Raw genomic sequence first — 70,340 nt, 5'->3', positions numbered from 1 at the left:
CTTAATGTAAGTTCAGTTCAGAAATCCTGCATATGCTTCAGAAGCACAACAAAAAACACATGTTTCGGAGTGCCAAAGGCACTCAGTAGCTTTCTAGACTTAGATCTGTGGGTACTTGTAAGAAGTACCCTCTCTTTACATTCTTCTACTCTCTTTCTCTTTTTTTCCTTCAGATTGTTGCTTGCCTCTTCTTTTTGAAAGCAATATTGAATCACCAGATATGAAAAAAAAATGTACTTCCTGCACACACAATTCACGCAAAAGGAAAAGTTAATGAAAATATCAGTGCAAAAAATAAGAGCACATAAAATCTGACACTGGCAGCTAGCAAAAGTGGCAACAATGACCTGGTTGAGTTGGTTCATATTTGGTTTCACATTGAATCTATTAGTCTGATATTTTCATTACCTTGTCATATTTTTTGATTAACCAGTGTAAGAATATATGTGAAACACATTGAACTATAATTGTTGTTGTAAAACACTAATAAGTTAACATTTTAGTAATATTATGTTGTAGTTATACTATTCTTTGTAGAGTTTTTTGTTTCATCACATATGTTGAATATGCTGTATGAGACTTACATTATAAAAATGATCACTGGTAACACTTCCAATAGACACCTATGAAGGAGGTGGTAATAACACATTACAACACTGTCATCTTGTAATGCAGAGCAGTAATAGAAGTAGAGGGTTTGTGCCTTAAGTAAAAAAGGAGCCTTAAATAAAGTGTCGATTGCTTGGTCGATGTTGAACTTCCCAAGGAGTTATTGTTCCGAGCTTCTGTTGTTTCGGCACACATAAATACATTTATCTAAGCAATATCAGTTTAATTAATGACTTGGGAGCTTAATTTATGGTCAAAAGGAAGCATTTATGTGATAAGAATGTGCTGTGAGAGGATACATCTGGCTCATTTTGTCACAATTTAAAAATATTATGAGTATATGGCATTGTGTTTAACTCAAATCCATGTGACAGGTTTTACTCCAGCTTCGGAACATTCTCCAACTGAACACAATGTTGGCAGTCTCCCTATCTGATTTTGTTTGTTTTTCTTGTGACGGTCTATAGAAAACACCCCAACAGCAAGCACCAGTATGAAGAACTGGGGGAGGGGGGTGTAGGGCACCAAAGCAAGTCTCAATGAAAAGCCAAAAAAGACATATAAACAACTGTTTTGTCTTAAATAGTAACATTTACTATTAAACATTTTCACAATAATGGCAAGCAAGGAGTTCAAGAATGAAGAAACAAAAATAATAAAGGAAAGAAAAAAATAAATGAGGATTTTTTTTTTTTTCTTCTGTGAATAAATTAAACTATGATTTGAGCAAAATGGCCGAGAGCTTTTGGAAGGATGGCCCCTGGGTGTGTTTTTCTAGAGACAAAGGATTTTGTACGGTACAAGTTTTCAGTTAAGTGGATGCTATCCATCCAATCGCAGCTGTTTGAAAAAAGAACATTAGAAAGTCAGTAACAGCACTGCCAGAAAGTGATGCAATTGCATCCCTTACCCCAGAATCCCTTAGCCCCCCACTGAAGAAAGCAAAATCTTTGAGAGTGAAAATCTGCAAACATCCCATGTGTGAAAATTTGATGTCTGTTATTGATTTGGCTCTGGCTCCACAGTGTGTGTCATTTGTTCTCTGGAGCTGTCATATAAACAGGCACCCTGCTTGCAACATCAACCCAAAGCAGCCCCACCTCCTCTCCATCTTCCACCCCGAGGTCCCCCTTCTTCTAAGGCCGCTGTTGAGACAGTAAAGTCAGCTGCCTTTGGAGACGGGGCGTGATGGACCCTCATTGGGAACACGCTCTGGAGGACATATCTGGTAACCTTATATCTTGAGCTGTGTGCAGTTTTAAGAAGTGGGGAGTGAATTCTGGGAACATTTTAGATTTTAACAGACTTCATTTGTAACAGCTTCTGACATTAGAGTTGGTTTTCTCCAGTTTAGGTTGATGTCCAAAGGAAGGAAATTGCATGCGTTGTGCCTCCACGTGAAGCCAGTGAACAGCTGAGAGAGTGGGCAGGATTCGCGGACGTGGACGGGTAGAAAATGAAATGGTTAGAAGGAGGTGGAACAGGAGGAAGACAGTGCTGAGCTTTGCTCATTAGGATGTGGTATATTGTCATAAAGGCCAGAAAATAAAGCTCAGAAGTCCTATTGGAAAATATTTGCTCCTATTGGAAAATTTTCCTAGAGCTCCTCTGGTTTTCACTGCAGAGTTCTGCTATAATTTCGCACTGAACAAAGCAAATTACAGTTTTTTGGGTTATAAATAGTGCAGCTCCTGAACTGACAACTTGCAGGGCACAAGTCTGTGCCCACACAATCTTGTCTTCTGTCCTAACATTCTGATGTGCAGAACAGCCAAATGACCAACCAACAAGCCAAGAGGCAGGCTTTGAGAGCCCTTCTAAGGTTGAATAGAGTATTTCTTCTATTTTCTACTCTGATTGCTTCCATATCACCCATTAATAGTAATGAGTGGTACTGAGATTCAAACAGGCAGAAGTGCCTTCTTGCTGAGAGCAGGACACAGGTAGATACACACATTGTCTGAACCGCTTGTCCCCATACAGGGTCACGGGGAGCCAGAGCCCAACCTGGCAACACAGGGCGTAAGGCTGGAGGGGGAGGGGACACACCCAGGATGGGATGCCCATCCACCGCAAGGCACCCCAAACAGGACTCAAACCCCAGACCCACCAGAGAGCAGGACCCGGCTCAACCCACTGCGCCACTGCACCCCCCACAGGTAGATAGAATATTCAGAAATAATACTCAAGTAAAGATACTGTTGCAGTATTTAAAAAAAAATACTCAAGTAAAGTATTTGTCCGATAGATAGATAGATAGATAGATAGATAGATAGATAGATACCTTGTTTACTTTTACTCAAGTAAATTTTGAACTTGTAATTTTACTTTTATTTGAGTAAATTTGTAAAAGCGACAGCACGTTTGCTTGAGTATTTACGCCTTACACCATCATACCCACAGCCATGCCCTCCTCAATAGTTTTTTTGCCGAACAGAAAAAAGGACCTTGTGCGCAAAAGCATTTAATACAAAACAACACGTTGAAGCCGAAAGGATTTACGTTGCCGTGCCTTCGGTTTCAGTGTTGTGCGGCAGATGAAAACTCCAGTCCAGCTTTGCCGCACTACAATGCTGTGATACATGTCAGCCGGTTGCACCCTCATGAAAATTGAGCTACGCAGCTCATAAACCAGAGAGGTATGAAATCAAAACAGTTACAATGTAGACCATGTGTCCATGCTGTCACTGCTGTATCTTGTCTTAAAACCCTGACTGGGAGGAGCAGTAAATTTGTGCGTATCCAGGTGTTGCACAGGTGTGTTTTGTGAGGGGCCATCTGCACATCTGTTGCTTGCTTTTTATAAGAGTCAAAAAAAGGTGGTGTAGTGAGCGGTTACATGAGCGTCAGGTGCTGGGTTTATTGAGTTAGCTGTACAAGGCCATCTGAAGCTTATAATGAGGGAGTCTTCAAGGACAAGTCACTTTTGTGAATAAGGTGTGTGGGCTGGTATCACTACGTAGCATCCATTGTAAGTCGCTTTGGAGAAAAGCGTCTGCTAAATAAATAAATGTAAATCTTAATGAGTGATGGTGACACGGGGGGTGCGGTGGTGCAGTGGGTTGGACCGGGTCCTGCTCTCCGGTGGGTCTGGGGTTTGAGTCCCGCTTGGGGTGCCTTGTGACAGACTGACATCCCATCCTGGGTGTGTCTCCTCCCCCTCCAGCCTTTCGCCCTGTGTTGCCGGGTTAGGCTCCGGTTCGCCATGACCCCGCTTGGGACTTAACGGTTTCAGATGGTGTGTGTGTGAGGGTGACACTATAGTGATCAGGTCATTTTAATTTGATTACTCTGAGGAGCCTCTTGCTAAGGTTAAAGCTTTTAACTAAACAGCTTTGAATTATCAAACTCTGGTAAATACACAGAGCGTGCAAGGTTAAAAACACACACACACACACACACACACACACACACACACACACACATTTTCTGAACCGCTTTTTCCCATATGGGGTCACGGGGAACCGGAGCCTACCCGGCAACACAGGGCGTAAGGCCAGAGGGGGAGGGGACACACCCAGGACGGGACACCAGTCCGCCGCAAGGCACCCCAAGCAGGACTCGAACCCCAGACCCACTGCGCCACCGCGCCGCCAGGTTAAAAACATTTTTAGAAAAATAAAAAAAAAGTTGAGTCACCTGTGCTTTATTCCTTGCTTTTTTAAGCACACGGCAATCTTTTGATAACAATAACTAAAAATTGAGGCTTTGGGGCTAGCCACAGTTCACGGCTGCCCCTCCCCCATCTCATTGCATTTAGATAACAGCAATGGGAAACAGATGTGCTTGTTGGTATGGGCCTATAATTTAGCAAAGGGGGTCTCCTTGCAAAAGCCATGCAGTGCAGGAACCTGATGGCCAGTTGAAATGAGCAAATGCACTGTTAAAAGAGCTTTGGTTGTGAAGTCTATGAAACAAAAAGCCATATTTAACTCTGCAGCCTCCTCATCAGTGCATCAGCAAGTAACACAGTAAAAGTCCTGAGGCATACTAAAGACGACTACAGTATGTGTACATAATGAGACCCTTTTACTGCCAGAGAACTGTAACTCATGGAGCAATGACTAGGACCCTTGGATCTGTGGCACTGCTATGCATGGGGTCTGTCATGTTGTTGTACCCCAGGTTTTTGTTTGCTGTTTACGATGCAGCGGTTTAAAGCGGTTCCCCAAATCCTTTGTGGTTGTTTTATTTACAACGCAGAACAACGAGTCCAAAAAGCAAAGAAGCGCAGGGATGGCGTGTGGTGTTTTGATCCACAGATATATAGGGCGTAGATTTACACACTCTAAATCTCAGCAAACATGCGTCTAACTATTTTAGACGTCTAGACGTTTTTATTGTTCTCAATCATTTCTTGAGACAATTCGAAGGCAGGAGTTCATACGGTATATAACTGCGAAGGGAGCTGTTGGTGAAGCACTGTGACGTTGTCTGTAGTGTCCAACCGTCTCCATGCATAGAGGTATGGATGAGCTGGGGACAGCTCAGCGTGGTCCTGCACCTAGTGCCCGCGGCCCATCATTAAAACAGCATGAGCCTCTGACACAGCACATATCCCGCTCTCCAGGATGCCATGTTAACCAGGCCTCCCCTTGTCACTGGAATTCCAACCCCCAGCTCTGCCCCCACCTCCGGAAAGGGCAGCTGGTAGTTTGGACACCGCACTGTTTCCAACATGAGATGCCCTTGTCACGTTCAGGCCTTTCGTTGCTTCATTCGTTTTCCCTCCAATCCGTTTGTCTTTCTATGTACATTTATCTTTTTCTTAACAATTTCATTCTGGAAATATACAGTAGATTAATATTTGATTAGTAAGTCATAATGAGTTTAAACCTGAGTTTATACTCCTTTGAAAGCAATCTTTTTGTTGACCGGTCAACAAAAAGATTGCTTTCAAAGGAGTAGGCATGTCAGAAAGAAGTTAAATCTGAGGTTGAACTCTTTGGACTTTTCCTTTAAACGCGACGGTACTATGAACTGGACATGTCTCTCTGACCACTGCAATGTACTTCGAGTTGTTTTACTATTTCTCCCTCCCCCTTCCATTCTCTGCAACACAAATAGTTTCAAAAAATAAAAAATTAATTTCAGACAATAACTGGAGGGTATTTTTTTAATGGTTTTGCATTTGAAAATAATATATATTTAGTATAAAATGATCATGACTGCTCAAGATTGTATTGATAACTACACCTTTCGAGTAGAAATCCACCAAGGATGTGTGTGGTTTGTAAATGATGGCTTTAGGGCCTATAATTCAGCGTCTCCCATTTCTCCGGCATGCAGGTGGGTTGAGGTCGCACGTGTGTACAGAGCAGACATTGCCTCGGGTCTCCAGTACACAAAGAGACTCACAGAGGAACACGTGGCTTCGATCCCAAAGAGACAGACAGACACACACACCAAGAAATGCATGGGTTTTGAATGTAAGCAGATGTGCACACAAAGGGAGGCTTAGGAATATGGAGATGTAGGAAGATGAATCTGTGTTACGAATTCTATGCTGTTGCACAGTAGTTCGTTGCTTCCGCGGCACCAACTAACACCAGAAAGTGACACCATCACATTTTTCTCCTGTAGTCACACAGAGATTGAATGATAAACTGCTAATTGGATTACTGCCTAGTGATCTCCTTTTTGTTGAAGTGTTATGACAACAGTGGGATCAGCAAGTGGGGTGGGGGGGGGTCCTACGGCAAAGCTGTAACATTCCTCGCAGTCTTTGCCCATCTCCTTGAGACAGACAGCGTGCAGAAACGGGGATCCCTTTTGGCTCACCCAGCTGCCGACACGAGAGCCCGCAAGTGAAAAACTGCAAGTGTGTTTTTGTCACATGAATACGATTATCAACCAGTAATTTACTCACGCAGTACTGGAACAATGTGGAATGGCACACATCATTTTAACAATTGTTTCAGCATCTGCAGTTTTTTTCAGCAAATGCAGTGAAGAATGCAAAAGAAAGAATTCTGCTGTAAAATATATTTTTGAAAAACTATGGCTACTGCATTGATATTTACATGTCCTATGTTCAGGGCTCTTATACCTGGACTAAAAGCAACACTTTTTTCAAGATTCTACTTGGTAAAGTTGTGAGGAACAGTAGCGATCTGTTAATTTTCTCCTTTACGCAGAAATTCTGTACTCACTTTCTAGAATGAAGCCTCTCCAGTTCTTGTGCTTCACACCATTCATTGGTTCTACAACAGATGTGTTGACATCAGCCTTTTTCTAGGATACACACAGATAATGTGTATTTGAATTTGAATACCTCAAAGAGAAAATCCAGCATTCAGACCAAAGGCTTGAAGAGTCAAAGTCACATCTAATGCAGCTCTACCAATGTGTCTGCAGCCAAATCGAGGAGGAAGAAATTTCAGTGATGATCACTTCTAGGAAAATCCAAATTAATCACATAATTGGAGGTCATAAGCATATTTAGATTCTAAGAATTAAAGTGCCTAATAGAGCTCTGTAGTCATCTGATCTGTTTGCCCCAAACACCCCTGCAAACAGTACCCCATCGCCATCCTCATGATGTTCTGCTGGATTCTTGCTGAGCAGAAACTGAAACCCACCATCCCTCTGAGGACTACTGGCTGAATACACATTAGAGTAAATGCAGTCGGGTTCATAAAAAAAGAAAAATATAGATGGAAATGTAGATAATACCAGAAACTGCAGGAAGTAAGATATGAAGAAAGTTAGGTAAACAGAATGTTTTTTTCAGCATCTTATGCTCTGATGGATGACATCCTGCCAAGGAGAGTGGAGTAATTTGGAAGACTACATCAGCACCCTGATGCCATATTCCTGGTTATATCATGTGCATTTTGAACAGGAGGTGTGCAGAACTACACCAAAGTAATCAAAATACAGACATTTTTTGCCAACATTTTGGCAGATATGTTCAAATCAACTATTAAATGAAAGGGAATGCAGCTCACTTTTATAAGTCGAGAGCAGATTTGCTGCACAGTAGATCAGTTATTTCAGTTTTTTCTATAGTTTTACAGATTCAAGAGTGTGTGTCAGCACTGCCCTTCATTCCACACAGCCTTATGGAATCCCTCTGGGCTTCACCTCTTCTAAACCCAACACTGAGCAGTGTCACACCAGCACTGATGGCCTGCCAGCCTCCGGTCCCTCCATCTCTGGCACAGCAGGCCAGTTACCAGTGCCACCTGTCAACATCCTGACTCTTCACTGGCCTCCGCTCACAGAATACACTCCGACTGAAATCATCTCTCACAGCTGTGTGCCAGCTGGTTCGAGAGTCCCATCTGCAAATTGCCGCAAAAAGAAGCATCCTCAGTGAATCCACTGCATGACCTGGTTTTCTATGGGTCTTAGAGAATAGGAGCCTCAAGGTTGGCTCAAAGCAACAACATCTCCCCTGTACATGTCTTATCTTGTTTCCCGAATTGTGACAGCATGGCCTAGCGCCATCTCAAATAAAAAATAAATACAGTAAAAAAAACACGCTTCGGCAAAATATATTATTTTTCATTATTTTGAAAAGGACTGTACTATAGGGCTGACACACAGTGATACCATGTAGCAGGAAACAAGGAACTGAGGGCAGCATGACCTCATCTTCAGAAAAAAACCACTTGGAACTCATGCGCTGCATAAATCACACACACACAGTTGTGTCAGCAAAGGAAAGCATCGCCATACTACCCCTCCCACAGGGGGTATCATTACACAAGCAGCAGGAATGAAGAGGAAACAAACACTACATTCTCCTTCTACAAACATCTCATGTTGGAATACCCTTATCGGCCTTGCAACTCGTGGGTGAATTGATGCATGTCAGGAAGAGATGTGAATTACAAACAATAATACAGAGGGAAAGATGTTCAAACCCTTGGGCTAAAATTAAGGGGGTTGGACACAAACCCACCATGCCACCAGTACTCCATCTCTCCTCAGAATATCTCTCTCCACCTACAAATCAGCCCACATCATGGACAGGTACTACCCTCCTCACCGGGAGCCATCACAAGCACTTCACTGAGGTTGTCAAGTGGGCACCTTCCTTTGTTGATGTTTCATTCAGTTGAGCCCACGACACCTCCAGAAGGCTCAACGGCGAGATCTGGCGTCCCAGACCCAACCCCCCTATTGTTCTCAGTCAGTGACTGAGGTTGGTGGTATTATTATTATTATTATAATTATGTGGCACATTGGCACAAAAGATACCACTCATAGCCCACAAATTCTGGGCTTTGGGTTCAGAAAAGAGTTCTTACCCAGCTCTGTCTGTGTGGAATTTGCATGTTCTCCCTATGTTCACACAGCTTTCCTGCCAGAGTTCAAAAATATGAGTTTCAGGTGAATTTGTGGCTCTAAATTACCCTCTGTATGTGTGAGCGACTGAGTGTGTATGGGATTGCCCTGTGATGGACTTTAGTCCGGCCCAAAGTGTACCGTGCCTTTGCCCTATGCTTGCTGGGACAGGCTCCAGACTACTACAACCCTGAACTGAATAAATTAGGTGAAATGATTATTGACCCAGGGGGCATGGTGGTGCAGTGGCGCAGTGGGTTGGACCAGGTCCTGCTCTCTAGTGGGTCTGGGGTTCGAGTCCCGTTTGGGGTACCTTGCGGCAGACTGGCATCCCCTCCTGGGTGTGTCCCCTCCCCCTCCGGCCTTACACCCTGTGTTGCCGGGTAGGCTCCGGTTCCCCGCGACCCCATGTGGGACAAGCGGTTCAGAAAACGTGTGTGTGTGATTATTGACCCTAAATAGCACAGTGGAGTTTCTACAGTTTTTCTTGCTTTTCTCTTCACGGGAAACCATTGCAACACATTTCATTTCACTTCACAGATGCCGAAGTAAAGAAAGTTTGATTCCAACTCAGTCTCAAATTGCACAACATCCACTGCTGATGCAGTCATCGTATCTAGCTATACTTGTAGTTGACAGTGCTCAGTGTCGAGGCTAAACTACCACCTTCAGGTCACATTATGACAGGTAGCTGAGGCTGAGATGTGATCAGCTGATCAACAAATGACAGGAAAACAGCTCATTTCCTCAGTTTGCCTAAATTGCATTGTGTTCACTGTAGAGCAATAGCTTGCCCATTACACTGTCAGATGTTACAACAGGGTATTTATTTGGTGTCCTGTGCAGAACAAAAAGTTGACAACTTCTCTCCAACAGAATCAAGAGTGAATGCTGGCCAATTGCTGCAGGAGTTCATTCCCATGAGACGGTCTGAAGCCATAAACAGATTAAAATCAATGAAAATGAAAAGAAAGAAGTGGTAAGGAAGAGGAACTCAAAACAATTCCAGCTGTAGTAAAGCAATGCCAGGTTGAGATTTTCAGTCTAAATTTCAGTCAGCAGGTAACAGATTGCTCTCCCCTGTCTGTCCAAAGAGGTATGGCCAAAAAAAATGTAATAATCTTTGAACAGGAACACAGGAACAATGGGATATTTCACAGCTGATTTTTAAGTTTTAAAAAAAAATTGAGAAAATCATACAAGACAAAGCTTCCACTGTTCCAGTCCATTCAGGGTGGACCTAAGACTCACTCTTCGTTGACCTCTGTCTTCATATGTAGTTCGTTGGAGGGTCCTCATTCAAGACAGGTTTCAGCGTGTACATCGACTTTGATGTAGATCATTATTTGTCTAAATTATTTCAAGGGGATACTGTTTACAAACAGAAAACATCAGGCCATCTTGCGTGGGGCTGAACTGAATAAATCCATTGACTCCAAGAATAAGGTTTAATTCGAAAGTAAACGTTTGTTATCGGACCCCAGGTTAATGAGAAAATTGCCTCTGGCATAAGCTGACTGCAGTTAAAAACATTAGGCCTTTTTGGTCTTTTAAATATTTTCCATCAGGCCACCACAAGAGGAAAACGACTGAGCCAACAGACATACAAACAGGAGAGGCAGCTCTGGAGGAGTGGATAAAACCACGAGAGAAGGAAAAACTGCCGTTACCTGCTTTAGAGAAGCGAGACACCGAAATGGCAGAGAGAGCTGCGTCCAGCTTTCAAATTTCTAGGGATGTCGCAAAATTCTTGGAAAATGTGTCTCATCGCAAGACCTCTTCTTTAAAAAATTGAAGCCCACATCCATAATAACAGCAGTTACTTAATACAGGACTATTTTAAACTGTTCACAGCTAATCATAGCTGAGGTTTCCCTGTTTTATGTCTTTCTCCCTCTTTCCAGACTTCTTGGGAAGCAGTTTCATTCACTCTAAGTATAAATGAGTGGATATCTGAGTGGCTGGAGGCTGGGAGATCCATTACGTTGAGCTGAAGCAGCCTGTGGACACTGGCGGTGAGGAGGAGCACCCATCCCCATCGTGAATCAGGCTGGAGCAGCAAGCAGCTATGGCTTCATGCTGGCAGCCACCACAGTTCATTCTTTCCACTGCTCTTCAGGAACAGCTCCTCCTGGGCCCACCAGGGGCGCGCGCCTGTTGGCACCACCCCTACGCTGCCCTAAGTCGCAGAGGAGTAGAACGTGACAGTAAAAAGGCAGACTGAGTCCTACAGCACAGGTGGCACTTTAGTGCACTCAATAAACATGAGTGAGATGTTCCCAGAATATGTGCTCCACAAGGGGTCCTTGATCAGGTGGAAAACGAGAGTGCGTTTCAACCTTATGAGGAGAATGTGGTATAACAGCTGAGGATAATGCTCTCACTGTGTCCTCAGTGCAAGCTGAACTACCACACATAGTTAAACATTGTCTTTTTTTGTAAATAATCTCACCCTTGTAGATGTCAGATCCTCAACCAAAGGTCATTTGTTGCCCTTTCCTTTTTCATTAAGCCAGAAAGGTCAGAGAAAGCTATCAGTGATGTCATGGATCAAGCTGCTTACACCGGTTTGGTCATCGGCTGTTTATAGCAAACATTATGAGGAAGTGAAACTTTCATTTTGACTGTGTGTATCTGCGTATAGCGTATGCATGTAGGACAACATGTGAGGAAAAAAGTCCAGGATTTATGAGTTCTGTCCAAATATGGATTTCCTAAGAACCACAGTGAAGGTCATGGGTTCCAACTGAGGTGAGAAGGACGCAACACTGAAACTGAGCGTAATGTTTCAATCTTCGGGTTCTATTTTTGCATATTTCTATTGCAATCACAAGCATGTTCAACAAGAAGTTGGTGAACTTTCCCATAAAGTACTAAACAAGAATCATATAACAAAATAGTTGTGAAAGTGACAACAATGTAAGAGTCAAAAAGCAGAAATAGCAAAAGCAGCACAAAGCAGCCCATGATATGGACTTCCTAGAAAATGTGATAAGCCATGGCAGGGATTGTCTAGATACCACACTGTGCCAATATACCCCGTTATAACTTCTTGCAATGGAATTGAAAAGTAAATATTATGTTTTTAGGAAACGGGAGGTCGAGCAACACAGGACTCAGAAACAAGGAGGCAAAGGTCGAGAGCAGAGAAAGAACTTCTCTCTTTCATTTCAAATTTTTCTAACTTTTCACAGTCCCCACTGGCTCCTCGCTCCTGAGAGCAAGCTTTGGTTTATAGACCATAACCGCATCGACCCATCCCGTTTTTGGACATTACACTACACTGAAGCTGACTAGCAGGAAACATACATGATTGGAAATGTGAATTTTTGATCGACAGTCAGACCTGGTTTCTGACTTGTCTGTAGACTAGGCGTCTTCAGCCTACTCCACGAGGCACATAACGTCCCATCGTGCGGCTGCTACGTGCGTCTTTCGGTCTCCTGCTTGACTTCTGGATGACAACCCTGGCAGCAACCCAACTCCAGTCAGAATCATAGCTCTTTCAGATCATCAATTCTACCACCCTTTGCTGACAGCTTCCGCATCCTCTTGTACTGTAATATCAGGCACTTTTACCATAAAAAAATATATATGTATTCCTACAAGCAGAGTAGCAACTTCAGTGGTGTACTAAATTTGTAATGATGCCTAATGACCCCCCTGCCCTTTATGCTGCATTTCCATGAGCAAGTGCAGCGTTACCCTTTGCCAAGAAGTGCTGCTGCCGAGCACAAAGTGATGCTGCCCTCCTGTGTTCAAACAGCACTTGGTGACCCTCCACCGACTGACACACCGACCTGTGTGCAAGGCAGCAAAACTTGTCTGAATTCATGACAAATCACAAGTCTTTATTTTAATATCTTCTCTGTAAGAGGGAGAAACCATTACCTTAGCCAACATCTTTGAACCATCATGGTTTCAAAAATATAGTTTCTGCCTGTCACCATCACTTACACAGATGAAAACATTCAGAGTAATGTCTTAAAAGGTACAGTGAAAAAAATAGAGCATTTTACATCCAGGGTGCTTTGGGAAAAGTATTTTCCTTTTCCAATTTTCTGTATTTTTTTCTGCTTTTTAACATTGTCTGATCTGATCTTTATGCGGTTCTGATAATACAGGAGAGGAGTCTGATCAGAATCAGAATCAGCTTTATTGGCTAAGTATATCTGAGCATACAAGGAATTTGTTTCCGGTTTAGAGCAAACCTACAGTGCACATTCACACATACAGGCTACATAAGCACATACTGAACGACACATAGACTAATGCAAACATGATTACCGATAATGCAGCAGACAAGAACATAGTATAATGAAGACAGAACATAAAACCATGCAAACATAATGCAACTAAATGACCAAGCACAGAAAAAAAGGACACTTTGACCTGTATCATAAAGTCACATTATAGTGCAGTGATTGTCAGTTATTTGGAGAACATATTGCACATGGGTATGATGAACTGTAACTTGGGGAAAAACTGCATGTCAAATCCAGCATGACACCATACTGAGTTCAGACATGCAAGGAATATTGAGTTAGTACATCTTTTAACAGTGTGAAAAACTCTGAAAACATCTCTGCCAAATTAGAGTTGCAGTGTTCATAGCTTCAGATTCCTAGGACTCATACTGTGAATTTATTCCTGCATTTTCGCCTAGAACATTACCTTTTTTTATGCTTCTGCCAGAACAGTTTAGCCTTGTCTCTTGCTGTTTACCCCTTTGTCCCCACACTTGGGTTGTGTTTGGCTTAGAGCGGTGCACCTTATTCCACTGTTTTCTTAATTATGTAAGGTGTTTATGAGCAACCTAAGTGGAAACAAGCCATGCATTTTTCTACCTTATTGGATCATTTCTTTCTGTTTTAAACCTGATTGGTGAATGAGCTTTGATCAGTTTGTGGACATGCAAACTTTTTGGCATAAGTACATGTCTAAAAGGGGTTGAGTCCTGAAGCACTCTGTGTCACACTTAAGCTGAACCAATGGCTCAACTAATAAAATAACTAATAAAACAGCCAGAACCTACCTGTGAACACCAGATGCACTGATTGTGTATTATGTTGCTATGCATAGTCTGAAAGTCACCCCTTCCTTTCACATTAAACAAGGCAGTAGCCTGCTGGTCATGTCCAATAGTGACATTCTTGTAACACCATTTTTTTTTAAATAAAAGCCTTAATGATAGGGCTTTGTCAGGAACTGACCATGAGCATCAGTTTTACATTACAGGGGCACAGCAAGTAGCACTGCTGTCTCACAACGCCTGGGGAATGCAAGAGGACATGGATTTGATCCCGCTCAGTTTGTGTGGAGCTTGCGTGTTCTCCCCATGTCTCTGTGGGTTTCCTCCCACAGTTTAAAGCCATGCTGTTCAGGTTCCCCCATAGTGTGTGATGGACAGAGAGAGTGTGTGTGTTCCACTGTGTTTTGCTGTCTGAAACCGCTTGTCCCAAGTGGGGTTGCGTGGAGCCAGAGTCTAACCTGGCAACACAGGGCATAAGGCTGGAGGGGGAGGGGACACACCCAGGACGGGACGCCAGTCCATCACAAGGCACCCCAAGCGGGACTCAAATCCCAGACCCACCAGAGAGCAGGCACAGGCCAAACCCACTGCGCCACCACAGCCCCGTGCCCCCGTCTGCTAAGCGTGCGCGCGCACACACACAAACACACACACTACAGGCAAGAGCCTCCAATGCTCCTTTCACTTCATGGTCCGGAAATGCGTTAAGTGCATAGACACATTAATTTGCTTTTAGGTGCATTACTGAAAAAAGGTTATTGATTATTGATTAAAGTTTATCCTTCTGTCACTACAGTTTGGGATTGATATTTTGCCTCCTTCAGTTTGGCTCAGCTTTTTTATAACCCACTCCCATTCGATTTAAATGTCTATTGAAATCTGAAGGGAAGAGGCAAGTTTGTGACGTTTGAACAAATGCTTCCAATGATGTAGTCCAGGCAAATCAAAGAAATTACATCCAAGATAGGACGGGGGGTGGAAGGGTGTAATACAAGTGTATTGTATTAATAGGATTTTTAAATATTCAACCCACTATGGAATGATACTCTACTTCCAGCTCTAGCTACCTGGGTTTGAAGCGCAGTTATTTTTAATGTTCTCTAAGTAATTCCTTGTAGTCACCTGGTTTTCTTCTTTGATGACGATTGTGTGTTACAAAACTTTCTTTGCATCAATAAATCCTCGGCCCACAACACCATCATTACACGTACCGGACATTTAAACCACAATAAGCAAACTTTGGCATAGACTGGTGTTTAAATAATCCTATGACATCACAGCAATGCCAAGTGATAGCTGGGAAATATAGGGTTTTGGACCACTCTTGTATTCTCATCGCCAAGTGCTCTGCCTATACTGCAGTAATAACATTAAAAGGAAATAACAGCACCTTGACACATCATTTCTCTGAATACTAAATATACAGTGCTGCTTCAAAGTATGTAAAGCCTAACCCTTAAATCGTAAAATAAAACAAACCTAAAAGCAATAAATGATTTTGATTTATACACCTGATTCCACTTATCTACTTGGTTTAACTAATTCAATGTGGGGTTTGCTTATTTTTGCACCTGTACCAATCCCGTTTTTCTACTACACGTATGACTTATACTAAAGCAACATCTTGAATTGGTAAAACACATATTGTCAAATGTGAAACACTGGTTCTGACTGATTTGTGGAAAAAGTAAGGGACACAAGGTGTTCACATACTTTCAAGCAGCACTACATAATTGCAAAAAAAAGTCTCAAATTCATGTTACGCTAGCCACAACCTGTAATATAAAATGCCCTACAGAGTGTCTAAAGCTGGACAAACAAATTTTCACCAAGTACAATATGTACAGCAAAGATATTGTGGCTCCCGTAACATACGTAAACAGCATTCCAGTTCTATTTTTAAAACAGCTAAAGGGCAGTCACAATTCTCTCAGACTAACATAGGCATGATGGTAAGCTTTTATTATTGTTATCATAATAAAAAATATTCAGGCACCTTTCTTTAAGCGCTATTTTCTTGCAAGGGTCATATATTGCACTATATAAAAACTTACTGGTGATGTGTGTATGAAACAGAATTCAGTTATTATTTTGAAATTATACTCTAATAGTGACTACAGCTGAAGTGTGAATAAGAAATGTTAGTGTCTGTGGGCAAGCAGTGTATTTGTTCTGACAGAGGTCTACAGAACAAAATTACAATACAATTTATTTTATTTTTTTCCTTATTTTCCAGTTCTCAATCTAGCCTATTATATAAGAAAAAATAAGCAACACTACAGTGGTTACACACAACCACAATAAAAGATGCCCTGCAGAATTTAACATTTGGATGCTGTAACACTTATTTTAACAGTAAGCAAAAGGCTATTTAACATGGTATAAAATATTTCCTTTTCAAACAATTTTTAGACAACTATTTTAAAAAAATAAGGCAAGTAAAAATATCCAAATGAGCCTTCTTTAAAATCAAAACTTTTTACACCAAAACATACTTTCTCCACATATTTTTAATAACACTGTTTAAAATGCAGTTTTTCATGTCGCATGGTGGTTATTTTAACAGCAGAGATTATTAAAAACATTTCATGTATCCATGTGGAAATCATAAGTAGAACAATAAATTTTTTTACTGTTGCTACTATAGTGGTACAGGGAGTGCAATTTGTACTCCACTCCATTTTTGCATAAAGCATTTGTGGGACAAGACTTCTGAAACTGTTCTCTTGCATGTACTGTGGCAGCCAGCTAATTCATGTTCAGTCTTGTAGTCAAAGGATGAGGTCTCTAACCTTACCAATTTTGCAGCATGCTATAACTGCTGCGCCAAACAAGAAAAATTCAAGGTTCCAACTCCATTCTGCGAAATATCTTTTCAGTATAAACATTTAGCATATATCCACTTCAGAGGGGGAAAAAGAATCAGTCAACACTATTTCTCTCTGTATATTTGTACCAACAGTACAAGCTGCCTGCAAAGCTACTGTTTGTTTTGCACCAGTTTCACACCACTTAAAACAGAGTAGGAGTGTAAAGAGAGTGAAGAGGAAATGGATGAAAAGGTGGGGGGGGGTTAAAAAAAAATAAATAAAAATTCACCTCACTCCTGCTTTGCCTCAGCCATTTTCATTATACTCCACTTTGACAAAACACAGATCTACACAATGCTACAGGTGAAACAGGTAGACCTTCTTATAGGGCAGACGGGAGGTATAGTACCTCCATTCCTGAAATCAACACATTTCAATGTTCACCTAAACTCAGCTCTGCTGTGTCAACAGGACCATGAAATTGAGACCACCATAAATTGTACTCCTTAAATTCCTGATATTTTAACTGGCATCGGTAAATATTGGTGCATAGCATTCAATTAAACATGCAGGGTTTGCATCTGGACATGAAAAATGAGGCAGAATCACTATTTAAGACAGTCAAGAGTCAGTCATTAAGATCCAAAGTGACCAGCAACTCATACTTAAAAACAATGTAGACATGGCACAGATGGAGAACAGGAACCAATGGAGGCAGGTTCAACATTGCACAGGCAACAAAACAAATATAAATTAAAAAAAAACAGTAACCATGGAGTACATTTGCCAGTTCATAAAGTATGTTTCTTGGGATAAAAAATGGGTTCAGATAAAGCTGTACCTTTCAAAGCTGAAAAATATGTGGCACATGTTCAATGCTATGATCCCCCTCCAGGTATCCCGTTGAAAAATCTAAACCCGGTGGATTAAAATGAATGGACGAAGATGGCTTTCACATCAGTATAGGGATATTAGAGAAGCAAACTGAGGTGCTAAGAGGGGATCTTAACAGTGCTGAGGAGCTCAGAAGGCTTTCGTCTCTATACATCCTCTCCCTTCACTTGCAGTCCAAACATCTTCACTTCAAGATGATGTGGTAGCCGTCATTATTCTCAGCTGCCAAGAAAACAGAATAAAACAGGAATCTAAACCATGCAGCACTTTGTTATATTACTTGAAAAAATATGTTTATAATAATCCCAGGTGTCTGGATCTGTTAGGGTTGCAAGTGGTATGATCTCATTACCTTTCATTGTGACCAAGACAAAACAAGAGTCGTCCGGGAAATTCTGTATCATCTAGAACAGAAAAAATGAAAAATATATATAGATGTTACTGTGTGTTATTGTTGTTTCCAGGTGGGGTTGTGGTCTCTTTCTACGTGCCAAAACACAGAAGGAAGCTTACCTCATCGCTGACGAGCACATGGATGCCTGTTGGGCCCTGCTTGTAGATCTGACTAATCTGTCTAGGGGAGATGCTGAACAGCTGGGCAATCTTCTCTGTCAGCTCAACAGCTGTCAGGTCCTCTAGGTATATAGCATGGTAAACTGAAAAACAGACAGATGGAATTTGTCGACCCCATTCCATTTTTCTATTGGCAGCAGGCAGAGCAGTAGTTAGACTCACAATCCTACAATCAAAGGATCTGGGCTTCGAGTCTTGCTGTCACTATAGTATACAAAACTAATATTGTAAGTTACTTTTCGAAAAAGTGTCAGCTAAAATTTTATAAATATCTTTTCCTTTCATTTTTGTACACTACTTGCAGGCCTATATGTACATTTATTTTTAGCCTAAATGGTTGACATCCCTCTTATAATAATCAGGTTTGCAAACTGACTTCAGGAAATTCAAGGATCCACTGTCTTCAGTTGCCACTGATGGAGAGGAAGTGGTGGTGATTATGTAAATACACTTAGATCTTCTACAACTTAGTTGTAGCTGGGCAATGCCATTTCTACAGGTGATGTCAGCATGCTAAATAAACTAATCAGGAAGGCCGGCTTGCATCTGGGTGGTAGGCAGGACTCTCTGGAGGAGGCAGTAGAAAGAAGGACACTAACTCCTAACCATCATGGACAATTACGCTCACCCTCTGAATGCCACCTTAGCTAACCAGAGGAGCACCTTCAGCGGTGGACTGGTCCAGGTGCCCTGCATCAAGGAGCACTTTCAACCATTTCTGCAAAAGCCATTAGCTTCTATAATCAGTCCTCTGGATTCTGGAGTGGCACTGAGCTGAGAATACAGCTTTTCACTTCTTATCTACATTACTATCGGTTGAACTACTGACTGGGTTTCCTTATTTAGTTACTGTTTTGCTACTCCGGTGTCCTTCAATCACCAGCTGTTGTATGTTCTATGACTAGATGTATGTTTTATCAATAACTATGGCTGCATACTGCTGTAGTCACATTCAGTTTCCTTCTGGGATCAATACAGGATCTATCTTTCAACACTGTTCATACAACAGTGCTGACTAAGTTAGGGGTGGCACTGGGTTAAGACAAGGCTGCAGGTTCTGACCATAGAAGGCGCTACTGTTAGAATCGCCGTTCTCATGCTTGTGATGCTGATCTCCACTCTGCTGGGACTCCTGGCACACGTAGATGGTTAGCCGTGGTCGCACCACCCTATGAACAGCAAAGAGGGAAGGCTGACACAACAGCCTAACTGCTCGTTTCTTCTAACTGGATTTAGAATACACTGTGTATTCGTCATTGAAATTCTCAAACTACACACTTTGTCAAAACAACCCCTCTCACTTATAAATAAGTAGGTAAAAAAATTACAGTAAGCTATACAATAAAATTCTGCAGTAACTAGTGTAGGTTTTCCACTATACAATGGTAAGAGGCATTAACACTGCATTGCATGGCCCACAAGTAATTCTGGTAATAGTAAAGGACATCACCCACCGGCATTTAAGCGTGTTGAAAAGTCGGATACCATCTGCTGGTCCGCAAATCTGAATCACATCCTCCCTTGTGAGCTTCAGGAGATCGGTTCCTGACATGAGCATACACACACATAAACACAAAACAAAATGTCAGTAAAACAATGGCAGGACTATAAAATGTAAGCACCACAGAAATAAATGCATACAATGCACATGTATACACATTCACACAAAGACTTACAAAATCAGCAGTACAAAGACAGAGGAACACTACGAGAACTCACCAGAGAAATTAGTGAATAGTCGGCAATATGGAGAGAAGCGGTTCCTAAGAAGCCACTGCTGGGCCTCCTGTGGTGTAGCAGTGGGAAGGAGATTCTGCCGTTCCATAGGAATCAGAAAGAAAGGCAGCGTGAACACATTTCAGCCATGACTTCTCACACACAGTTTACACCACACATGGATCATAACCTTCGTACCTCCAAGACACTGAGCAAGAAAAGGTAATGTAACTGTTTCAATCATGTAAGCATACTTTCTAGAAGGAACATTTCCATCTTTCATTACTTGCATGTAATAATCCTCTGTTTCACCTTATCTTTTCTGAAAATTTTTGCTCCTGGATGGCACAACCAGTACAACAGAGGACATTTGATTAGTGTGGTAATCAATAATGTGGTACCACTTTACAACTTATTTTGGATCTGGATCACCTGGATAAAAAGGCTTCATGAGCAAAACAGGTTAAAATAGAATAATGAATTTGGAACTCTTTACCATTTCTGCAGTTCATTAACAGTCTATGACTATAAATTAACAAAGAACGCATCACGTAGTACAAAGTATCATTACCAGCAGTAGAGTATGGTTCTAAACAATTTAAACATCCTTAACTTCTTCAGATGAGTTATAAAACAAAATGAATGATCTCCATGCAGAGTCTGGGTAAGGCTGATTTGAACTTGGAAACTTCAACATTATAACTGGCCTCAGATGCATTTTTACATGAATGAAATGTACAGTAAATCACCTAAATGATTAGAGCTGAATAAAGATTTTCAGACACTGCAACAATATAATTTTTCCAAAGGAGAGGTAAGGCTGCTACTATTTAATTTGCATCTACTGTTTACTAAAATATATATTTTGTACTTGTATAATGCATCATGCTCAGGGTGTCGCAGAAATTGCATTTTGTTACACTTGTATAATGGCAATAAAAGGTGAAATGAACTGAGAGGTAATGATTTTCTCAACAAGTAGGTCACCTTCTGAAGATGAACCCCTTGTTCCGAATTATGCAAGGAATACTCACATCTGCCACCTGCACCTTTGGCTCAGGCTGGTGACTGGGGGAGCCATTTCTACAGAATCATAAATACAAAAGTTATAGGGTATGTGACAGTCGCACTGATCCCATCCATAGCACATAAGCAACACGAGAAATGACACAATACAATGGTGTCTTCATGTATATGTGTAGCTTATCAGCATCAGTAAACCAGCATTTAAAATAAAAATAAAAATCAGTGTCCCTTTAATATGATGTTTCAACACCTACCCTTCTGCCACTGGGAAACTGTTGTGGGAGCTGTTGAAGGCAGGAGTTGGGGAGTTGTTGACATAGGTGACCTCTGGCCACGGAGAGCACTACGGGGGAGTTCAAGTTTTATTTGTCATAATAATTCAATAATCCAATCCCAGAAACAGAGTTTTCAGTTGCCCCTTGATAGGGTAGGTGAGACAATTTCATTCTTTCCAAAGCTTCCCTCTCAGTCTTTCTGAAGAATCATACCTCAGTCAGAATGGTGGTCTCATAAGAGGGCTGGTATTTCTCCTTCTCTTGTGGTGCTCGCTTCTCCATCTTCTCCCGGTCTGTTTTCTGTTTCCTGTCTGCACCTTTTGGCTATATTGACATGGAGACAAATATAAAAATGCTTTGGGTGATAGTACAACCTCAGAAGAATGCTGTTTTTTTGAAGATTCCTTAACTGTATTAAAATTAAAACAACGTAGGCACATTTCACTCAAAGACACCAAACAATTTCTGAAATCCTACTTGTTAAATCCATCTCACCTTGAAAACTTTAACCTGGCAACTAGCTGAGTGCAAGTGCTCAGTGTACTCCCCTCCTTCATTCTCCTTGAAGGTGTCAATCTGGATGCGGAAAGGCACGCCCTTCTCCCCGCCATGTTTGCGCATGGTAAATTCTGTGCTGATGCAATGGACCTATGTATAGAGAGACAGAAAACCAAAGTGACGACAGACCCACAGAAATCACAATGGAAAACAATCTTGCATTCTGAAGGCTGGGGCTATTTCAGTGTTGAAGTGATGGACCTTTGTACCTGAATGAAAACAGAAGTCCTCTTGGAAGGGTCCCATAGGAACTCAACTGTGTTCAGTTGTGTTGGGTTGGTTCTTGGGTCAATCACCCCAACAGACATAGGGACATCTGCAAAGAGTTTATGAATCAAAACTTGCTTTGCATCTTGCTGTGCCCTGATAAATTCTTCTAACCACTGTGTGCAGCACTCACCCAGGTCGAGAATGCGGTCCCCAGGACGATTCCAGCGCCATCCCTCTAACTGCTGATGTTCTGTGTACTGAAGACGTCGGTCATGGAACACCACGCGAATGATGCTCTGAAGTCAGAGAATTCACCCAGCATACTTAGGAAACCCACTTCACAAAAGAGTAGTAAACTATGCTCAAAGCACAGTGCAACAAAGTAGAATACTGTCTTAAGCTGAAAATTTGTCAAACATTGTCAAGCATTATCTAATAGTTCTGATTAGGAAACTGTACTACTTAGGAAATGAGACAACATGGTCTAGCATAAGAATCTGTAAACCAATAGGAGGACTGACTAAAGAGAGGGAAAAACTTACTTTGACCATCTTGCCAGTAATTTCAGGGAGCTCTCCAATCTTCCGATTGTCCAGCATTCGAATTTCATAAGACTGTCCTAAAACCAAAAGACAGTAATCTTACCATTTTAAAGTTCACAAGCTATGTAAAACATAACACTGAACTGGTAACTAAAAAATTGCCAGTGATGGTATTAGGGCTATTGAGGACTACAATGTGTCCAGTTCCAGATTTCAGAAGTACCAGAGCTAAGACGGAGGTAAATTTTAAAAAAAAAAAAAAAAAAAGCACAACTTCAGAGGTACACAGAACAGCAGAAACTTACCTTGGTTAAGATAAGTGAGTGTCTCATCATGTAGCTTAACAGCAGGTGAAGTGGCAGCGCACAGAACATACTGGAATGGCAGGATCTTGTTCTCATTGTCAGGAGGCAAATTGGATTCTTCTTGCTTGAAGATGGGAAGGGCAAGCACATCACTTCAGAAAGAGAGACAGGTTGAAAAAACAGTAAGTTCAAAGGCACGATCTCTAACGTTTCCAGCTTCAGTATCATCTGTTGTTCCTCAACATTACACCCTCCGTAAAATCACGCGTATCCTACAAAGGTAAGTTAATATCTAGCACACTGACTGTTTACAGAGGTCTTAAAGTCTAAGGAACCGGCAGATGCAGTACTTTGAGAACAAAAAGCCAGGATACCAAATATCAGCCATCAGTAGGACTGATTAAATACCTTTATTGACCCTCCATACAATCCCAATAATGCCTTGATCAAAACCACAACCTGAGAGCAGCAGGAAGATTATGAATTCAATGTGTACATGAACTCACTAACTGCTTGCTGTGGTCACAGATGCAGCAGTCCAGGTTTGGGTGGTTCACCCTGGATGGGATGTCAACATATTCCAGGTAAGCCTCACACACTAGGGGCAATTTAACACTACCAATTCACCTGAACTGCATGTCTTTGGACTGTGGGAAGAAACCCATGCAGACATGAGGACAACATGCATACTCCACAAAGATTGAGCTGGAGACGAAAATGTGCCCAAACAGGCCAGATGGTGTGAGGCACCTAGCCACCATCAATGAGGATGCATCCATGTTCAGTCACTTTACAAAAACAAGCCTTTTCAACTGTGGGGTGAATACAAACAATTCCGTTATTGAAAACTGAGTAATTATTTACTATAATCTGTTCAAGACACACCCTGCGATGGACTAGCGTACTGTCTAGGGTGTGCCCCCCCAGCCCTTCAGCCTTACACCCAATGTTACCGCGATAGGCTCCGTCTCACCGCAACCCCACTTGGAGCAAGCAGTTATTGAAATCGGTTGGTTGGTTGGTTGTTCCAAGACAGAGAAAAAAAACAAGTACAGGCATTCCCTGAATTACGAACGAGTTCCGCATCCTCACTCTGTCTTTAAGTCGGATTTTGACGGAAGTCGGAAGAGTTACGTATGGTGGGTATGTAACGTCAGTTTGTCAGCTGTTTATCTTAGTATATCATGTACCTTTCAATGCATAAAAAACATTAAAGAAACACTTCGGAATACATTATAATACAATACAATAATAATACAATATACTGATGAAATAATCATAATAACTAACTACAGTATTTATAACTGAGAAAGACATAGAAAGAGATGATAAATGTTACTACTGTCATGATGAACAGAGGACACGGAGTAGGCTGGACCCAAGTGCAGGACCCTTTATTCAGAATCAAAAGACTAGACATGTTCTCGTGGTCAGGGACAGGAGAATCCTCGTTCGATTGGCGAACCAACAGAGCCGAGGATCTGAAATCGTGGTCGAGGGACAAGGCGGGCAGCTGTTATTAAAGAGATGAGGAACGAGACTAGGGAGCAATGAGGGACAGGACTTGTTGTCTGGAGTGAGATTCCGCAACTCGGAAGAAGTGCCATTTGTAGCCGAGTGTTCTCTCAGATAGCGAGAGAGAGAGAGAGGGAGGGAGGGAGAGACGGCGTGTGTGCACGCCTGCAAAACATTAAAGAAACTATGTTCACTTTTCCATTGTTCATTAGCGTTTCATCTGTCACTTTATTATTTACTCTTTAGTTTCAATCGTGATCGTTTCCTTTTTCTCGGATGCATCACCGTCACCTGCATCACATTTACGCTTTGGTGCCATAGTTAGAAGAGTAAAAACAAAAAAATTAAAGCCAAATCCAGTAACACAGGAGACACTGTTAACAGGAAAAGACCTCGGGCTAGACCCCCAGTGTTTTGACGTGCGTTGCAAAGGAGCGCCCGTTTATTATTACGAACCATTGTATATACAGTAACTTGAATTTTTAACATAACAGGCTAAATTATGAAGTTTTCATAATGACCAAAAAAAAAATTAAGAAAAAATTCAACTTCTGGTCGGTAAGGAGGTTGTTCCTAAGTACGGGTTGTATGTAAATTGGACGTTCGTAACTCGGGGACTGCCCGTAGTTAGGCTTATGGGAAACTACTGAACGCATATGGGAGACAAGTCGAGTGGAAAAAAAACAAATGATAATCTTTGATCTTTCTGACAATCATCAGATTTGTATTTTTAACAAACATGATTATGATTTTAGCAAGGCTCCACCTGTATGAAGGATGAATAAGCCGGGTGGTTCAGATGTCCTGCCCTGCAGTTTCAGTCCAGATCCGTGCTTTTGACCAAGGCACGTGTCAAAGAAACTGAAGCGGAAGCAACAACAGACAACATCCATCACACAGATACATACAGTACCTCATGCTATATGCCCCGGCGCCCAGCTCCTGCCCGATGCCAGAGAGACTGGCATCAAAGTCCTGGACGAGACCAGACTCGATCACTTCATCTGCCAGGGGCAGCTTCAGAGCCCACGCCATTGCAGCCACACTCGCAGCTTCCAAAGTCCGTTCCAGAAGATCTAAAACAATCATGTCGACGTGAGATTTCAATCAATCGATTCGACAAAACGTGAAACGATACTAGGATAGATACCGTATCGGATATGCTGCGTTCAGTAACTCGTTCCTTACACAACAAGCAAAGCACTTGGCTCAAGTCACTCGAAAAAGCGCTAACCGATTAGCTAGCTTCACTGCTCACTCGTCGTGCTCTCTTTCGTAAGTACAAAATAATAATTTTCTTGAAAATTTACGCGTCAAAAAAGCAGGAGGAAAGCGCTGCATCACGGCATCGTTAACACTAGACTATTCATTTTGGTAACGAACTCTGCATCTCTCCAAAGTCTCTCAGAATTATCTGTCCGAGAGACCCCAACGCAACGTCGCCTGCCGTGACGATAACTCGTATATATATATATAGCCAAGTTATTCATTGTATTTCTTTAATTAAGTAAGATTAAACTATGGACTCCTGCTCAGCGCATCTCCGAATGTCAAACGACAGAAAGGAGCAGTGCGACCCACTAACTAAATACAATAAGTGTGTTCGGAGCGCGTTGCCATGCCAGCTGTGTACACAGCCTCAACGTGAATGATGATGCTCAGACTCAGAAACTGTGTGTATTCACCTTCAAGACATGTCTCAAAACATAGTCATACTAGTCCTCGTCAAATTTAAACACAAACAAAAGGCGTAGAAAAAGCCTCCGACGTGATTCCGGTTCGTCTGGTTCCACTTAAAAATATATTCCACTCTCTGAAATTTTTATTTTAAAAAAAAAAAAAAAAAAAAAAAAAATGATGGAATAAAAATGGCAGTAGTATCGTTATTAGTAGCTGTTTCCTACTCTTCCGTGTAATATCCGCAGTTTGTCAGGAAGTGGCTCATTACCTGGGGGCACGTGACCCTGACGCCTACAGTTACGCCCAATTTACTTTGATTGATGTCTCTTTTCGCCACTCACAAGAAGGGCCTGCGGTGTCGTCACACAAATTATCCAATCGCCTACGTGATGCCGAAGTCATAAGAAACAAATGCTGAAACTTAAATTGCGGTTTCATACGGGTCTGTTCGAACTGTTTGAGATGGAGGTGGTCGTGGCTACTTGTTCGTGGTTTACTCCAACATTCCAAGACATAACTTTTGTCCCCTCTTCGTTCCATGCTGCTATTTTTTTATGAGCAGGAAGAACGTATGGTTATTACCACCGTGGTAAACGGTACCATTTATCTACTTATGATATAAGTAGATAAAGTTAAGGAGAGGTATCGTTCAGCCTTTCACAGAATTTACCCCACAAGAAGCCATGACCTTCAGAAATTCCGAGAAGAATGTTGACACAAACTGTCTTTTGTGAAGAGCACTCAAATTCTTCTGCACCTATTGTGGTAGTGCTTTTATAGTGTTAACACGCTGCAAAAAGTGCAAAGTTCCCCTGTGCGGTATAAACATGACATGCAGTCTATAACACAAGCAGTATTAATAAAGATCAAGAAAATATACTCAAGCTGTGTTTTCATATAATGTTGCAAAGACAATCAGTAAGGGCAGCATCACTCATCAATCCAATTTCAATAACGCTTTGTCCTGAGGAGGGTTGTGGTGATCTGGAGCCTGTGTCGGAAGCATTGGGCCCAAGGCTGAGGGTAGTATATCCCAGATAGGATGCCAATAAGGGCAACACACACAGATATTGGCTGAAGTCGCTTGTCCCGAGGGGGGTCGCGGCAAACTGGAGCCTAACCTGGCAACACAGGGCGTGAGGCTGGAGGGGACACACCCAGGACAAGATGCCAGTCCATCGCAAGGCACCCCAAGCAGGACTCGAACCCCAGACCCGCCAGAGAGCAGGCCCCGGCCAAGCCCGCTACAATAAGGGCAACATTTAGTGAAATAATTACCAAGCAGTAGAGAATTGTGGAAGTACAGCAGGAAGATGCTATAGTACGGTGTTCTCCTGATGTAAAACCAAGCCTTATGTGGTCTCCACTCCCCAATATTTACCTTAAGCACTACTGCCAATATTTTGCCCCAATACTTGAGAAGAGATACAGACAAGGTCCACTGAGAAGAGAATATAAATGTATGGAAAGCTACATAAGCTAAAAATTTAAATATCTCCCAGTTTGTGTCTGAAGAGTTCACATCTGTAGAAGAACACATGTGTAATATTGTCTCTGTATGTTTATTTTCTCTTACTACATTTTCTGGTTCATTTTTGGTTCCATTTTTGAAATCCACAATTTCTCTCCTATGAATTTTCTGAACTGGAGAAAGAAACTAATTTAAATACAACTGAAAGCAGTGATATCATCCCCCCCCCCGCAAAAAAAAAGAAAACAGACGACACTACACAAAGAATCAAACTGTTTACAAATTTGTACCTTATAATCAAACTGTTAGTGATTTAAACAGGTTTTTGACTGGACATGAGTAAATATGTGGATTTATGCAGCAAACATATGTCAGCAATTACTGGAATTACATTGTATTACCACAAGTTTGTATGTCGTTGTAAACCTACACGACACGGCACACTTATTTATTTCATTATTTTACTTCGTATTATTTTCTTAGTGCGCTCTTAATTTCCGCATTCCGTGGCCGCAGGGCCGCGTCACGTGGGCAGGGCGTGGCGATGGCGCGTTACCTCCGCAGCGCGAACCAGGAAGTGACTCACAGGAACACTCATCGCACCAGTTGTTATTGTGCGAGGCCTACAGCCAGTTCCACCATTTGTTGTCATTATCTCTTGACGTTGCCACACACAAAAAAAAAATCAGGACGATGAACAACAAAGGTAGCGTGACGTCCAGTTTTATTCGTTCAAACGGTGTGTTTAACATCTTCGATTAGCCGTGTTTGTGAAATTATCTCGAGACGATGGTTTTCTGTAGCACAGTTACACGTACACTGAATGTCGCGGGTGCTGTTGCTCTCGTTGTGATGCACCTTGCCATAGTTAACTTGGTTAACGTTAAGTGACACGTCGTCTGTACACGTCATTTTCGCGGCTTTTCTTCCTTTTCGGGGTCCTCGCTAGCGAGAGATTCGGAGCACCGTCGTCAGTTATGATGCAGTCCGTACCGTAGGCTAGGGCGCTAACTTGTGTAACCGTGTCCTGGGTAAAATGGATGGTGTTCAGCTGTTACCTCGTTTACAACTTGGTGCGGTACTAACTTTATGATGACAGTGCTTTATAGTACGGAACGTACTGCTTGCTGCTGTGCGAGCGCGCGACCTACCTGCTGGGCTAACTGGCTAAAACCAGTATGAACAGCCAGCCGTTCTCGCGCTTAGATTAAATACCGAGGGAATACGCGGTAACTAACTTAGCTTATATACGGCTCTTGTCGACCTTTTTTTTTTTTTCAAAAAAAAAAAATAAAAAAAAATAAAAAACATTTTTATGACTCTGAACGACGCACGTTCGATTTGTTTAAATTCCATATCCCGGCGTCGTCGCTCGGTTCGGGTTAGTCGTGGGGGATCGTCTGATTCTCCTGAAATCAAGCGTAATTAGCGTAATGGACACACGTAAACACTGATTTTATAAATTATTTCCAACACGCCAGCTGTCGAGCTTCACGTACAGTTTCACTTTCCTCATGGATGGAAACTTTGCGTTAGACACATGCAGTTTGTGTATCACTAAAAACCAGTGGAGAGTGTGTAGCAGCATCCCGTCGTATCTGCATTTATTTAAGAGCAGGGAATCAACGATCGAAACATGGTCACCCGCACAAGTTTAAGACAGTCGTTTTTTTTTTTTTTAAAAGAAGGTTTTAAATAAAATTACCTCTCATTATTTATAGAATGACCTGAGTCCCTTGTGGTTTTTTTTTTTTTTTTTTGTGTGTGTGTGTGTGTGTGTCAGTTAGCAGCTGGTACACCAGGTGAACAGCAATGATGTACTTCGCTGCTTTGATAATATCTTACGTAACACAGTGTGTTTCTGTGTTTCAGCTCCTTACCCCCAGCAAAGCCCATACCCCCAGCAGACCACTGCACCCCTCTATCCCCCAGCTATGCAGGTGTCTCCTCAGGCACCCCCCTACTCTGATGCACCACCTTCTTATTCAGAGGTAACTAGAACAACTCAGTAAGAAAAATCTTTATAAATACTAACCCCAGATGTTGAGTTAATGCCAATTTTGGGTTCATTAGCCACCTCCTGCCTTGGCATCATAAGTGATTGTCGCGTGTGTTTCTTGTCGTTTATGTTGAAATTAATCATTTTTCGACATACCCCTTTGTCCGCACCATTCTCTTTCCCGAAATGAGATGATGTTCGTTTCTCCTCCCGTCTCTAGATTTACCAGCCCAGGTACATGCATCCTCCACAGGCCCCAGGTCAACTGCCCCAGATGTCCAGCTCCTACCCTGGTGCTCAGGTCTTCATGCCACTTCCACAGACCGTGCCTGTGGGCCCTGTGGGTCATGGTGTTCCCTTGGCTTACTATCCCATGGGACCCGTGTATCCTCCAGGCTCCACTGTGCTGGTGGAAGGAGCTTTCGATGCTGGCGCCCGCTTTGGTGCAGGTAGCACAGCCTCTATCCCTGTGAGTATTGCCCTTTTCATACAGTTTACTGGAGCATCCACACTGTGTCAAATGTTTTATGAACCGTTCAGTAGCAACACAATAGTCATGCATGCAGAGAAGCAAAAATATAGTTAATTAATAGCCCTTCTGTGGCTCTTTCACTATCCAGTTTTGCCTAATCCCACCAGACTACATGTATCTGTGTGGGTAGGGCAGTACACAAAGAATCTAATTGAATTAAATTTTTATAGAGTGGTTTCCTCACCAGGGTAACAGAGCACTCATATGTTTCAGTAGTAAACATTCTGTGTATCAAGTGTTTCTTCAAAAAAAAAAAAAAAACTACTATTATGGTGTCTATTTCCCCTCCTCCGCCCAGCCCCCTCCACCTGGTCACCTCCCCAATGCTGCACAGCTTGCAGCCATGCAAGGTGCCAATGTGGTGATGACACAGCGCAAGAGCAATTTCTTCATGGGGGGTTCAAGTGGAGGCTACACCATCTGGTAACATTTAAACTAAGTGGCCCTGCATCTTGGTATTTCTTCCCACTCTCCTGTCCGGGCTACCTGCCCCAACACAATACTGACATCACTTAACAGAATGTAATATTTTAGTGCCCTTGATCAAGGTACAGTAATTCACTGCAACAAAAGACAGGATGGTTGCATACTGCCCTCCCACTTCCTTGTTGGGAGCACAGATGACTTAACAGACTGGAAATTCTAGAATGCTATGCCCTTACTTGTTCAGAGGGAAAGAAAGCAATATGAAATCCATCAGAAAGGAAGCATACAATTTTTAGCGTCTCTGCTGTAGTATTTGGCCTGCCATTCCAGTCGTGCCCTTTCCTTGTGGAGCTGAAATTGCTTGAAAAGCCTTTGTCAATTGTATGAGATCAAAAAGTTTCTGAATTTTCGTGTATGTTTTGATATGTCATTAAACAGTGAATCATCAGTTGTCTTCCTCATACAATTGTTTTTATGATTACTGGGTTGGTGTGCTAAATTAAAAAAAAAAAAAAAAAAAACCCTCAGTGATTTACTGTACCTTTTTATAGGCAGTTTCTAAAGAATATTATTAGGTGCCTAGGTTTTGTGAGCACCTTTACTTAAAAACTATACAAACCAATATCCCAAAATGTACTGAAAGATTAGATGGGAGTTCTGACTTTAATGGCCATTGTGGAATGACTTTTTTTTTTTTTGTTTTTTTTTTTTTTGTCGGATACCCAGAAATACGTGGTTTGCCAAGTTTTGTTGTTTTATAGTAGGAAAATGTGTATAATCATTTAGAAAATGAACTATAATTATGTAAAATGAGTATAAAATTGATCTCATTGCCTTTAGGAAGGCTTTATACGTAATACACACTTATTGTCTTGGGGTATATGATCACATCTGTTGACCTATTGCTTATTGACCGCTTGTTGAATTTTTTTTTGGTCCTGCACCTAAAGGAGTACATTTTCACACATCAAGATTGTAGGCTAAATCTTTTATGAATTTATCTGTTTTGATGTATTACCAACAAATATGAATGGGTTTTAAAATAAAGTGCTGCCATTAGCACTCTAATTGTATTGATTAAAAATGATAACGTAATCAGATCCAAGTAGTAGTGATGCTGTCTCAGGTCTATAGCACCTGCAGAGCCTCTCCACAACTTGGGCTGTATATTTTTGCTGAGAGGCATATTAAAGCAGGCAACTGTATAACTGTATAATGATTAATTTAGCATGTTTTTGCACTTTTCTTTTATTCAAGGATTTTTTAATTAATATGCAATATTATTGTTATTGTGATTTGTTTTAAAGACTGCTTTGACATATTAATGAATGTGCACTGTTGAATAACTATTAAATAGTTTACATTTTACTTCTCTTGTACTGATGTTTTAAACTAGAAAATATGTGCAACACATATTTTCTATTATCAAACATATTCAGTTTTTCTCCAACTTGTTTATAGTTCTGTTAAGGAGTGTGGCATATTCTCCAGAATTTCTGCGAATGACTATACAAGTGAGTAATTTTTTTTATACCTCAACAGTATTGTATGTCTGAGCCATTAGGAGGTGAATAGTATCCTAAAAATATATTAACAATTTATAGAAGAATGTGGGTGAATAGTTTACCATGAGAAAGGAAGGTTTCTGACTAGTTGTTCATAGATGCATAGTTTTACTTCACTCCTGATTACTTCAGTTCTAACTTTCATTGGACAGCATTGCAGATACAAAACATTTTCATAAGGTTTACGAAGACCTACCTGATTTATAAAAGCAGGAAATCACCTTTTAAAAAGTAGATGACTTCTCTTCCTTCAACTGTAGTAATTCAGAAGGTGATATTTTTGAAAATATAACATTCTGCATTTTCTTAAAGTAGTAGCAAATTGTATGAGGATTCATTTGGGCAGACTAACTACTGGGTATCCGACATATATTAAGTGTTGAAAGTTTTGCCCCTAATTAATGAGAAATGATACACATCGATGAACTTCAAGAATATTCCACTGCTTTGCATTGTCCTTGGGTCCCACCAGTTTTTTTTAGTAATAGAAATTGAGAAATGCAGCGCATCATTTAAAACTGGGCATCGCTATACTCCTGCTTCTGACCTGACAAGGGCTGTTTGTCTCTTCTCAGCACTTGTGTGCTCCTGTATGAAAAATTAAAATAAATTTCCTCAAACACTTTTTTTTATGGAAAACATTATTCATAATGTAGTTGGTAGCAATTAGTTGAATGTTTTTAAATACATTTTGCAATAGCATTACATGGGGCATAGCTTTCAAACCATACAGGACTGAGCCTGAAATGCCAGAATTTGTGCGTGAAAAATCAGACCTTCCAAGCCATGCTGACTTCAAACATGCTTATTTCAGATAACCGTAATAAGTTTTAAATTCTCTTTTTTTTTTTTTTACTTTTATTCCTTTCTTAGTGCCATGTTTCAAACCACCAGTACAGTAAATATGGTTTTGACCCATCCATTTTTTTGTACAACTTACAGATGCTGGTCTGTCAGTATATGTGAGGTGAATGCCTATGTAAGAAAGCAATAGTTCAGGGATTGTCTGAAATTTTTATACATGGAGATATCTACATATACATACATATATAATGTATAAAAGGTGTTTGATTCTGGTGAACAGGTATTATCTAAGAGTGCTAAGAAAGACGAGTGTTTGCTGTCTGTTAAGACTGTTAACAAGCGGACAAGAACTCTGCATTGGAGCTGTGGTGCACTTACCTTTTTTATACTAAACTTTAAAAAATGATTAAAACTTAGAATAAAATAACTATTTTGTATATTTGAATTCAACTTTTGTTTTAACTCCATTTGTTGTGCATTTGTTATGCAAAGTTTTTTTTTTTTTTTTTTTTCCCATGTACAATCTACAAACGCGATAAATTCCAGGGCTCATACTGAAAACCCTGGGTTTCTCACATGTTTAAATAGACTTGTCAGTGCTGCTGTCATCATCACAGCACTTAGTAATGTGTCTCTGCGTGAACTTTTCACATACTTTTTTTTGTGTTATAGGCATTCTTTTGTACCTGCATGTCTGTGTCTTTTGGAACCAGTGTCTATTACATGCTCACCTTGTCAGTTTCACTTTAAAAATATAAAAAGCTTCAGATTGCAAAATAATTGGATGTCATTTTCACAAATATTATCAGAAGTATCTGTGGTGTGCTAATGATTAATGTACTGCTTTTGTGAATAGATTCGATTATGAATGCTGGAACAAAAGCTTGCATGCACAGCCACCTGCAGGAATAAGTTAAGTATTTTTGCCAGATTGGAGCAGATAGAAACTAATGTAATCTTTCACTTCCTCATGTTAAAAAAACTTTATAGTTAGCCAATTTTCAGACAAGCTTTTCCAGTTTAATTGCAAACTTCTGGTTTAAATTGTGTTTGTGAGGTGCGGAGTTTGTGTATTCACTGGGTACAATATGCACAACAGGGCATCATAATCATAAATGGGCCATTCTGGGATTTTATGTTCAGCCTTCACCTTAACTATTTCCAAAAGTTTCTGAAGGATTTATATTTTTAAATGTTCAGTTTCCCAGCTTCATTAAAATTTGTATTTTAATGTGTTTAGGGTAATCATAGATACCACTGGCATTTGCGAAGGCCATATTTTGACACTATAATCATACATTTTTGTTTATCACTTTTTAAAAATAAGTAGGAAATAGCTGTATGAGACCGACTTACCAGTTTGCCAAAAGTGAGGCCATGAGCCATTGATTCTTTTTATGAAAAATTTGCAGCATTACAAATGTCCCAAGTGACTTCTGCTTAGCACGCCACACGTCTACTACTGTAGAACTTAGTGCTGTAATAATCACCAGATCTGACACACAGCCAAAGATGAAAAGGAATATAAAACTTCCAAATAAATATTCAGTCATCTGTATTTCTTTTTAACTTTTTTCTTTTATATATTTTTTTCTTGCAAGCTAACATTTGGGGTCTTCCAGAGACAAGCTCATACAGTTCTGCACTGAGTTAAAATTCATTGTGTACACATTCATAGCTGACAAAAAACAAATTTACCCTTCTGGCTTCAACATTTCCATTGTTACCATCACCAAACTTACACTTCTCACCCACTTCTCACAGGTGTAATTTATATCACAATGATTTTGTCATGTATAATTTCACAGCAAAAATATATCACTGAAAAAGGAAACAATGCCTTGAAAACAAGGTGACCACAGAAGTTCATTTTAAAATACATAGTTCTATAAAAATCTGAGGCAGTTGTTCTGCATACTATATAATATTCTGTAGAGGACAGATAATTAAATTGGGAGATAAGAGCAGTCAAAATTTATCTTGAAAGTCTTCTATATCCTAAATTATCTTATTTCACATTTAATAAAATGTAGTCTTTACATACCCTGTCTGACACTGAATAGAGTGTTGGTACTGTTAAACTGTTTTGGATGAAAGATTTTAATTATTAATTATACATTATTCCAACAATAAACTTAGGGGGAAAATATAAAAAACATTTTTCTACCAGTGAAATCTTAATACATTTTCATTTGAAACCTTGCACTGGCTACACCTGGTGCATGCTGATTTGTGCTGTCATCCGAGCACTTAAGTTTAACACAAATCATATCATACCTTGACAGCGGCTCTTTATTAAGAGTGATTAGAGGCATGTTACAACTGATAAAAGGGTTTCAGTACCTTGTGCCCCAGAAAAGAACTACTGGTTAGAGATATTTTAAATCAAATGTCTTGCATGTAACTTGAACTGATATGAATTCTACATAAGTAGTTTATTACGGAGGGGAGCAGTGGCACAGTGGGTTGGACCAGGTCCTGCTCTCCGGTGGGTCTGGGGTTCAAGTCCTGCTCGGGGTGCCTTGTGACGGACTGGCATCCCGGCCTCCAGCCTTACCCCTTAAGTTGCTGGGTTAGGCTCCGGCTCCCCGTGACCCCGTATGGGACAAGTGGTTCAGAAAGTGTGTGTGTGTGTGTAGTTTATTACATCAACCAAACCATAATTTGGATGGTGGAATTAAACACTTTGTACAGGGTGGGAAAAGGGCACAAAAGTACACTTCCCCTTTACCTTCATGAATATGGAAAAGGTTTTTTTATGGGAAACACAAGTGAATTGAAACAGAGAGGAAGAAAGAAATCAGTAAGCTGCTCTCAAATTCAAAGACCATGGTGTCATCGTGGTTGTCATTACAGTCCCTGATGCTTTGTGCTTCACCTATCCCCACTCCTGTACTTGGTACAATGCACCCCCCCACAAGTTGTTACAAGTGCAAGAGCTTCAGAGCTATTCAGGTTCAATGCGCTTGATCAGGTTCTCCATGAAGATACCAGCCTGGTCCAGTTGATTGTGCTGAATCCACTGGCTCTCTTTCATTCCTTTCACGGTGCCTTCAGGCTGAATGTCAAGGGGGAATCCATGTTAATGTCATGCAAGCTATGTTATGTACATTTATACATGGGCATATTTAGTAGGTCTCAAGTTCTAATCTTGATGTTCTTTTTTCTCAAAATTGGACTGAATTAGAAAACTATAGCATTCTGATAACTGGTTCCTTATGTCTTATGAGTTCAGGCAACCACTCAGTCACTCTCAGTAACCGCTTCTCAAGGTCGTGGTGTTCCGAGGCCTATCCTGGAATCACTGGGAAGAAGGCTAGGGGGGTATACCCAAGATGGGATGCCAGTCGACCTTAGGGTAGCTACACACGTATTCACACACAGTCACACATGATGGGCAATTTATAGTGTCCAATTCACTTAAACTGCATGTCTTGGGACTTTGGATTGTTTCTTTTACACAGTTCTAGCACATAATTGAGGAGGGAACTTGTATTTCCTACATTATGACCACTAACCTTCTGCTCCAAGTCTGTGAACACTAGAATGACATCCCCCTCTGAGAATTGCAGCTCTCCACTTTTCTCAGTTGAATGACTTTTTAATGCCACCCCCTGAAATGAAGATACAGACAGACACATTAAATAGTCATTGCTATGATTCACACTACACTTTAGTAGCAGTATAGCAATGACTTTTGTACAGTTTTCTTTGGGGTAATTGCAGGTTGAAAATGTAAAAAATTTAAAGAATTCAGTGAGTACTTATTAAACAGGCCTTAGCTATGTGTATAAACAGGTATTTCTATAAATGTGAACTGCATTGAGAAATTTTGGTTTTATATAGAAAAACAATGGTGCTACAATTCTGTAACAAATTACTCCTTGTGACCAGTAACACTTTGCCTTTTTAAAAACTAAAGCATCAGATACACAAAGAGGACAAGCCTTGCTTTATTTTATGAGAATTTTATTTTGTCTTTAATTTATTAAAAATAAAAAAAAAAAAGATTACAAAACGTGGTTGTTTTTCCCCACTAATTGGAAGGTAACAGCATTCTATATAAGTGTTTTAATAGGATTATATTAATATGTTTGTCTTAAAACCATATTCACCTTGTAGAGAAATCCTGGAGGAAAGGCGATTTCAGGCTGGCCAGCATCTTTATCATCAGCATTCTGTGTGTCAGAGTCAGGATTGTCCAAAACATCTGTGGCTGCTTCTGTTACCTCTAGGTTCATTGGGCTGGACTGGATGAGCAAAGAGTCATTGCTGCTGGATACGGGTGGACAGTCCAGATTTGCTGATGGTTCTGACTCAGCCTGGGGTTCGCTTGTATGTGGAACACTGCTGCTTGAAGCTTTTAGAACGTCTGGCTCAGGAGTCGGGCTCTTTTCAGAGTTCTGGATTTCAGCATTTTTATCCAATGTTCCAGCAGTTGAGGACTGGTCCTGGACACACTGTTGTGGCTGATCTGTGTTCAGTTTAGATACTTCTTTATTTCCCTCCTCCTCCTCCTCCTCCTCCTCCTCCTCCTCCTCCTCCTCAGGTTTTACTTCTTCTTGGCCTTCCTCATTCATTTCAACTTCATGCTCTTCGGATCTGAGGTCTCCATTACTCTGACCAATCAGTTCAGAATCTTCTGATTCTTCAGACACCATATCAGTGGGTGAATTCTGAGTGACATCTGTAGCATCAGGGGCTTGCTCTTGAACCCCAGGGGTACTTTGGACTGCCTCTTCCTCCTGGTGCTCAAGAGGACTGGCATCATCAGACTGCTTCTCATCTTGAACAAGACCATGGTTAGCATTGTGATCCACTGGGAAGGCGGTGTTACACGGGATGGGTGCAGAAATCATAAGGGATCGTCTCTTTTTAGAAGTCCTGCCAAGCATCAAAAAGACAGCTATAAACACGTGGTTATGCTGGAAAAATTGATGTTTGATTTGTATGACTAAGGAATTCTAGAATGTTTGGACAACCTTTTGGAAGCAGGTTTCGGATACATGACCATACATACCTGTGACACATTGTACCCTTTTGACCTTGAACCCTAACTATGTACGTATGTGGACATTATTTGCAATCCCTGAGTGTACCTTCTCTACCTATATGTTTTTGTGACCCTGTGTTTTTCATAAAGAAAAAAGAAAAAGAAAAAAAAAAAAACATGATTTTAGCCTGATGGCAAATCTTGGTAGATAACTATAAATATAAAATTCATAAAATCATTCCAAATTTTCTGCAAAATATTGTTAATATGCAGACCAAAAACACACAGAAAGAAGGCAAAATGTTAAAATTTGAGTGAAAACAACTCACGTGTGCAGCCCCTTAATGATGAAAGCCTTATCTGAATGCTGAGTCTCTAATTTCTTCATCACACTGTAAAGTTGGTTGTTGAGCTGTAATTATAAAATGTAAATTACAATTAAAGACAACAGGAAAAAGTCATACTTTGCATTTATCACAGGTGTGAGCACAAAATAAAACAAAATGAGAATAACTAAAATTGTAAGGGTGAGAAGCAGGTACTATATGCATGGTTTTATAACTAAAAAGATGCATTACATATCATTGCCTGCCTGTCAGAAACATCTTAATATTGGAATATTACAGTACTACCCTTCAATTCATAGGTTGCTGAATGCACACAGTATAACCGTTTCCTAGTTTTCAGATATAAATAACACGTATGTTGAAATATGCCTAACCTTACCGTACTCATTTCTTTGTAGAACACATCACGCAAGTTGGAGATGTTCTGGAAGACGGTTACATAGCATCCAATTCGGCTTCAGAGAAAGGAATACATAAGATTTGTTGCAATAACTTGTTCTCACTTGCAGTACAATGTTGATATAAGGAAACAATACCAAATGAGCCTTAAATTTAATACAAGGTTAACATCCGAAATATCAAATAAATATACAGTAAAATAACAAAAAGCACAGTTGTTAACAAGTAATTGGTATTTGTCTTTTAAGAGAACCTTAATTTACCTTTATATGTATTTATTTAGCTGATGCTTTTCTCCAAAGCAACTTACAAAGTTTTAATCATCTTTACAGGTGGATAATATTACTTGGAGCAAGTATTTATGTAATTATAGTAAGTTCTTTGGTCAAGGGTACTACAACAGGAGATGGGATTCAAACCTTCAACCTCCCAGCTCAGAGACAGCAGCACAAACCACTGTATCTGCAGCCCCAGATTTTTTGAGAGGCTTTTTAAATGCTTAAAATTACCTAAAAGAGACAGGTGAATTTCACAAAGTTAAGACATGAGCAAGTTAGACACATGGATAGACTGCTCTGCAGTCACACCTTTGAAAGAGAACAGGCAACTCCTCTCTCAGTTCTGTGTTGATGTCCTCAAACACGCTCTGGGCTTTGTTAAACTCTTCCTCAGCCTAAACAGAGAAAGTAGAAAGATCAGTGAAAACATGTAAAACACAAACGTATGTTTCAGGCTGGACCATGTGGAGTTTTATTTCCTCTTTAAAGAAAAGAAAATAAACTTCCCGCATCATTCTGCTGAATCTGTATTCGTGAAACAGAACAAAGGGTTCTCTATAAATTAACTGCTGGCAAGACCCTGTACCAGCAATAACATCAGTAAAACCAAGAGTAAAGCCAAGGAACCAAGGTTCTCAGACAAAATGCAGTAAGAATGAGAATTAAGATGGCCAAAGTTTCAAGGCTCCTGATGTTCAATTATATCTCCCAAAACATAAGACAGAAACTATTGAGGCCTACATAAACAACCTCACCTTGGTTATTTTGGCTTCATCTTTCTTTTTGGCACTTTGCAAAGCCTCAAGGTGATGGCGTGCAGAATCATAGTCCACCAGCTTCCTGTTACGTTTAGCCACTCTCTCCTGGAGGGAGTATAGAGAACTTGGTGAAAATAACATACTAACATTGGGGAGAAAATTCATAAAAATAAACGCTAATCCAGAACAACAACTTTTCTTGCGATATTATTCAGATTGTGGGGTCAAAGACTCAAAACTGACCTTGACTTCAGGGAACTGACTTGTATAACTCTCCATAGTCCGCAAAGTTTGGTCTGCCAACTTCTCCTCGTAATCATTCCACAAAAGGTCTTCACTCTTTCATCACAAAAAATTGAGCAAGAAACTTTTTAAATGTACATCCTTGACTGTCTACATAACAGCAATAGTAGTACATTTCCTAACATTCCCAGGTCCCATTAACACAGACACTCAATATTTCACACTTGAAACTGTATTTTAAAAAAAAAAAAAAAAAAAGGCTACATAAACTAGGTTTTCACAAATAAGGTATGCACACAATCATTTTCAGTTAACTAAGGTATGCACAAACCGAAGCACAGAACGGTTACATAAATCCAGATTTGCAGCATCAGCAAAAACGCAAAGTAAACCGTACTGAATATAAATACACTTTGGTTAAAAAACATGGTAACATCACGGCAAATCTACATATGTATGACTTCCCTCAAGAGTTGCATTTAAAAAATTTGGATAAACTTACAAAATCAATTACCCATTTTTAAATGCAGTACCACTTTAATTTCTGTGTAGACATTTGTCTGCTTGAACTTTTTCCATTATATTTTAATACTACAAACTCACATCCACAATGACTGCCAGGTCTTCTCCACCATTCCAGTCAGACTCATAGACATCCTTCAGTGTTTGAGACAAACGTTTCGAGGTCTCATGCATCACTGGGGAATAAGACAGGCAAAGAATGAGTAAGCCGCATAAAAAGAAAGCAGTCCCAAGTGGAACAGTGAAGGGGCTCTTCCAAAAATCCATGACCAAGGCTGAAGTCTGAATGCTACAATCTGAGTGACCAATGAGCAATCTTTATAATCTGGACAATCTGGAAGAACCTAATTAGTATTTTTCTCCTGAAAAAGGAAGTATCTCCTTTTCTGAATAGCACATAAGCTGCAGACTGGCAGCAGTGAGAAAAGTGCTGCCCTGTTTCTGCTAGATCAACTGCAAAGTTCTGTAAAGCTTGAGAATACACTGAGCTGAGGAAAAGTCAATGAGGGATAGCACTCTCTGCGTATGAAATATACGGCTAGGCATATTGAAGCACTGATGCCCTCAGAGTCAACTATACTACTGAAAACAAAGTCTTGCAATCAGTGTTCCTATTCTATGAAGAGGAGTAACCCATTCTTCTAGGAAGTTATTTTGGGCAGTCTTGCACATTGTTTAAATGTACCAACACTTTACCAAATAGGTCATATTAAAGGTTGTTTCCTATGCCATGTTTTGTCATGCCAACAGAAAGTTATGATGTGTAACAGTGAAGTTCATTTTTATTCCCAAAAACAGAGAAGATTTAAAACAGACCACATGATGCCAATAATTCTAGACATTTACAGAAAAATTAGTCATGACATAGTTTTTACCAAGTAGTTTTACTTTGCTTTTTACATTGTTTTGTGACAGTAACTAATTCAAATTTCTGAATAGACATAAATGATTTCACATATATATATATATTTTAGTGAAGTTCAATAGACAGAGGGAAATTAAGGTAAAGAAAATGTACCTTTCACAGCATTGTAGTATGCTTTAATGTCTTTAGATAGCCTGTTCCCATCACTCTGAAAGCAGAGAGCATGTCTTTAGAAATTCATTTCCCTTTATGTCTCAATATATTATTGTCTCTTTAAAAAACTCAATGTCCTATGGCCTCATACAAATCTACCTCAAGAAAACTAAAATAAAGTTAATGACAACAGTATATAATATGGAATAAAGATTCAGTTTCAATAAATGTTTTTGTTTTTACTCATATTACACACAGCCTTCCTGTCTCCTTCAGTTATTTTAAACAGTGGATCTTAAATCTGTCCTTGGTAGGCTACTGGATTTGAGTCAACAGTGTTCTAGATATTAATTAATTAATTACTTTGGCTCAGGTGAATAAGCCTCTCCCACTTCCAAGGTTGTTGGCATCTTAAATACTTCACAAAAACTTTCACAACTGCAGAACCACATAAGAAACACCTGAGACCTGGGTTTGTCCTTGCTGTAGTGAAAGGAAAATAAAGCAATTTTCTTTTAAATAACCTTATGTTACCCAAGTAAAATGACAATATTGTAATTTCAAGCAACAACACTTCTAACACCACACCACTGTCCAAAACCACTCATCCCAAGCAGGGTCACGGCAAGCCGGAGACTAACCCAGCAACACAGGGCGCAGGGCCAGAGGGAGAGGGAACACACTCAGGAAGGGACGCCACTCCATCACTAGGCATCCCAAGCAGGACTTGAACCCCAGACCCGCCAGAGAGCAGGACCCAGCCAAGCCCACTTCCCCACCATGCCACCATACCCCCTTATGGCTCAAGATTTCTGTTCTCAAAATCTCTTAAAATGCTGAATAATCTATAGTTTAATGGACGATAATCCCTGTAAAATGATGTCGCATTGCAATAAAAATTAAATAAAATGTATATGAAAAATATTCCAAAAAGACTTAAAATACTGCAGTGAAGAACACAAATGTGATTAGGGTGGAGGCACTTCCTGTGACAGTATATGAAATCTTTGAAAAAAATTACCACCACCTCCTCGGCCTTTGCAGAAATGCCTGTGATAGCATCTGGTATAAAACTTCAGTAACAAGCTATCCTCCATATGTTACAGAATAAAGTTTAAACATACTTCAGATAGTAATACCAGATTTCTCAAATATCTTTCATACCAAAAACTGGTAAACACAAGCAGAGCAGGCTGTTTATTTATATTTAAAGAATATAAGTAACTGCAGAAATTTAATGTAAGAACACAAAGACTGATGGATGGGAAATAAATGTAGCAGTTACTTTAAAATGCCAACAGGATCAGCACTCACCTGTTCCGTAGTTCCCTGAAATCCCCCAGTTTTCTATTTGTCTTTGTCTTTTAATCATTTTAAAATGCTATTGGGATTCAAATTAAATATTTTATTTAAATATTTGCAACAACCCTTTAAAAAAAACTTAAAGATGATAATCATATGACTTTTGACAGAGTGGCTGCAGTAGTAAAGACACTGTAAAATGGGAGGCGTTGTTCTGCAAAGATACCTGTTGTTTGTTGAGATTCTGAGAGCACTGCTCAAACTGTTCATCTTTGGTCTCCATAGTCTTACCCAGCTTCTGCAAGACCTGTATTGAGGCAAGAAATCTAGATAAGGAACGCACATATGTTCTCTCATGAAAAAGAAATCGCAGGAACACTGAGAGCTGAGGACCCTTAATACTGTTATTATAATACATGGCATGGTGGCACAGCGAGTAGCGCTGCTGTCTCACAGCACCTGGGTGGTGTGAGAGAACGTGGGTTTGATCCCTACTCAGTCTGTGTGGAGCTTGCATGTTCTCCCTGTCTCTGCGTGGGTTTCCTCAGGGTGCTCCGGTTTCCTCCCACAATCCAAAGACATGCTGTTCGTGTTCCCCCATAGTGTGCGAGTGTCACGGAGTGAGTGTGTTTCACTAATGTATGGATGAGTAACCCCTTGTAAGTAGTGTATCTAGCAATGTAGTCACCTTCGTGAATAAGGTGTGTGGGCTAGTAACACTACACAGTAAGTCGCTTTGGACAAAAGTGTCTCTTAAGTGAATAAATGTAAATGTACGCTGGGATTTGAAGTTCTGCTAACGAACAAATTCATACAGCAAGATTGAGCACTTTGAGGTGCCAAAAATCCAGTCTCCTATCTGTGAGCATCCACCTGCTCTGTCTGATGGTGTTTCTTTTTAGACCAACACACAGAAACATTCAACACCCTACCACAGACATAACCAAAAGCCACTGAAAGACATGTGAGAGGAAGTTCACTACTGGCAGGAAGTAACGAGTCTCTGGGCTGTTGTTGCACACTATTATGCATCTATGTCTACAACTGCCAAAGAACTAAACGGTTCAAAAAGGGCAGAATTACAGCTGCCTGTTGGCTCTGAAATTTAAGCAATTTTCTGTAACCACTGACTGAAAGTGACAATGGAAAAGTATCATGGAAAAGTTAATGAGAGAAATGATGTGAAACATTACTGGTACAGAATAAATCATACATTTATACTTCTGATCCCAAGTTGAGCAGAGGGCTTTGCTCTGTGCCTCTGTAGTTCTGTATCTCATGTGAAACACCACACATATTAGAACTAGAATAGTATTGGAGAGTTGATTTTAGCTGGAAATACAGAAAGGCAGACAAAAATTTTCACTGATATGGTTTGTTTAAAGGATTATACTTGAAAGCATATTACTAGTTTCCTCAGTTTACACCCACAGATGGCCACCAGAAAAGCTGCTGAAAAATAGTGATATTAGATACTGAGTGCAAGAGATTCACCATTGCGCAACCAACCATGAAAGAACTATCCACCTTTATATCCGTGTGCATTGCACTGCTTTCACTGATCACACATGTTTTTAATTATGAGTTCTATCAATGCCACATATACACCAGTACTGGTGAAGGATCTGAGAAGAAAACGGCAACACATGTAAATTCAAATGACAATCTGTGATATTCTGGGGGTATTAATTCTGGCATCTATAAAGTACCTGATTTAAATAAATTGTGAATTCCTTCTAAACTGACAGGTGAGACACTACAATTGCTCAAGGAAGACCCTTCATGCTTCAAGTCACAATGTAGCTTTTATCAGGAAACTTAAAATTCTGACGGACCCCGTTCCAAGCCAGTGACTTACCTTTTCTTGGGCCCGACTGAACTGCTTCTGGACCCGTTTGGCAAAGATTCCAGCGGCACCACCGCCACCGGCACTTGACTTGTTTTCTGCCATCTCTCTTCGGCCTCTTTCCCTCGCTGACTCTCGCAGTTTCCTCTTGCAAATCGCAGCGGTGCCTTTTACAGCTTCCTTCTGGAGGAGGGTGTGTTACAGTGCAAAGGAAACAACATACAGCAAGCTTTAGCAGTCACCCCCTTTACCCCTCCCACACACACACACACACACACACACACACACACACACACACAGAGAGAGAGAGAGAGAGCCCCTTTCGGATACCTGTTGCTGGTCAGCGACAGTTTTGTGTCAATTCAATTGTTCGGGCAGGAACCACACAGTAAGTGCACCTGACATAAAGAATTCAACTGTACAAATCGTCCAAGCTACAGCCTGTAGTTGTGTTATCTTCAGTGAAAGGTGACAAACACACATGGGATGTGGGAAACTCGATATTTGCAGCAAGTCATGTCACCCCATGTCCCAACAAGCAGGAACAAGGACGGAACATACCTGGACTGTTAGACACGGGCTTAGTTAGCGGCGGGAAATAGCACAATCATCAAATTAATACCTGTGTCACAGGCTATGACATTTGCAAATGGAAATTATGAGGGGAAAACCATCCGTTTAAAACGTGTTAACACTAAGTTCCATCTCGCTCGATACATTTTTTTTTACTAATACATACAATATTATCAGCGCTGCTGAGTTACAAGTAACTAAAAGTCAACACTAACACGAAAGTAATTTACTAAGTCGGTTGAGGGGGGAAAAAAAAAAAGGAACTGTGCATTTCGCGAGGCGGGAACAAAAACGAGCAAGTTTTGAGAAAACCCGTCGCTCTTATAAACGGCTGCAAAGGAAAGAAAGCGCTTTAAATAATTTTGTTTTAGAGCAGAAAGATGTGACAAGGAGAGCAGCGCAGCACTTTTCACGGCCGAGGCGCGAGCTGAGCTGAGCTGAGCTGAACTTGGACTAGGCGGGCGCCTCCCTCGCGCACACTGACTGACGCGCCGCCTCTTCCCGGCAACTAGCGCACAGGTGCCACCACCGCTTTCGCAACACGGGCGCGTTTTCATTCTTTATATGTAGCCAAACTGTATTTCCCTTGTTTGTCCGGGAATAGGCAAACTGTCTCTGTCACTTACCGCACAAGCAGAGTTATTGTAACATGCAAGTGCACGAGCTGGTCAAACAGATCTGTCGCAGCGCAAACAGAATGACGCCCTCGGGCCGCTGACACACGCGGCGCCGCGTCTCGTGACGCGACTCCGTGAACAATAATCGAATCTTCTACCTTCAGAAAGTTCAGCACACGAAGAAAACAACGAAATATCTTGTCATGTATCTGCTTGAGACATGAATGAATGGGCAATGTTTCAGGCCACAGTTGTATGGCCCAATGCCAATGGAGTAGCCTAGTACAGTACAAACAGAACTTTTTCCCATTTTCATCAACCGATTGTCCATTTGAGGGCTGCACAATCAGTTGATGAAAATGGGGAAAAGTTCTGGAGGTGGTCTGGATCCTATAGCATGGTAACACCCTGGATCGGACACCACTCCACCACAGTGCGGTCGCATATGCTCATTACCTAACATCTTCACACAAGGGCCATAAGCATTACAAACAAAGTCACCTGAAGTGAAGTGCATATCTTTGGACCTGAATTTTCCAGATGAAAAATTTTCAAACTTCATATTACGTGAAGCGCAACATTGAGTCTGTAGTGTGGCTGCAATGCTTTTAAACTTCAAATGTGAAAGCAAAGGCTAATTAGCTCTTTAGTTCCTACATGTATTCATTCCACTGATGCTTTTCTACAAAGCAACTTACACTCTTAAGCTGCTTATACAGCTCAGTCATTTCACTACAGTAATGGAGGCTAAGCGCCTTGCTAAAGGGTACTACGGAATTGTGTCCTGTTAAAGGTGCACTCTGCCGCATACCGTACGTTTCCAGGATAAGCTGCACTGGACAAACAGTTATTGATAATGGATGTATGGAACCAATTTTGAGCCAGAAATGTGGTGGAGTTTGACGTTTGTAGACTTCACAATTCTCTGTGTTTATTATCTCACCCATATTAGAACAAATATTCATCACAGTCACTCAAAACATGGTACAAGTAATAAGCCCAGTTTGGTTATTTTAGGCATTGTGCATATGAAACATGAGCTAGGATTACAGCTACTTAGAGTCAAACCCAGTAAACAGTGGATAGAAGGTGTATACCCTGTATAGGATGTAACTCCATTGAAGATCAATAGCTCATATACATCCACTTACTAACTCCAAATTTCTGGAGTGAACTGGAGCACCTCAAGATGGCCTACACCCAGGCTTTATGAGAAGGGGGCAACCACCTTTGGCCAGAGCCTCGCCTCACACAGGGCCTCACCTTAACCAAGGATGCATTATAGTATAGAGTACAAACAGTTGAGCCACTAAAACTAAAGAAAATTATAATGTCATGAATTATACAAATTTTAAAAATTACATGCCATTTTTTTCATTACAACATTTTTTACTTGTCTTCCCAAACAATGAGGGGGCCGTACAATGTGAAATAGCCTAGGCCTCATTTGAGTTCTTTGGGGGGGCTGCTTACATGAATATAAGAAAAGCATGATATCTTTGCACTGATATAACTGCAGTTGGAGTTGGACCGGCAGGAGCTCTGATGTAACAGTAGAGTCCACTGAGCTCCTGAGCACCATGCTGCCCTAATTGTGATATACTATAAATGTTCTAGATTTTTGCAAGTAAATCCTTTGAGAGTATCATAGCATAATCTTATTTTTGTAATTTTTAAAATAGCACATCACCACCGCACAGAATCATTATTCCCTCAGTAAGAATGCTGACTGCGGTAATCTATACAGGGTAAGTGGTAGGGTGCTTATTAAAGACATAGCGCTATAACCTCCTAAATGCTGGTTCAAGACTGTCACTACAGTAGTCATCTTGAGCAAGTTCTTAATTTATTACATGATTTAATTATGATCTCTTAAGTTCATGTACTGTGTAAATGTTCATGCTTTATAACTTTGAGGTCATAACTGTTGAATAATGAATAAACTTTCACACAACTACGTGTGTAAGGTAAATGTTTAATAAAAAAACATTAGGAATGTGATTAGGAATTGTCCATTATTTGGATAATCTGTTATGCAGCTACTCATATTTAGTTTTATTGCAGGTTTATCTCTTACTCACACTCTCTTGCATTTGTATCTAGTGACTATTTTTGTATATTGGGTACTTTATATTTTTAAATATTTTTTGTCCCTTGTTCACATACTCTATCTTCTCACCTGTCTTGTCACTGTCATTCTGTCTGTGCTGTGGTAGTTCCTGTCACCAAGACAAATTCCTTGTATGTGTGAACATACTTGGCAATAAAGCTCGTTCTGATTCTGATTCTGATCTTCTGATATGATGTACATTGGTTCATATAGTGGAAAGTAACAAACTACATGTGTTTTAGTTCGCTTTGCTTTTGTGGGCTAGCTGATAGTGTAGTGGTTAGCACTTGATGCCTTTGGACTCAATAGTTGCAGGTTTGAATCTCACCTCTAGCTGAAGTACCCTTGAGTAATGTACTTAACCTAAATTGCTCCCATAAAAAAAATTACACAGCTGTATTGATGGGTAAATAATTATAAGTTGCTTTGGAGGAAAGTGTAGCCAAACAAAAAAATGTATATGATTTAAAATCACATGTCTGCATCTAAGTCTCTCTTTCTGCTAATGTAATGCACACATTGTACTTTCTGTGAGATGTATGTCGCTTTGGAGAAAAGTGTCTGCTAAATGAATAAATGTAAAATACATTTCTGGCAGAACTACCCTGAAAATATATGTGTTCCATGGAATATAGTTCCTCCAGTCATATCAAACTCACTGAAACACATCATTACACACACACACTGTCTGAACCGCTTGTCCCATACGGGGTCGCGGGGAGCCAGAGCCTAATCCGGCAACACAGGGCGTAAGGCTGGAGGGGGAGGGGACACACCCAGGACAGGACTCCAGTCTGTCGCAAGGCACCCCAAGCGGGACTCAAACCCCAGACTCACCAGAGAGCAGGACCCAGTCCAACCCACTGCACCACCGTGCCCCCCTACATATCGTTACACTCATTGTTATTTTTTACACTGTCCATAACAATTTACTAGGTACAGATAAGTTATCTGCTTGTGCAACACCTACCCCTCTTATATCAAGTAAAAATTTATCCACGCACTGACTGACTGACTCTGTGAATACTGAATTGCCTACCTCACCTCCCTGTTTTGTATTTTAACTCGTATTCTATTAATAAATTGAAAATTGATGGCTAGCATTTTTTTCTACCAAAGAGTAAACTGTAAAACTCTACATGACTTTTACTCATCTGCTATCAATAACTTTATCATTGTGGTAAAATCTTAATGCAGCTCAACCAAAAAGAAAAAAAACTAGAATTTTACTGGGGATTTGGGAGATGGCTGTAATAAAATTGACTACCATCTTATGATATCATGGGTTAATTGCTTGCCAGTCATTGCATGGATGCTAATGCTTTCCGAATATGATTTATAGGTAGAAACTAATAGCTCTGATAGACAAAGAGCTCTTTTAATGTAGCAACCAATTTGTAGTTGTTCAACTGCAATATATTCTAAATGTATGTGCTATGCAGAGGGACAGTGGCGAAGTGAATAACGTTGCTACCTCACAGCGCCTGGGCTGTTCAGGTATAGGTTCAAATCCAGCTCAGTCTGTGTGGAGTTTGCATGTTCTACAAATGTTTGAGCAAGTTTCTTCACATGGTCCAAAGACATGGAGTTCCAGAAAAGTAGCAAAGCTAAATTACCAATAGCGTGTGAGTGTGTGTTGACCCCTAAGTCTCGTGTGCAGTGATTCTGGGGTAGGCTCTGGACTGTCATGACCCTGAGCAGGAGAAGTGGTTTGTGAAAGAACCTCAACTGACATATGTGTAATGCCTTAAGACATTGCAAAGAAAATAGAACTGTGGGTAAAAGGTAATAAACAAATACATCAATTTTCAACACTCAGAAAAAAATGATTGTATTTGCAATGAATCTTGGGTCATATATTAATATTCGCATACACTATATTGTAAAAATCCATTAAAAATTAATTGTATTTCTGCATACAAGCTCAATAGAGGCACATGAAATGATCAAGTCAGCACTGATGTGGTAACATCAGTTGAAAACATTGATAAGCTGTGGTTTTCTTAACTTTTTGTCTACAGTTACATTAATATGGTTTATTTATGCTTTATGTGAAAAATAAGGGAAAAAAAATCCAAGCAAAACTGTTTCACAGGGGAGTAATGTCTAAAAATCCCATGATTTTATGATGATCCTGTAGTTAATTGCTTGACAATAAAAGTTAAAAAGTTGATTAATTCTGCCTGTATTGAGATAGCAAAGAAAAGTTATTACTGTTTTACTTTCATTGCCCTTCACATTATTACTTTTAGTCTTATTTCACTGGGGAAAATTACGAAGCAGCGAAAAACGTAAACAAACTGCGACGGACCCGGAAACAAGTAAACCGGCATGAGCGATGACATGTTATGTAAGCGTCCATTTGTCTACGTCACCGAGTAGTGGAATGCAGTGGAACAGCGTGGAATCTGTATTTTATTGTAGCGGCGGTTGGAGTCTAGTCATAATTGGTTAGTATATAAACAGGAAAATTAACAGCGGTTTGCATTAAACTTTCGTTGTATATTCGTGCATGAAACATAAAAATAAGGGAATATTGTGTGGCGCTTACTAATTCAATTGTTCTGCCTTGCTTCGTTAACTCTGCGAGGTATGTATCTATAACTGAACCAAGTCTTTGCCTATGTCATGATGATGTCTCGTTTGTCATTCTGATACAGACACAACTCAGTCAGTTCTTTCATTAGTATTTTCAGCAGAAATAATGTTTTATCACATGTGGAAAGACTCACTCAGTCATTCAGAAATGTCTAATCGGGACACTCGGTCAGGCAAATTGGTTTTTTCTTCCCACTTCTTTATATTTTGTATTTCAGTGCCTAGTGAAGATGAGAAACTACATGAACGTACTGTATTTCTGTGTGTTCCTTTTTCTGTATTCACATGCTGGCCATGGCGCCAGACAAGGACAAGACATAAAATGTGGAGGTAAGATTTAATGCACTGATTGACTGTGAAGAGCTTTTTTCCCTGTTTTTTCACCATTGTTGTATTTTAACAATAATCTTGCTTTACCTGTTCTAACTCTCCACCTTGTGTTTAGCATGCAGAGCACTGGTGGATGAGATGGAATGGGCAATTTCCCAAGTGGACCCCAAGAAAATGATACAGACTGGGTCCTTCAGGATCAACCCAGATGGCAGCCAGTCCATCAGAGAGGTCAGAGGACAAATGCCTAATGATGGAAAACAGACCTTTAAATATGTTATCAATTTATTTTTGCTTTCGGTTAATACTCTGTATTGGAGCTGTAAATAATTTTATATGTATCGTCTTGCTCATTAGGTTCCCTTAGCCCGATCAGAAGGTCATCTCCTTGAATTGCTGGAGGATGTGTGTGACAAAATGAAGGATTATGGGGAACGCACTGACCCCACGACAAATCGTAAGACTTATACAAGGGTCACATCAAGAGATGGCAAATCTATGGACCTTTCTGAAACAACATTTGACTCCAGAGTTACCTCAGGCCTCAAATATGCAGTAAGACCAAAACCATTGTAATATTGCATGTGTTTTCCTGAATTGAGCCAGTCTGTTTTAAGTAATTTTATGTATCTACATGGAGCCATGTTTTGTAAATTAAAAAGAGTGTATGCCTCTCTGTCTAAACCAGTGTGAAACAATCGTGGAACACCATGAGGATGAACTCATCGAGTTCTTCTCCCATGAAACGAACAATGTCAAAGACAAACTTTGCAGCAAACGGACTGGTAAATTCAAAATACGGTTACCTAGACATGCATTTTAATTTTTCTTAGATAAGTCCTTAAGTAATTTTATTCACTTTCTTTCAGTATGACAAGCAAGTAGCTAGCCTGGTCTCTTGGTGTAACTAAAATACACTGTACTGGATTTGGCCTTACAGGCAGTCTGAAGTTGTATATGTCAACACTGCTTCCTTATTGCTGTTTCTGGTATGTTCTCTTAATCTTGCTTTTTGTATCTTTTCAGATTTATGTGACTACGCTCTCAGCATGCCACATGATGAGCTCTGACAGGGACTCAAAGACTCCATGTGTCATCTCGCAACTATCTTCACTCTCTAGGGAATCACTGAGAAAAAAATTTGGCATTGTTACCAGCTACATATTATCATTTAACCCTTTTAGCACAGATCATTTCAATGATCCAGTACTGTAGGTACCGTAATAAATTTAAACAAGCCCTACTTGTTTCTCTTTCTAAATCTGATCTGAATGTCTCAATGTTCAAAATATGTTCAGCAGTTTATAGCAATCAGTCATTTCATTCATAGCTGAAAATGGATAAACTATAGAATTTTTTTCCTTCTAGTAAAAGTATTATACAGGGGACATCGGAAACGCTTCCCTGAAGTAATATTGTAGACAACATTGTATACATAATGTGATATAGTTCTCGTATACCAGTGCAGACCTTCTTAATAATGTACACATTTTAATGTTATTTATCTCCGATCCGGGTAAAAGTGCTTTGTCCATTGATTGCTGAATATGTCTCACCCAGTGGTCACACAAATGCTGTATTTAATTTCACTTATTTGTGGTTGCAATATTTTGTTTAAGGTTCCCTGTAGAGCAGTTTTGTTTACCTTCCTTTCCAGTTTTTTTCTGTGTATACATTTAGAAGTGGTTTAACATTGTCATTTGGTAAACATTTTTCATTTGATGGAAACACGTTTGTATAATAAATGAGGCCTCTTTTTATGAAACTGAAAAAAATCTGTCTGTAATAAATGTTGTCTGCAAAATGTTGTGTGACAGCAGATTGTGTAGCGATTCAGGGTGGAAGGTTGTGAGCAAAGGATTGGCTGTTTTGATATTACTATAAGCAAATAATTTAAATTTTACAAGGAATGTAAGCCTTTTCAGGAAATAAGCAGTGGCTAAAGCATATCTGACATTGTCTCTTTTTGCTTCTGCACCCTTTTCCCTCAAAAAGGTTTATCAGATTAACAGATAAATCAGATTAATCTGCATTAGCTAAGGGGTAAGAATTGTTCTTATGTGTAAAGTGCTTTCAGGTACATTCATTGCACTTAGAATGAAGTGAATTATATTGTACTGTGCTGCGCTCTGGGTTCGAATGGGGCGAGGAAGGATGCACAGACAATGTTCATTATGAACGTTTATTGGGACACTGGCACACAACGAGGTATCAGTGCAAACGCAAGAAAATAATGCTCTTGGTCCAAGGAACCCTTTTCCTTAAGGACCTACACCTCAAGCCAGCCTTCCCAGCCTGCTTAGCACCCTGCAAATTTTTCTCCCTTTTCACTGGCCAACACACCCCCATATAATCCTTATGAGTTCCCACAGCGGATTGAGCACAATTCCATTTTACCCACAATTCAGCTATTTACAATAAACCAATTTTCCCGCTCAAACTCTCAGTAACCCAGGTTGTTACAATATGTACTTTGTACAGTCACAATTCTGAGGATTCGCTTTTGAAATTCTGCTTTCATGGAATATAGAAGATGCAAGTTTTTCCTCAGATAGAATTATAATGCAGTAATGATGAAAGTTTTCCAGGCTTTCTGTATTCCACTGGGAGTTCCTACATGAAATAAACCTAAATCATAACTGGATGCTTTCTCCCTCAGTATATGCTTACAACTGTGTTACTGTGTGCTTAACACAACTTTTTGTTAACCCCAAACATTATCAAAACGCCTATGCATTTTGAAAAGCCCTGTCTAAAAAAAGAAAGAGTAAAACACAACTTGGTGTATGAGCTACGGCACTCCTATGATCCCTACATTTGCAGAATTGATGTCATTCCACAAAATGTTTGCAGTTACCGTAGGAAAGGAGTAGTGATCATGAAAATGTACAAATTAGCAGGGTTGAGAAAACAGTACTTAGAAATAATGTACAGGTATGCAGGGGAAAGGTGGCATTAGAGTTGCTTGAGTAAGGGCCCATCCATCAAGCCTATGAAAGTTTATGATTATTAAAATGCTTTTTGTAAGTTTGTCTCAGACTTTTATTGTATCAAAACTTGCTTTCTCCAGAGTGCCTTGATAACTTAGCTTATTAGAGGAATTGCAACATTCACTTGTCTACAAGTGATTAGTTAGTGTGGTATGTTTATGAAAACACTCATCTTCTTGGGAAGACTGGCTAATTTGGGGTTTTCTTTTGAATTGTTCTCAGCTTCTTTGGAAGCATGCAATTCATTCATAAAAAGTACGTGGTACAACTGGAAGCCCTGTGTTATCCCATGGCATGAGTGCGACAACTACCCGAACTCTAAAAAAAAAAAACGGCTGAGTTTGCAAATACTAAGAAATCATCAGTACACACATGATGAACGACAGAAATATTAAATCTTAAAATATACGAACTCACTTAAATTTACGCCTCGAATTAGAAATGAAAACTTAAAAAGCATTATAAGTATAATTTCTATAGTCCTGACGAAAACTGGACACCTAAACTTAGTCATAGGGCTGAAAACCGATTAGAAGTAGACGAGTTATCGCTTCGCTGCTTCGTGGAAAAGTTTGGAAAGTCCCGGCCAGGTTCTCCAATCACTTTCTTAACAAGCTATTATCCAATCCCGATCTTTGTCAGTTTTAGCAAATGACGCCTCGTCTAATCAGAGTGCCGCACAATTGCGAACTCCTATCCAATCAGATTCCTGTTCAGTAGCGGGCCGCTGTGGCCCTGTCCAATCCCAGCCGTGCTCTGTCGCGGGACCCAATCCCTCTCACAACCTTCAGTATCTCCATCTAATCACGCGGGGCACCTTCAACAAATTCCGCTGTTCAGCCGCTGGAGCTTAGTAATTTTCGAGGAGAAGTGCGGTGCTCGCTCACAGAAACCATGTCCCTACTGACGCTGAGTAGACTCGCCCCGAGGCTCCTCAAGTCTAAGGTAAAAGAAGATACTCACTGGCTACACTCACTCGCACAGCGTTGCGTGACGCTAACTCTAGACTAAAAAAGTGTGTCCATTCAGAACCAGCATGCTAAGCCTAGGCCTCTCCGAGTGTGGACTTGTTTGGTTCACGCATCTAAACATTATTTTAAGATGAGTTTCTCTGTAACTGTATTGCCAGCGTCATTCCAGCAGCAGGCCACCCTTCTCACAGTCGTAGCGCTGTGACGTCACACTCACTGCCTGAGTGGTGACGAGTTGACGGGGGACCTCGTCAAAAATGAAGAGTAGAACTTATTTGATAACGCCAAGGGTGAAAATCGTGGTTGTCCGTGTTTGTTGTCCCCCGTAGATCATCATGTGTGACTGGTGATTGGGTTCTGTAGTTTTACTCTGTTTTGGAGTGTCAGTTAGTCAGTGACGTGCAGCGTGACAGTCAGTGTGACGCGTCCTGCAAGAACATGATAAGAGAGCTTACGCAGTAATATAAGTGTGTCTTCCAGGTGATCCTTGGTTAGAGGCAAGCCTGCCCTGTCAGGGCCCTACCGTGCAGGAGAATTCACGGGTTAAATCCTAGTAAACACAGAACATGATGATCATGCCGTGGCTCTTGCCGTGAGCTTGTCTTTTTGGTGTCCTGCCTGCACCGGTGTAGGTAATGATCAGAGATCCGCTCCTGGCCTGAGATGGAGAATGAATGAGGTCCAGCTCCACATGTAATGATAACGTGTTGTTCTCTGCTCAGCTCTGGATATATCTGATCTCTAAAATTGCCCAGTGCTGTTCTCCTAGGAAAGGTACAGGATTCCTGGTGTGTTTCAAGGAGCTGGCGGATTGAATTGTAATATAGAATATTGTTAACCGTAATTATTCCTTAGCACAAGGCAGCTTACTGTGTTAGGGTTGTAGGCCGAGGTGCTTGTAATGACTTGCGCATTAACAGCTATTTCCAACAATTTATGCTTGTAGTGGTGTAAATGTGATTAGTGTTTTTATGGCCTGCCGGTAGATGTACTCTGTTCAAGGGCATTTTACTGACAAGTGTGGCACTGTTACATTTTATTAATTTAACTGAAGCTTTTCTCCAAAGCAACTTACAATTATTTACCCATTTACAGAGGTGGGTAGTTTTATTGGAGCAATTGAGGGTAAGTGCCTTGCTCAAGGGTACTGTAGCTGGAGGTGGGATTTGACCCTGCGACCTTTGTGCCTAAAGGCAGCAGCTCTAACCACTACACTAGCAGCTGTCCACTTTTTCTAGTGTTTACTTGTCTGGTGTTCCAGTATTTATGGAATGAATCTGCCATATACCTGCATTGAATAAGATACTGTATTTCAGTGATTTCAAAATATTTTTAATTCTGTTTACAAAATAAACGTTCACAGAGCAGTTTTCTTGGCTGCCATAGCTGTCTCTGAGGTTTTTTCAGAAGCTAACCTGTAAATACGTTGAACATCATTGGTATTGTTAAGCTTCTATTGATTCTGACTTGGTAGGAGTGATTTTGAAGTTACAAAATCAATTGGGAACAGCCCTTATGATCCATTTGGGGTTTTAAGTTGAAGAGTTAGTGTATTTAAAAAATCTAGGTAATCTGAAAATGGGAAAATATTTACTGAAATTTTTACAGGAAATATTTTATGCTTGAACAAACATGAAGACAAAAAAACTGCTGTGATAAGTTGTGATTGAATATAGAGAGTTCTGCTCCTCGGAGTGCAGTTCCACCTTGAGATGAATTTTCTCCCAATTTTTACACTTTAATGAAAACATTTTTGGCACAACATGGGCATTTAATGGAATGTCACTACATTGCATTGTCAAGGTCACTTCAGTTTCAGGTTGTCTTTTTTTAATAATTTAAACTTCCTTTATCATCGACACATTCGTACGAATTTGAACCTAAAGCAATTGACTACATAATTTTAATTCAGTTTGGGATTGATGTGGACCTTCCTGACCTTTGTGTTCACAGTAGCTTAAGCCAAATCCTTTGTTGCTGAATGACTTCTTTCCTTCCTCTGTCCCTTTATAGCAAGGTCACACAGACTGAAAAATTCTGGATTTAATTTCCTTTTCATTTACATCTGCCTTTTTTTTTTTTTTTTTTTTTTTTTAAAAATCAGTATTTCTCACTAAAGGGTTTAAGCTTACCCTTCATCCTCCATATTTTATTTAATATACTATATGTGTGTAATGATTATATACCTATGCTTGGTAATATTTTTAGGATTGGAAATGTAAACGGTAAAGTGTTTTAAAAGCAGTGCTGTGGTTCTTGGTAGCTGTACCAGCTCTCCTTGATAGGGGTTTCTGTGCTTTTGTAGCACTGGCCAGTCCTTGCAGTTGGTGTGCTTATTATTGAGTTAGTTTCCCTCTCCTTTGACGTTGTACCTTAGACATGGCATAGTGGTGTAGTGCGAGAGGATATGGATTTTATTTCTTCTCAGCCTCTGTGGAGTTTGCATGTTCTCCCTGTGTTTCCTCTGAGTGCTCTGGCTTCCATCTCACAGTATGAAGATGTGTTTCAAGTTTACTGCTGGTGGCTCTAAATTGTGCAACGTGTCCATTTTACACTGTGCTGCTTTTTAGATGAATGAATAGTTGTAGGTAGTGTATATAACATTGGGGCATGCGGTGGCTCAGCGGGTTTGGCCAGGTCCTGCTCTCTGGTGGCTCTGGGGTTCGAGTCCTGCTTGGGGTGCCCTGTGACGGACTGGCGTCCCATCCTGGGTGTGTCCCCTCTTCCTCCAGCCTTTCGCCCTGTGTTGCCGGGCTAGGCTCCGGCTCGCTGCTGCCCTGCTCGGGACAATTGATTTCAGTCTGTATGTGTCTATATAGCATTGTAAGTCACCTGTGTCAGCTAATAGTACTTCATAGTGTTCATTGTAAGTCACTTTGGAGAAAATTATCTGTCAAATGAGTAAAAGTAGAAACCTATTTTTGTCATTCTTTGTCTTCTTTGTGCATGCATTTCTTCTTTTTCAGAATGCCGCTTGTGTGCTTGTAGCTGCTAGAAATTCCAGTTCGACCACAGTAAGTGTTTGTAGCTAAACCTTTATTTCTGTGCCAAAAAATGGTTAACCAGACAGTTTAAATTGTAACAATTTTGTAACAAGTGCTCATCATTCTGTTGTCCTTGACTGAATATTAATACTTCTAATGTCATATCTTCAATTTTTTTCCAAATAAACAGGGACATTGAATTTTAACAGAAAATAGACAAAGTACTGATTAGTTCTATACTGTAATGCAAAGCTTTTCTGTTTGCTTCTGTAACATTTTTCAAATGCTGTTAGAATATGAGCAATATTCATGACAGAAAATGGGATCCTGCACATTTATTGCAGAACCTGAAGGATGTGTTATCAGAGCTTATCCCCAAAGAACAGAGTAGGATCAAGAATTTCCGACAACAATATGGCAAATCCGCCATTGGCCAGATCACTGTGGATATGGTAAGGTTGTGTCCTTAAATTGGCCTAATCTTGTTGTGTCAATGCCCAGTAGTATTTCTATTTCAGATGATTCTTGACTGTTCTCAGCCCTGCCCTATAGAGTCAGCTGCAAAGCACAATGTACATATTCATCATGAGCTGGTCCCCCTGAGGGTGGTGTGGTGTTTATTTCCAGGTCTATGGCGGGATGAGAGGCATGAAAGGTCTGGTGTATGAGACCTCTGTCCTGGATCCTGATGAGGTGAGTTAAACTTACTCACTTACTAGTTAATCACATTTATATAAACAGAAGGGTTTTTTAATATCAGGTGACTCATAAAGATGACATGTACTGGCACAAATTAGTGTCAGAGGTCATTGGCACATTAATAATAGGTTCTGCTCTGGTATGTCACTTCATTCAGTTTACATGCTGTGAGGCTGAAGGTCACAGCAATTGGGACATATCAAGAGGATTCTTTTTCCCATCTCTATTATTTCCAGGGAATCCGTTTTCGTGGCTACAGCATCCCAGAGTGCCAGCAGCTACTGCCCAAGGCTCCTGGGGGGCGTGAACCATTGCCTGAGGGGCTCTTTTGGCTCCTGATAACTGGGCAAGTGCCAACAGAGGAGCAGGTGATTAACGAACTGACACCATCTCATCCTGAAATTCACACACATTATTTCAGATGTGTTTTATGTATGATGGATCAGAGAAAGCACATCAGATTGCTTCCTCTCTAAAAGTAGCTCACAAAAAGTTTTCCAACCTTGTTCATATTCCATATAGGTGTATCTGGGAAAACTGGATGTTTTTGTATGTTTGGAATGTTTTTAGAATATTTTACATGGGCAGTGGTATGAGAGATCCAGCTGAAGTAGTTCTGGGCTTTTGTTGATCCGAGGAAACATATTTAAGGGGAGTTTCCGTTTCTTCCCAGGTGAACTGGCTGTCAAAGGAGTGGGCCAAACGGGCAGCCCTTCCTTCTCATGTGGTCACTATGCTGGACAACTTCCCCACCAACCTGCACCCCATGCCCCAGTTCAGCGCCGCTATCACAGCCCTCAACAGTGAGAGCAGTTTTGTGCGGGCCTATTCCGAGGGCGTCAACAAAGCCAAGTATTGGGAGGCAAGTACGTTAAGGACTCCACAGTGGCTTGCACTGGAACTTGTAAATGGTTGAAGTGGTTAAACTTGTAGTATTCTGTATTGTTAGGCATACATATATTAAGTGCAAATTTCTTTATTTATTGCTTATATGCTGTTTTTCTAGTTGTCCATGTGTATTAGTTAAAACTTGTGGAGTAATATTTTCTGGGGCTTCCTCCATTCATACAGTTACCAGCAGAATGATGAATAGTATCAGAGCTGTGTCACTCAGGAACATATTTTCTTTAACAGGTGTGGTTGAATTGGAGTGTTTGCAATTTTTAGTTGAGGATGAAAAAAATTTTAATTCTTCCACATCTGTCACAAGCCTTCTCAGAATGATTATTTAGTTCCTTGTTTGGGGAAGTCTTGGTTTAATTTTTTTTTCCCCCCTCCCCTGCTATTAAAAGTCTTGTTCAATTTCCCTTTTTCAGTACATCTATGAGGACTCCATGGATTTGATTGCCAAACTGCCATGTGTTGCTGCGAAGATCTACCGCAACCTGTACCGCGAAGGCAGCAGCATCGGTGCCATTGACTCCAAACTGGACTGGTCCCACAACTTTACCAACATGCTGGGTTACAGCGATTCGCAGTTTACTGAGCTCATGCGCCTTTACCTCACCATCCACAGGTTCAGTTTCTTCAAAGCCAACATGCAGCAATAAAAAGACTAAGTGGAGGGTGGAAAAGCATGATGGAAATAAGTAGTAAAACTTAATTTTGATCCCAAGTGACTGAGGTCAAGTCTTAGCACTCTGTCCTGCTGGATTATCTGTAAAGAATGTTGAAACAATAAAGTAAAATTGCACTCGCTCACTCACACACTCCCCTTTTTTTTTTTTTTTTTTTTTTTTTTACAGTTTTGCATTGCAGGGTAATCTCCTACACTGAGATTATGAGCAAAATGCAAAATCCAATTTTGAAGTGTCACTGGCTTCTTGGGTAAAAATGTTTTGTGTGTGTGCTGCCATCTAGTGGTGACAGCTCTAGTTAGATAATTAACTACTGTCTAGCTGATGCCTTTGTCCAAGGTGATTTATGATGCTAAGACAAACATTACAAAAATGTGGATTGGAAAAAAAAAAAAAAATGCTTTAATATCAATTTTCTCCTTTTGCAGTGACCATGAAGGTGGTAATGTCAGTGCCCACACTAGTCACCTTGTGGGCAGTGCACTATCTGACCCCTACCTCTCCTTCAGTGCTGCCATGAATGGTTTGGCTGGACCTCTACATGGCCTGGCTAATCAGGTAGGTTTTCTCGTCTTATATGAGCTAGGTTTCTGAAGAAACATGCAATTACTCCCTTTAGTCTAACCAGAAATAAGATGATGGTTTTAAGTGAAAGAAAGCATATGTGATTTCCTACTGTACCTGTATAGGAAGTGCTGGTTTGGCTGACAGCCTTGAAGAAGGAGCTGGGCGGAGAAGTGTCTGATGAGAAACTCAGAGACTACATCTGGAACACACTCAAATCTGGAAGGGTGAGGGAGAATACCAGAACCCTTAAAGATTTTTACTATTTAAGCACAAGGTTGAGAATACAATGCAATTACATAGCTGACTGTGGTTCAGCTAGTGAAATTAACTATATTCAGAATTTTTATAAATACCTATATTATTAAAGGTTTACATATATCGATTATAACTTTGGATTTTACCAATACAAAATGGAAAAAAAAAAAAAAAATTACTTATGTGTTGTGTGTACCAAAGATGATTTTTCACTATTGGTATATTTACAAATGCTCGGTGTAGTAATAATTTCAAGATGTTCAGAACTTCAACACAAGTTTAATGAACAACATGATGAGAATAAAATAAAATAGACGAAAAGGTGTCCCAGTGCAGCCTTGGACCGGGTGATGCGCTTCCTTTCTGACAGAGCTCTTCTCTCTGTGTCAGGTGGTCCCTGGCTATGGGCATGCAGTGCTAAGGAAGACTGACCCGCGGTACACATGCCAACAGGAGTTTGCCCTAAAGCACCTGCCCAATGACCCACTGTTTAAGCTAGTGGCCCAACTGTACAAGATTGTGCCTAATGTGCTACTGGAGCAGGGCAAGGCCAAGAACCCCTGGCCCAATGTGGATGCCCACAGTGGGGTGCTGCTGCAGGTATGCTGGAAATGTGGAGTCTCTTCCTGTTGCATCTGCATTTTTATCCCATTTCTGCTTTAATGGGAGCAAGTTTAGAAAAGCACAAAACATGACTCTTTAGACAAAGAGAAGCTTCTTAATTGTGGTGACTCACAAGGTCTATTATTGAAACTTGGCTATGCCATTGTTATGCATTAGTTTGTTCACAGTTAACCTACCTGACTATTAATTTGTATCTTTTGTTTAACTTATGAACAACAGTTTTTCCTAAGCCTTTTGATTCAAAATCTTGATTACATTACTCGCCTTTTTCCCCTACTCCTGAAATGGGCAAAGTTTCATTGTCTGTTTGTAAATGGCTGTCTGCTCTATTTAACATGACAGCTCTGGGGTTACCCGGGTCAGTAATCTGGCTGTTAATGAGTACCCTTACTCTGTTTCTCTTCCCCACGCTGTCCCCCACCCCCTGCAGTACTACGGCATGACTGAGATGAACTACTACACCGTGCTGTTTGGCGTGTCACGGGCCCTCGGTGTCCTGGCCCAGCTGGTCTGGAGCCGAGCACTGGGCTTCCCCCTGGAACGGCCCAAGTCCATGAGTACCGATGGTCTCATGGCTCTGGTGGGGGCCAAGTCGGGGTAGACCTGGCAAGAGACGACAAAGAAATGGAGGTGTAAAAGAAGAGAATATTGGGGAGAGGAGACATCTTCAACTCTCCCAGATGGAACATTTGGGATATTCAAATATTACACCGTTTAGACAGTATACTTTTAAACTATAAGGACTCAGTTCATCCCACTTTTTGGCAAAGTAATGAAGTCAGCATTTATATAAACTCCAAATTTGAGTTATTAACGCTGTTGCCCTTATGTCTGTTACCATTTCAAAGCTATTTTTATCTCCATGGAGCATAGTTATTTTTCCATTTAGTCCACACTGGTTCGTTTCTTCTAAAATACACCATCAGGGTCCTTTCACCAGTGACTGGACTCCTGCATGTTCTGTGGCACCACTGATCTTTGACAGCTTTTTGTATACGTGAACTGCACTATGACAAGCATGTACCGCACAATGCCACTCAAATCAGTTGACTGACAGCTCACAGGACTCCACCTTTTTCTTTTTTTGCAGCTGTGTACTTCTTTCATATGTTGTAAGTATTCTCTGTGTTGGATTGTCTCCTAGCACTTTTAAAATTTTGGTTTGCAGTTACTTTAGTCATCATGAAGGATACCCAGTTTTATATTTGTAGTGTTGTAAATTGGGTACCCTTTTAAGGGAGTAAACAAACACCTGGAACAGTGCTATGATGGCTGCAGAAGTTCTTGTCATAGTGTTCTAGAGGTTTTTTCCCCAAAATCAACAGGACAATGATTTTTTTTTTTTTTTTTAAATCTTTTATCATATGAATACTGGAGTGAGTTGGCATTGTGGCTGAACTTCCCATTAATACTAGAGATTTTCTAAAAAGGGCGCTTTGGGGAAAACATGGAATGCCAGACGTGGCACTTATCAAGTTTAACAGGTATTGGTCGATAAAAGATAGAGCTTGTATGAATGAACAATTTATGCAACACTTCACTTTAGTTTATCATTTACTTTTCACCAAATCATGTGAAAAATCATGTAATCTCTGATCAGAATAACCTGTAGACTTGCAGACTTTTTAATTAAAAGGGATGATCGATCTGGAAAGGGGGGAATTGCTTTATAATATGCTCTGGACACAATTTAATACAAAGCTTTAATGGCTGGAAAAACAGGTTTTTTATGTTTTGAGTACAAATAATTTCTGGTTCAGATATTTTGAGGCAACCTAAAAATATTGTTAAACAAAAGTATCATGGATTTTTATCTACCAATGTTTTACTGTGAAAAGGTTTATGACATTGTACATATTAATGTGCATTCCTCATTAGCAGTAGTAATGTTGGGCTTGTTATTGTATTACTTGTTATTTATTTCAGCGTGATGTCTCTTGTTCTGTTTTGTTTATATAGAGACATGAGCGGATTTATTTTTTTTTATGTAGTTGGAATGTCCGGCTAATGAACCATTAAATGATAGAGGAGTTAAAAGGACAGCAACCTTCAAAAAAATAGGACTTGACTATTTCCTATGCAGCAAAGAATGATTTGTAACTTTTAGCGTATGTTAAAGTAAGCCTGCTGGGAGAAGACATTGCATTCAGCTTTATTCTTAATAGATTCACCCGGTAGAGGTGGTGCACCCTCCTGATTTTGCTGATCATGGGTCTGGGAGGAGGTGGCTAACTCACTTTACACACTCCAGTCTGCCAAGTGTTGGCATTTTTGGCTTCTCCCTTGTGTTGAACCAGCCTGACTTTGATTGTCATAAGTCCCCCCTTTAGATATTGTTTGATTTCATCATATGCAACGGTGCTTTGAATGCTACTTTCCTGTGGGAATATATGTACATTTTACAGATTGTTTGTGTCAATGTTTCACCCTGTTTATATTGCAAATCTTCAGGTTGTTCTGTACTAATGTGATGTGGAGAAATGTACAAGACTGAAAATGCAACATATATAGAATTTTGGTTTGGAACATGAGCTAGGGTGGGGATGGGACTTTGAAGTGCAGAGATGAGACAAAAATGGAAAACAACAAAGGAAGCCAATAAATGGTTTTATCAGTCCTGTGTCTTGTGTCATCTTAGCCAAAATAAAAATACTGCCATCATTATCTAAATACTCATAAGCAGATGGCTAGCAAGCTGAAAAAAATGGCTGTAGTGTGTCAGTCTAGCTTTCATGTTCCCATTTAATTCATAATAAAACTCAATAAGATCTTCCTTGCCTTTAACCGAGGACTGCAGTATATTACTGCTGAGAACCTGTGTTCTGTTGAAATACTGATGTTTTCTGATAGCTGCCCTATCTCACCTTATTAGTGAAACTGCTCTTTCTAAGTTACATCTTTGATTTAAGAGCGTCTTACTTGTGCTGCGCAGGATACCTTTGCTGGGTACGTCTCCTGGACAATGCATCGGGAAAAGGGAAACATGACACCATTTTGGAGTGTCACCTTTTCCTCTTGCGTAAGTGTGTGTGCGTATAAGCGTGCTCAGCTGCTCTATTCCAGGGTTCTGTTCTCTACGATCTTATTAATAGCTGTTCCACATGCCTCTACCATACTCAGATTTCTGTTAGTCCTTTTGCCCTTTTCACAAACTCATTCCTGCTTGCAAATTACTGGCCACACCACCTTGCTTTCACATTTCCATTTATTCAGGTAGCAGATGCTTCTCCCAAATGGGACGCACAGCTCGGCAAAAATAAAAGAGCATTTCACCGACGGATGGAGAGACATAGATGCAGATTTGCGATTCCCAAAGTGCATCCAGTTTGTATGATGTCACTGTCTAAACCAACATACATTACATGGGTAGCTGTGTACAGAAATGGTACAGTACAGTACTTTCTTGACAAATTATTTTGCTCAGGTTGAGTATATTTACATTTATTCATTTAGCTGACACTTTTCTCCAAAGGGACTTATAATGTTAGTGTACGTACAATTATTTACCCAATTATAGAGCTGGGGAATTTTACTGGAGCAATTTAAGGTAAATACCTTGCTCAAGGGTACTACAGCCAGAGGTGGGGATCAAACCTGCGACCGACCGTTGGGTCCAAAGGCAGCAGCTCCACAGCGGTTCCTCTATGTCTCGGTTTTGATCCAAGTAACACACAAGACTTCTCTCAAGGGCATCAGTACAGGAGAGACTGTAACCCTATGTTGTACGCTATGAAAGGGCTTACGCTTTATTTTCTCCAAAACATACAGGTGCCCTGAGCATACAGCACTTTTGCACCTAAATATAAAACATAACAACAGTACAATATTTATGCTTTAATTTTATTAAGGGGTGTACAGTTTCCTTACAATACATACAATATTTTATAAAATAAACATTTCATTGTATTCATTTGCTCATTTGTTACATTCTTCTAATTGCATTTAAATGTGCTTGTGATTGTTCATCCTTCAGTTTTTGCTCACTATCACTGCAAACACTCATAGTTCTTTGCGGGAGGAATTGGTGAACACGGAAATAGTTTCAAACTAAATATACCAAGCAAGGGAGGGAATGACGCTTGATGAGGTGTTCTACAAGAGTTTACTGTTCTCTGGGCAGCAGGAACTGCAGTACTCACAAGATCGCTAGAAAAGTGTACAGTGTACGAGCAGCGTATGCACGTGGCAAACCAGTTCAGATATAGAAATCGCAAAAGAAAAAAAAAAAAAAAAAAAAGGCCAAACGAATCTTGCTAAGAAAATTCTTAACATTATAGGTAAAGCAACCCTAAGCAAGAGCATTTTTTAATAAAACCAAGAACATATTTTTTCAAGATATATTCAGCTTTTGTCGATAATGAACAAGCATTCCTGTAGATCAGGAACTGAAGACAACCTGACTCCATTGCCAAAGGAATCGGATCATTATTAGAACAAGTCATTTCAACCCCCGCAACTAATCTGAGCAACTTTGGAAAAGGAAGCCACTAGGCTTTTATCGTTCTCTATTAAAAATTGTGTTCTGACTCATAGCTAATTTGGAATGGCACCAAATTCTGAAGTATTACTGTGTTTCAAGCTCCACTACATGCTGTCTATTTTCCAAATTACACTTTATGAAGTAATGCACAGGAACAGTGTCTATAGCCTGTGCAGCTGTGCTGGTACAGTTTCCACTGACAGCATCTGTTTCACCTTTATGAAAGAGCAAAGCTAATATTTCTGTTAAAAACCCTGAGAATGATCAAAAATTAAATAGAAAAAGCATGATATTGACAGCACAAGGAGCGAATTCCGTTAGTGATTCTAAAGCACCTCAGATATGACCAAATTGAAGGCCAGGTGGGGAACAGATGGAAAGGACAGGAAGATGCAATTTACTGCAACAAATCTACTGATGCACCTGTCTAAATGAACAAGTCTCAGCCAAACCTCTGGGTATGTGGTTTGTTGTTAATGTAGAATAATTTAACTACAAAACATCATTTTGTTTAATTTCCATACATTTTATATACATTTATTACAGTTCAAAGTAAAGGTGTTCCTGACAAACCTGACAGCAAATGGACAGCTTGAGGTTACTCTTTTCTGAAGGTTATACACTCTAAGACAAGGCGGGTGACGGACGACAACGTTCCCTTGTCATGAGACAGACATCACCGTTCAGCACGGACTTGAACAATCTCTGAATTCTCAAGGTATCAGTGATGAATTCCAAAATGTAAATGAATGGGGAAAAATCCCACCCATATTCTTAACTGCAAAAAGGTACTGCAGGTATGTGCTTCTCATATTTTTCAAAATCATAAGTTAAATTTAACATTTCACAGATCTCAGACATCCAAATTCCATTATAATTACAGGAGACCGCTTCTATGTAACAAAAAAAAAACATAATGGGTCATACTCTGTAACTGTGGTTCTATCAATGGATGTATCAGATCTTTACTACACAATTTATGAGCTTGAGTTATTTGTCCTACTCTTATTAATGTCTTTCCTTAGTATTTTTAAATACTTCTCCACTGAAATTTTATTAATTTACAAAAGGTGTTCTTCGTGGACCACATTACTGCAATCACTAACAGTCTCCTGGAATACTGAGAACTTGCACATTAACTGTGGGTTTTTATGTATTGATATATATAACAGAGGTTTTCTGCATAACTTACACTTGACGGTTAATGAATTTTAACTGCACAACATCCAACTTCTAGATATTCCCCTGAATCACACCAAAGGATATCTGAAGTCTACTCTTTGAATGGGACAGACCTGAATTCAGGGTCCAAGACAGACTAATACAGTACATTTTTTTGGAACAGGTGTTAACTGAATGACAAGTGTTAAATCACCAATCACTTCTCCACCAAAATCAGAGACTTTACAATTCCCTTTCTGTATGAAATGAAGCAGGGCATCTGCACCATCTGTACATGAAGTAGAAACCAGCGTTCAGAGTCTTAGTGTGAACCAGTACAAATCAGAGCATCTAAACTGGTTCTCAGCTTCATTCTTTCAGTCAAGAACATAAATATTTTTATACATTCCAATACAGCTGAATTTAAGCGACCAATTCATTCTGTAATTTTTAATTTGCCGATCAGCATTATTTGATTGACAAACATCCATTTCCCTGCCACATTTCCTCCCCTCATCCTCCATTATACAGGACACTGATTTATTTCCTGTTAAATATCCAGCTCAAGGGTTCTATAGTGATGCAGCGCACAGACACCTATTCCAGTTTCCTGACTGTGATGCTGCCCGACAGATTTTTGCCATCTGCATGGCATGTAACACTGCACTGGTCACTCACATTCTGTACAGTACAAAGAGCCTCACATAACAGGTTTTAATAGGAATATTAGTTTTCAGGGCCAAATAAATACAACAAGATTAACTTTGAAACAAAAGCAATGTTTCACATATGTATGTATATCTTGACAGTGTCTCCTACTTTCTAAATAAAAAGTACAAACACACTTAAATTAAAACATCACTCACATATTACCCATTCATTCCTTTTCTAATAAATAGAAGTGAAATATTTCCTTGAAAAGAGGAAAAAAAAAAACAAAAACATTTTTGATATATAAAAAAAATAAATCCCTATGGTAAGGAAGAATGATGGTGTTTGACCTGCTAGAATTGATTACATAATTCCAATGGCAGCAAAACAAAGACAAAAAAAAAAAAAAAATCAATGTATCAACAAGACACTGGCACTCTGGGAAAATCTTTAAGGAGCTCCTTAGCCGAAGCAAATTAATTAACCTGAACTGCTTTTTAATTACCCACCTGCAATAAATGGACCATGTGAGGTAAAAGTAAGCAGTGGAGGTTGTCCTGCATAAGGCCTTTGAATTTAAGATTGTACTGGAAAGCATCCTAATAGCAAACAGCTTTAAAAAAAAAAAAAAAAATGTTCTCTGACCCACAAAATTTTGACAAGAGGGAGACAGAAACTGATTGGTACCCAGTGGAAAAAAAATTCCATATTCCATGGCAACAGGAGTGATGTCAGTATAGCTGGGAAATGGTGAGAATTGGCCAGCACACATGCAAGAGGCGTGTGGTTCAGGTTCAGGTTCATGTCTGGTGCACCTCATGGAACATGAGCTCCCGTGGGATGCGCGTCTCCGGGCCGTACAGTTTGCAGGCACGGCGTTCGAATGCAGCAACCATCTGTTTCACCACCTCGTCAAAGAACATAGTAGCCAACTGGGAGTGCAGCAAGGAGCGAAATTCGAATGAAATCTAGGAGGAAAAAAGGAAAGATGCGATGACACAAAAAAGATAAGGCAAGGATAAAGTTAAGAGCAGAAGTGAGAACAAAGAGACTATGGGAGCAGAATAAGACAACTAAGCAACTCAGTCAATAAACAGTATTTCCATTAAACAGCATCATTAATATTTATTACATTTGTACTTCTAATTATTTCACATCAGTCAGTAACAAGGTCATCTGAAGGTATAGGTACAGTACACCCAAGGAGCACTGAATGATGTGTGCTCATTCCAGCAGGACATCAGGGGAACAGCAGGCCACAGCCGTTACTCGAAAGTTTCAATGAAATAAGAGGCTGAACAAAGGACAGTACTCACAGAGAAGTCCACAGTACAGGTCCGGGGGTACCCAGGGATGCCGGGGCTGAAGCGCCATATCGTTTCAAGGTGGTTAAACAGTTTACCATCCGTACATACAGCCTGGAAGATAAGAGTGGATAATTAAGAAGGAAAACTTTTATTTTAAAACAGCAGTTTAAGTTAAGCACAGTGTCTTTTTTTAAAATCCCTAATAGTTCTTGTTTAATTTATGGCAGACTGCAAAGCAACTACTTTTAAACAGCAGCTTTGATTTGGGCTTAATTTCATATGGTATCAGACAGTCTTTTAAAACACTTGCTGAAACTCAGAGTTAAAATGCTGTTTATTGTGACCATTAGAGGCTAAGGATACAAAAAAGGCCCTATCAGAGAGATAATAATACCTTGACAAGGTGAGGTCTCACATTGGTGATCATGGAAGTGTATCTTTCCATGACCGGAGGGAATCCAACTTCTAGTTGGGCCCTTGCATGTCCCGAGCGCTTCATGATCGTCTGAGACTTTTTGCACCATGGAACGAAGAGCTTGTAGTCATCAACATTGGACACCACATCATACATCTCTTGCATTGAGTACCTAGTGGTATAGGGCAGCAAATGTTTGATATTAAAATATGGCTTCTCTGAGAAGGCAGATAAAGCCATTCCTTGGATTGTACTGGAGAAAGTCAACTCTGTCACAAAAACAATGACCCTTTTGTCACATATATTGCCTTCCAGAGAAAGACAGTCCAAGCTCTGAGGACACAATTCCTGGAGAAGAACTTTGAAGGTAGAAGGGACCTATGGGGGATCAGTACACACCCTATTATTCTGCGCTCAGAGTACTCCTTCCTCTTGTTCGGAAGGCTGAGGAACGTCCTGCTAGATGGGATAACAGGCTCCTGGTCTAAACAGCACAGCATCCTGTGGGTCCTCGTCATTAAAATGCCACATGAAGAAAGGTACCTAGTGTAAAAGAAAAGTTATTGAGTTACCAGGCAGCACGTCCAGAAATATTACCATATATGGAACAGCACAAAATTTCCACCTAATATTTCCTTTAATCTATATAGCACATAAAGTACTTGGGGGGCAAAAGTAATGGGGCAGCACAGTGGCACAGTGAGTAGCGCTGCTGTTTCACAGCACCTGAGTGGTGTGAGAGAATGTGGGTTCGATTCCCGCTCAGCCTGTGTGGAGTTTGCATGTTCTCCCCGTGTCTGTGTGGGTTTCCTCAGGGTGCTCTGGTTTCCTCCCACAGTCCAAAGACATGTTGTTCAGGTTCCCCCATAGTGTGTGAGTGACACAGAG

At 40.3% G+C, this 70,340-nt stretch overlaps 6 protein-coding genes across 8 annotated transcripts in view; 3 read left to right on the top strand and 3 right to left on the bottom strand.

The window, feature by feature from the left end:
• Positions 1-16,428: 16,428 nt before the first annotated feature.
• Positions 16,429-26,277, bottom strand: LOC108918189 (transcription factor CP2-like). Its single transcript, XM_029247990.1, has 16 exons — positions 26,046-26,277; positions 25,274-25,436; positions 22,846-22,997; positions 22,541-22,617; positions 22,189-22,294; positions 21,998-22,104; positions 21,726-21,878; positions 21,444-21,554; positions 21,210-21,298; positions 20,964-21,012; positions 19,933-20,026; positions 19,668-19,758; positions 19,276-19,382; positions 18,154-18,296; positions 17,993-18,044; positions 16,429-17,862 (listed from the first exon to the last, which is right to left on the bottom strand). Exons 2-16 carry the CDS (start codon positions 25,393-25,395, stop codon positions 17,825-17,827), a joined length of 1,491 nt encoding a protein of 496 aa, XP_029103823.1. The 5' UTR covers positions 25,396-25,436; positions 26,046-26,277; the 3' UTR covers positions 16,429-17,824.
• A 1,802-nt stretch (positions 26,278-28,079) lies between these two features.
• Positions 28,080-31,836, top strand: dazap2 (DAZ associated protein 2). The gene is made up of 4 exons (XM_018726035.2): positions 28,080-28,217; positions 29,384-29,502; positions 29,731-29,979; positions 30,341-31,836. Exons 1-4 carry the CDS (start codon positions 28,205-28,207, stop codon positions 30,467-30,469), a joined length of 510 nt encoding a protein of 169 aa, XP_018581551.1. The 5' UTR covers positions 28,080-28,204; the 3' UTR covers positions 30,470-31,836.
• A 3,640-nt stretch (positions 31,837-35,476) lies between these two features.
• bin2b (bridging integrator 2b) lies at positions 35,477-45,556 on the bottom strand. Its single transcript, XM_018725303.2, has 13 exons — positions 44,874-45,556; positions 44,556-44,726; positions 42,924-43,004; positions 41,396-41,450; positions 40,459-40,553; positions 39,856-39,951; positions 39,610-39,717; positions 39,164-39,249; positions 38,557-38,632; positions 38,160-38,242; positions 36,953-37,721; positions 36,356-36,451; positions 35,477-35,895 (listed from the first exon to the last, which is right to left on the bottom strand). Exons 2-13 carry the CDS (start codon positions 44,646-44,648, stop codon positions 35,785-35,787), a joined length of 1,749 nt encoding a protein of 582 aa, XP_018580819.2. The 5' UTR covers positions 44,649-44,726; positions 44,874-45,556; the 3' UTR covers positions 35,477-35,784.
• A 4,634-nt stretch (positions 45,557-50,190) lies between these two features.
• On the top strand, positions 50,191-52,524 carry cnpy2 (canopy FGF signaling regulator 2). 2 transcript variants are annotated; one of them, XM_018725496.2, is made up of 6 exons: positions 50,191-50,433; positions 50,660-50,771; positions 50,887-51,002; positions 51,129-51,326; positions 51,460-51,556; positions 51,798-52,524. In XM_018725496.2, exons 2-6 carry the CDS (start codon positions 50,672-50,674, stop codon positions 51,839-51,841), a joined length of 555 nt encoding a protein of 184 aa, XP_018581012.1. In that variant the 5' UTR covers positions 50,191-50,433; positions 50,660-50,671; the 3' UTR covers positions 51,842-52,524. The 2 variants fall into 2 exon arrangements, with proteins under 2 accessions (XP_018581012.1, XP_018581013.1); XM_018725497.2 differs by having other exon boundaries at positions 50,196-50,293.
• Positions 52,525-54,527: 2,003 nt separating this feature from the next.
• On the top strand, positions 54,528-63,919 carry LOC108918473 (citrate synthase, mitochondrial). The gene is made up of 11 exons (XM_018725762.2): positions 54,528-54,706; positions 57,699-57,746; positions 58,061-58,168; positions 58,344-58,409; positions 58,652-58,783; positions 59,089-59,277; positions 59,732-59,931; positions 60,421-60,550; positions 60,682-60,783; positions 61,205-61,414; positions 61,869-63,919. The coding sequence occupies exons 1-11, from the start codon at positions 54,656-54,658 to the stop codon at positions 62,037-62,039; spliced, it is 1,407 nt and encodes a 468-aa protein (XP_018581278.2). The 5' UTR covers positions 54,528-54,655; the 3' UTR covers positions 62,040-63,919.
• Positions 63,920-68,055: 4,136 nt separating this feature from the next.
• Positions 68,056-70,340, bottom strand: part of LOC108918474 (coenzyme Q-binding protein COQ10 homolog A, mitochondrial-like) — a 3,847-nt gene continuing 1,562 nt past the window's right edge. Inside the window, exons 2-5 of one of the 2 annotated variants that reach the window (XM_018725763.2) lie at positions 69,852-69,995; positions 69,432-69,624; positions 69,047-69,148; positions 68,056-68,698 (exon numbers count right to left, since the gene is read on the bottom strand). In XM_018725763.2, the coding sequence (XP_018581279.1) occupies positions 68,531-68,698; positions 69,047-69,148; positions 69,432-69,624; positions 69,852-69,995 (607 nt within the window). In that variant the 3' untranslated portion in view covers positions 68,056-68,530. The remainder of the gene's footprint in view (positions 68,699-69,046; positions 69,149-69,431; positions 69,625-69,851; positions 69,996-70,340) is intronic. The other variant, XM_018725764.2, reaches the window with a different exon arrangement.

The sequence above is a fragment of the Scleropages formosus genome, chromosome 22 (genome assembly GCF_900964775.1).
Source record: "Scleropages formosus chromosome 22, fSclFor1.1, whole genome shotgun sequence".
Lineage (NCBI taxonomy): Eukaryota > Metazoa > Chordata > Actinopteri > Osteoglossiformes > Osteoglossidae > Scleropages > Scleropages formosus.
The sequence above is the reverse complement of the archived record's forward strand: the minus strand, read 5'-3'. Positions and strand labels throughout refer to the sequence as shown.

What these genes read in the sequence shown, in the direction of transcription:
- LOC108918189 (XM_029247990.1), bottom strand. Translation starts at nt 25,395, where the DNA reads ATGGCGTGGGCTCTGAAGCTGCCCCTGGCAGATGAAGTGATCGAGTCT. An exon ending in ACTCACTTATCTTAACCAAG is followed by an intron (nt 22,618 to 22,845) that starts GTAAGTTTCTGC and finishes TTTTGGTTTTAG; the next exon opens with GACAGTCTTATGAAATTCGA. An exon ending in GCCAGGTTAAAGTTTTCAAG is followed by an intron (nt 21,555 to 21,725) that starts GTGAGATGGATT and finishes ATGTCAATATAG; the next exon opens with CCAAAAGGTGCAGACAGGAA.
- dazap2 (XM_018726035.2), top strand. An exon ending in CACCACCTTCTTATTCAGAG is followed by an intron (nt 29,503 to 29,730) that starts GTAACTAGAACA and finishes TCCCGTCTCTAG; the next exon opens with ATTTACCAGCCCAGGTACAT. An exon ending in GTAGCACAGCCTCTATCCCT is followed by an intron (nt 29,980 to 30,340) that starts GTGAGTATTGCC and finishes TCCTCCGCCCAG; the next exon opens with CCCCCTCCACCTGGTCACCT.
- bin2b (XM_018725303.2), bottom strand. Translation starts at nt 44,648, where the DNA reads ATGGCAGAAAACAAGTCAAGTGCCGGTGGCGGTGGTGCCGCTGGAATC. An exon ending in GTCAGTTCCCTGAAGTCAAG is followed by an intron (nt 39,718 to 39,855) that starts GTCAGTTTTGAG and finishes TACTCCCTCCAG; the next exon opens with GAGAGAGTGGCTAAACGTAA. An exon ending in TCTACAAAGAAATGAGTACG is followed by an intron (nt 38,243 to 38,556) that starts GTAAGGTTAGGC and finishes TTATAATTACAG; the next exon opens with CTCAACAACCAACTTTACAG.
- cnpy2 (XM_018725496.2), top strand. Translation starts at nt 50,672, where the DNA reads ATGAGAAACTACATGAACGTACTGTATTTCTGTGTGTTCCTTTTTCTG. An exon ending in CCTCAGGCCTCAAATATGCA is followed by an intron (nt 51,327 to 51,459) that starts GTAAGACCAAAA and finishes TGTCTAAACCAG; the next exon opens with TGTGAAACAATCGTGGAACA. An exon ending in ACTTTGCAGCAAACGGACTG is followed by an intron (nt 51,557 to 51,797) that starts GTAAATTCAAAA and finishes GTATCTTTTCAG; the next exon opens with ATTTATGTGACTACGCTCTC.
- LOC108918473 (XM_018725762.2), top strand. Translation starts at nt 54,656, where the DNA reads ATGTCCCTACTGACGCTGAGTAGACTCGCCCCGAGGCTCCTCAAGTCT. An exon ending in TACATGGCCTGGCTAATCAG is followed by an intron (nt 60,551 to 60,681) that starts GTAGGTTTTCTC and finishes GTACCTGTATAG; the next exon opens with GAAGTGCTGGTTTGGCTGAC. An exon ending in ACAGTGGGGTGCTGCTGCAG is followed by an intron (nt 61,415 to 61,868) that starts GTATGCTGGAAA and finishes CACCCCCTGCAG; the next exon opens with TACTACGGCATGACTGAGAT.